General features: G+C 35.2%; 1 protein-coding gene across 1 annotated transcript; it reads right to left on the bottom strand.

Annotated features, from left to right (window-relative positions):
* Nucleotides 1-25,476: 25,476 nt before the first annotated feature.
* LOC149540950 (phospholipid:diacylglycerol acyltransferase 1-like) lies at nt 25,477-60,312 on the bottom strand. The gene is made up of 6 exons (XM_089802021.1): nt 59,237-60,312; nt 55,362-55,584; nt 54,566-54,849; nt 53,903-54,248; nt 26,371-26,636; nt 25,477-26,069 (listed from the first exon to the last, which is right to left on the bottom strand). Exons 1-6 carry the CDS (start codon nt 59,875-59,877, stop codon nt 25,589-25,591), a joined length of 2,241 nt encoding a protein of 746 aa, XP_089658147.1. The 5' UTR covers nt 59,878-60,312; the 3' UTR covers nt 25,477-25,588.
* Between the last annotated feature and the right edge of the window lie 11,777 nt (nt 60,313-72,089).

Genomic DNA, 72,089 nt, shown 5'->3' with positions numbered 1-72,089 from the left:
TAAAATAACAGAGTTAAAATATAAAACATATCTTAAGGACTTTAATTTTAAAGGATTTTAATTTATCTTTCATTATATTATTTTAATAAATATTTATAAACATACATTTAAATATAAAATTATTTAGCACCATTATAATTTAATAATCAATTAAGTGATGTTTATAAGTGCATATAAGATTTTAATAGTATTTTAATTATAATAACTTTAGAATTATTATAATTTTTGAATTACAATTTTTTAACTTATTCCTTTTCAATTTAATATTCTTTTCTCTTAAATGATAACACTTGGCATAGCAAATCAATTTAATATTTGGCAATTTGAATTGTATAATCGTTCAACTTTTCCAATCTTTTAATTATTTTCCTTCTTTTTATAATTTGATTTGATTGGTATTTGGATGGTTTTCTTGTAACTGTTGGGTAGCCGTATAGTCGGCTCAACATTATTATATGCAAACCTTGTCATATCTCAGCAATTCACCTTTTGCTTACGGCTTTCTTCTTACATTCTAGTTAGAAAAATAACCCCCAAGCTCAAAATCCTTTTCGAACCATGTGTTGAATCGGCAAAACTCAGTTATGAATTCTTCTTCTTGACAATTCAAGCCTAAACGATTTACCTAGGTTCTCAAATGTGGAAAATAGAGCAAGGAAGACATTTTCCCCCCAAGTATCGGCCCATCTCAGATTGCATTAAGTCATGTAAGGATTTTGAATGCAATGCTTTTCTTCCTGAACTTTAACATTATGTTGAGTCGATCATAGGTTTAAACCTATGCAAATTTGACATACGTTTTTCATTGTTATTGAAAGTATGAAGCCATACATTTTTCTATTCAGCCCTTTTAATTTATTTGTAATGGATATATATATAAAGCTGATTGCAGTCATTCCAAATTTATATATATAATCAAGTTTAAATCGACTGCCATAGCATTGATCCAGTTATGGGATTGTTTCGTTTACCATAATTTTTGAATATGTATTATTCTATAGATTTTTTTGAATGACTTTCTTTTTTGATAAAAGATAATATACAGTATCGAATATTGTTTAAATCTGAATTGAATATCAAAAATAGAGTACCAAGGAAATTCACTAGGCTAAGAGCCAGAATAAATAAGGTACAAGACATAACAGTAAAGGTTAACTATTCAGGCACCAAGGAGTCAATGGCCTGATGCCCTGATTATGGTAAGGAGGTGTAGATGAACTTGTTAAAGAGATAATACAAGAATGTTGTCATTATGAGATCTCTCAAAAACATAATCCTAGAATATGAAATGATAGTTGTAAGTAACCTTCTTAAATAAAATGAAAGAGTCGTTTGCTCTGAGAATCCTGAATACCTGGGACTCACCTAGCTATGAAGCCAAGAAGATGGGTGATGAGGTGTAAGAAAGGAATCATCAATATTATGAACCAGTATTAGTTATGAAATTTCAATATTTAAAATTTAATATGAATTAATTAATAGCCCATGCTCAATCCTGCAATTTTGATCACCTGTTGCCAAGTCGCATGGTGAGTTAACTACCAATAAGCCCAGTGGATGGTAAGATAACCCCTGTCAATTCTAGGTAGGGAGGGCCTTTCTCGATAGAGATCGTGTGGGGATATGATGTGGTCCAAGGTTGGGTGGTAAAGCCCCTGACAATGTTTCATCTCTCTTGAGAAGTCAGACATTCATCAGACAAAGATAAGCTATGCATTCAATTGTTTATCGAAAAATAAGTATTATCACTTTTAGTTATGAGCGAGTAAGATTTTTAATTGAATTATTTCGTTGCTACCATTATTTTACACCTAGATGTAAGGGATAGATTCATAAATTACTTCTCATTTATAAGATTATTGAATATAAGTATAACTCTAATATTGAGTTACTATCACAGATAAGTAGCCGAAAGGAAAAGAAATCTAAAGCCCTAATTGATTGTGTGATAGCTAGAACCTTAAATGATATAGTGATATTGGAAACCCTAATTGAATCCGTGGTATCAAAATTCCTAGTTGAATCTATGGTCGTGGAAGCCCTAAATTGAATCCATCATCGCGAAAGCCCTAAATTGAATCTGTGGTCACAGAAGTCCTAAAATGAATCTGTGCTAGTAGAAGCCCTAAGTAATAAAGTGGTATCAAAAGCCCTAAATGAACCAATAGTAAATGATACCCTAATTATTAATTTAGTGGTAGTAAATTGTAATTAACATTTCATTTTGTGATAACGTTTTATAGATGATAATCATCATGTGATATTGTTAAATTGGTATTGTGGACTAACTTGGGTGACTGCAGAAGCATCCCTAGTTTTGATTTAGAACTCAGTTTTTGAGGTATGTGATTTTTTATTTCTATAGTAATTTAATTTGATGGTACTTCAAGTATTTAGTTAAGAAATTTTGTTTAACAATTTTTAACGGTAAATCTTATTCACATGAACATGAATGATATAATTGTCTTCTTATGAAATGAAGTAATAACTGTATTCTTGAGTATGTTAATTTAGACCCTGGAAAATTAGATGTTACATATGGTATCAGAGCGCTAGGTTCAACACTGAAACCTTGGGTCCAACACTATTTCTAAGAAACTGAAAATATAAATGTTGAAAAAGATTTATTTTTGCATATCCGGATATTGCAATCAAAACTGGAAAAACACAATGGAAAACAATTCAGAATAGCTAGGAAGGCTGAAATGATATGAAATGGAAAAATCTATAAACTATGATATCATAGAGTCAAAACCTAATTAAAAAGATAAAAGGATTGACAAGCTGAGTGGTGGAGATCGGGCTTGACAACCCAAATTTTTGAAATCCTTAGCTAGGGTGGATAGTCTAGACGCTTCAATTATTTTCTCAAATAACTGTCGGGACTTTAATTAGGCAGATTTTCCAGAACAATTGATCTTGTTGATTGTCTAGGCACGTTAGTTATTTTGTCGAATAATTGTTAGGACTTCAACCCACTTGATTACTCAGATGGCAGGACCAAAATGTTACATATGCCTTATCCCTGGTGGGAGGGCCATTCTTTGTCGAGAATGAGAAGATTAAAAAGGGTCTCAATGCCAAGACTTGCGCAATCAAAATACAATTTATAATCTTGATAAAATGCTATCTAAATCCATCATGAGCGGGTTTGTCTATCCAAATCAATGACATAAATAAATTGTTACCTATTTGAACTTGAATTGAATGAAAATAAAAATATGAACCATGATCCTTTCTGATGTTAGTTAAACAACAAGATCATTATGTGCTCCAGTAAGGAGTAAATACACTTGCATAATTGGAACTATCAATGTTTGTTTACAGATGTAAACTTTTGATGAAATGGGCATGGAAGCTTGAATCACAAAAATGGCAAAGATGAATTTCCAAGTATTTACAAATGAATGATGAGAATCTTATTAATCATTTCAGATGCCTATGATCTTGATTAGATTTATGATGATCTTGCATAGTATATAATGTTTTTACCCTTTGACACATTGTTATACGTGTATAATACACATGCGATGTTGACTTTACATATTGAGTTGTTTTGGAGATATCCTATCATGAAATGATTATTCTAATGAAATATAAGGTTTGAAGGCCAAGGTTACAATGGAAAAACATGGATTCACTAACCTATTACAGGTAATTTGTAAGTTTGGAAAGATGATTTATCCATTAATGAGGGCCATATGCCAGATGGTATGTATGAGTGATTTAAATTATGATCAAGTTATGATTTAGAACTTGTTGGTTGAAGAATTTCAATTTTGAACACTCATCTTACTTTCAGTCATTAAATCTTGAAAATCCTCTTAAATGAAGATAACAATATAAAATTGAACTAATGATATGGTAAGTGTCTACATGAGTATGAAAAAAATACGAAATAGAATCAACTCAAATGATGCTAAGAAAACCACAAATATGGTAAAGAGAACTCAATTGAGTACGTGTTTAACTTTATGTTACCATGCAAGTATCTTTTTAGAAACTTTAAAGTAAAATGGATCATAAATTTTTATTATAATTTTCATTCTGACCCAATTGAGAAAAGAAATGATATCACAATATTTATATATATATGTATGTATGTATTTATGTATGTATGTATACATATATATACATACATATATATGTAGATATGTATGTGTATATATGTAGACATACATATATATGTAGACATACATATATATATATATATATATATATACATATACACATATACATATCTACATACATATGTATATATATATACATATAATATATATATATATATATATATATATATATATATATATATATATATATATATATATATATATATATATATATATATATACATGTGTGTGTGTGTGTGTGTGTCTACATATATGTGTATGTAGATATGTGTATATATATGTATATATATATACACATATCTATATACATATATATATATACATATCTACATATGTATGTAGATATGTATGTACATATATATATATATGTGTGTGTGTGTGTGTGTGTGTGTGTGTGTGTGTGTGTGTACATATACATATACATATATCTTGTATGTGGAATATTATTTTAGTGTCTAAACTGCAGAGGTCATCGAGAACAATGAATCACAAGGGGAATGGTATGTTACATTCTAATTTTAAAATACTCCTTTATAATGTTCGTTGCAATTTTCAGTTCATCGAGGATGATGAACTACAAGAGGAATGGTATGTTACATTCTAATTTTTGACCTACCTTGAAATATAGACGTTGAGGTTCACATGAAATCAATTGGCAGTTTAATTTGATATAATATAGCGAAATGGTAAGATAGTTAGTCGTTATGAAGATGACATGTTAGTTGATTGTTAATCGTGAATTCGTGGAATTAAAATTAAAGGTTAACTGATATGATTATTTATAATTTATAATTTAATTATAGAGAAATTCCTTGCAAGGAGCTTGTCGAAGGGGTGGAAGCATTGTCAAAAAAGAATTAGGTAGGGCATCACCATATCTAGCTAATAGGTAGATGACCTAGCGATTTGAAACAGGGTACATATGTAGAATTGCATGAGTTATTTAAGTAAATAATTTAAATAAAATAATTGAGTTAAAATAGAAAATGTATCTTAAGGACTTTAATTTTAAAGGATTTTAATTTATCTTTCATTATATTGTTTTTAATAAATATTTATAAACGTACATTTAAATATAAAATCATTTAGCACCATTATAATTTAATAATCAATTAAGTGATGTTTATAAGTGCATATAAGATTTTAATAGTATTCAAATTATAATAACTTTAGAATTATTATAATTTTTGAATTACAACTTTCCAACTTATTCATTTTCAATTTAATATTCTTTGCTCTTAAATGATAACACTTGGCATAGCAAATCAATTTAATATTTGGCGATTTGGATTGTATAATCGTTCAACTTTTCCAATCTTTTAATTATTTTCCTTCTTTTTATAATTTGATTTGATTGGTATTCGGATGGTTTTCTTGTAACTGTTGGGTAGCCATATAGTTGGCTCAACATTATTATATGCAAACCTTGTTGTATCTTAGCAATTCACCTTTTTCTTACGGCTTTCTTCTTATGTTCTGGTCAGACTAATAACCCCCAAGCTCAAAATCCTTTTTGAACCGTGTGTTGAATCGACAGAACTCGGTTCTAAATTCTTCTTGTTGACAGTTCAAGCCTAAACCATTTACCTAGGTTCTCAGACATGGAAAACATAGCAAGGAAGAGGTTTTCACCCCAAGTATCGGCCCATCTCAGATTGCATTAAGTCACGTAAGGATTTTGAATGCAATGCTTTTCTTCTTGAACTTTAACATGATGTTGAGTCGGTCATAAGTTTAAACCTATGCAAGTTTGACATATGTTTTTCATTGTTATTGAAAGTATGAAGCCATACGTTTTTTTATTCATCCCTTTTAATTTATTTGTAATGGATATATATACATAAAGCTAACTGCAATCATTCCAAATTTATATATATAATCAAGTTTAAATCGACTACCATAGCATTGATCCAATTATGGGATTGTTTATTTTACCATAATTTTTGAATATGTATTATTCTATAGATTTTTTTTTAATGACTTTCTTGTTTGATAAAAGATAATATAAAGTATGGAATATTGTTTAAATCTAAATTGAATATCAAAAACAAAATACCAAGGAAATTCACCAGGCTAAGAGCTAGAATAAGGTGAATAAGGTACAAGACATAGCAGTAAAGGTTAATTGTTCAAGCACCAAGGAGTCATCGGCCTAATGGCCTGATTATGGTGAGGAGGTGTAGATGAACCTGTTAAAGAGATAATTAGCTGATAGGCTATTATAGGTGGGCATTTCGTCCAAACCTATCCGTTTAAATAAACCAGATACCATTTATGGTTTTCTCTATTAAAAATTGTTGGATCAATGGATATCTTGTTTCAATCATGATTGCTTGCCATATTTATTAGCTGATAGGCTTTCTCATTGGAGTTCACTCCAATCGGATTTTGTCTCATGTCGGTTGGATTTGGTCTCACGTCGTTCGGATGTGGTCTCACGCTAGTCAGAATTTGCTAGATTTTGAAAGGCCAGAGAAAATCTTTGACAAATCTTATCTGCGGATATGGAGTATGATATGATGGTGACCATTGACAACCTGTCCAACACACCATTTACCTCAGCTCATGCATTATATCTTTCCCTGATTTAGTCATCAACAACCAATTTAAATCAATCGAGTGGACGAGTGCAGGTTGAGTGGAGAAAGTGTGTTCTCACACCGTTGGGAGAAACATTTGCAGGCGAGAGGCTGCAAGACAAAAACTTGCTTCTGCATGTGACGCTATGGTGGACACTGTGCCAAGATTTGTTTCTCGCTAGTGACAACTCAATCACACGGCCACTTGACATTGAGATTCGACAAATCCTCAAGGTTGAGCCTCAGATCACATGGAAAGGTTGCCTTCCACCCCAAGATGTGCCTGAGATAAAACTTATCAAGAAAAAGTGTTGTCAGGGATGCAGCTGTGGAGACGTTGGATGCCACCAGTGCTGCTCTGATTGAGAAATCAATGGATACCATCTGATTTCTGGCCATTGATGCAATTGAAAAGGCCAATTTGGGGCACCCTAGAATGCCCACGGGATGTGCCCCCTTGGGTTATATTTTGTATGACGAGGTCATGAAGTATAATCCTAAGAATCCTTATTTTTTCAATAGAGATCGATTTGTGTTGTCTATTGGGCATGGGTGCATGTTGTAGTACGCTTTGTTGCATCTCATTGGATTTGACAGTGTTAAAGTTAGTGTTTGATTCGTCTCTACAAATAAATCTTTGAAATGCTGAAATTTTAGTTTATTTGGAAATTTATTAGTTTAAACGTAAGTATATTAGTTAGGTGTACAATGATCTGCATATATTGTGGCTAGTCCGTTGGATGGCGATGTTTTGTTGAATTTGGTAAACTTGGAAATTCCATAACCAAGAGAGTTCCAATTGCCTATAATAATTCCAAATTAGTACTTACAAACTTAATCGATCATGAACAAAACCACTACTTAAAAGGCACCTAAATATCAAGTGCTTATTGTAAGTGAAATAAGTAGCATTTCGTTACATTTTTTTCCCCTTTTTCATTTTCTCTCCAAAGCAACGACCAACACTGGTTTACAATTTTCATCTAATCGTAAACCCCACCATTATATTTTGCTCCTCTTTTTTTTAGCCATGTGTATGTTTCAATGAAATTATTATTATACAATTTAAAGAAATAAATAGAAGAACATAATTTTTTTTAGAGCCATGTATAATTTTGTACTATTTTTTCTCCATTTCTAATAATCATTTTTTTGCAACTTATTTATCCATAATTGACTAATGAAATATCTTTTAAGAAAATACATGAGAGTATGGGGTAACAAATTTGTAATTGAATATTGAAGGACGATAGGTAAGTAATGTGTACTGATTTTTTTAATTTTTATTTAATTTTTTAAAGTAATGTAGAGTTTTTAATGGACAATTTTTGGATAGAAATTTATATTTAATATATTTAGAAAAGAATTTTAAATTTTAATTAGGAATTGTAGAATTTTAAGTGTTTGGTGGTCATATTTATGATGTGAGGTATTGGCCTTTTGGGAAGCTGGTTCTTTGGTGGTTGTTGGTTTGTTGGCTTTGGGTAGGCTCTAGGTTGTTGTTTGTCTTTTTTGACTGATTAAAAATTTCCCAATATCTTGTCAAATTTCCATCAATAGTTCTAAATGAAATGCAATGCAACCCCAAATAACTATACAACTACTTGTTACCCATTGCCTAAAACAAAATTTACATCAAACTATAATGCATTTAAAAAGTAATCAAGCAATTTTACATATCAAGATCTTATTATAGATCTTCAAAGCAATATTGACATCAAGTTGATCCTTTTATGAGGAATTCAAATGATTTTCATTAATCTTAAAAATTGCATAATCAGAACACTAATCAACAAAAAAAGTTACTCAAATCTGAGTTGGAGCAAGGTCTACAACTCAAACAACTTACTATACCTCAAGAAAAACCACTACATCATCCCAAATTATGGATTGAAAATTTGAGTCATCCAATGTTAGATCTCATTATTTGAGATGAAAATAACCAAATTACAAGCCATTGATACAAAGATTAACCGAAGGCAGCTACTACTCCTATAGCTACCTCAATAAAAATCACAATATTCTAATCAGTTAATCACAATTACAGCAAATAACTTCATAACTATTTCATGAAAGCCCATGAGAGAAGTCAAGGACTACTCTCAACTATTACAGCCATCAACCGTGTTACTCCTCTTTCCACATGTTAACCTATCAATTAAAAGAACATATTAACCTATCAATCAAAAGAACATAACTCGAACTCTTACATTCTTATATATACATGTAATTAGATCATAAATAAATAAATATCATAATAGAAATATGTAAAAATTTCAACTATTTAATACTTTTAGTTTACAATCAAATCTTAGTATATAATGTTTAAATTGTCCATCTTAAGCCAGAAATTATACTTCCAAAATATTTACTCCATGGCAAGGACAATAAATGAAAAAAGCAAAATCTGTCCAAAAAAAAACATCATAGTACACATATGCAGAATTTAGAGCAAATGGGTGTGATAAGTAGAGCAATCATAAGCCAGTTTAAATCTTTATCAATCTCACTATAATCAATAAAACTAGCCAGCCATAAAGTAGATAGAATTTTTTCATAAGATTTAATTCATGGGCAAGAGAATAAAGGAAAAAAAATTAGCCAATATGCAATAGAAAGGCATGGGAGGTGGTGAGGGAACTAATTAGAGATGAATATGACTCAATCTCTTGAAATGAATTTCCCCATCACCACCTTGCCTTTTTATGGTCGACTAAAATAAGCTTTGCCAATATCATCCCTCTATACAATGATCTAGTGAGCAACTTCTATATATATAGAAAGGAAGAAGGATGAGTCTGTTGAATATTTACCACAGAAGAAGGAAAAAAAAATAGACAGTTTTTATAGGTCCATCTCCACCCCATGGAAAATCATGTTACCAATCACAATTATTGCAGTTACATTCTACTATTCATTGTTCATTCCAACCATCCAATTACAAACTCTTTCTGATCCTTGCGAGTTATGCATACCAAATTTCCAAATGATTAATATGTATGTGTTGTAACCCAAGCATTTGCTGGGCACATTGGCAACTTCAAACTCACTATAGTTACCATCAATGATGCAATTATTGGAGGCCTTGCAATGGGAATCATCGTAAAGTTTTCATTAACTGGGTCAATAATCAAGTTGAAAAAATGTTGAAGCCAATATTTTTGATTTGGGTAGCCGTTGCTGAAGTTGTTGCATCTATTGTTTCTTATGTGTTTTCCTTTCCCCTTGTAGATGGGTATGAATAGTGCATTGGAGACATTTTGTGGGCAGGCTTCTGGAATAGGGGATATTCATATGTTGAGTGTGCATATGCAAAGATCTTGGATTATTTTCATATCCACAACAATTGCACTTTGTCTTCTTTACATATTTGTTGGGCCAATACTCAAGCCATATGGAAAATCATGTTACCAATCGCAATTATTGCAGTTACATTCTACTATTCATTGTTCATTCCAACCATCCAATTACAAACTCTTTCTTGTCCTTGCGAGTTCTACATCCCAGATTTCCAAATTATTAATATGTATGTGTTGTAACCAAGGCATTTTCTGGGCACATTGGCAACTTCGAACTCGCTACAGTTACCATTAATGATGCAATTATTGGAGGCATTGCAATGGGAATCATCGTAAAGTTTTCATTAGCTGGGTCAATAATCAAGTTGAAAAAAATTGAAGCCAATATTTCTAATTTGGACAGCCATTTTTGAAGTTGTTGCATCTATTGTTTCTTATGTGTTTTCCTTTCCCCTTGTAGATGGGTATGAGCAATGCATTGGAGACATTTTGTGGGCAGGCTTCTGGAACAGGGGATATTCATATGTTGATTGTGTATATGCAAAGATCTTGGATTATTTTCATATCCACAACAATTGCACTTTGTCCTCTTTACATATTTGTTGGGCCAATACTCAAGCCATTTGGAGAATCTAAAGAGATTTCTCAAGTTACCCAAAAAAATTGCATTTGGATGCTTCCCCAACTCCTTGCATTTGTAATTTATTTCCCAATCTAGAAGTTTCTTCAGGTCCAAAGAAAAGTGATGAACATGGCATGGATCTTTCTAATTGGCTTGATCCTTCACATTTTTCTCTATTGGAGATGCATAGTAAAATTGGGATGGGGATTAGCAGGAGCAACAATGGGGCTAAACATATCATGGTGGATAATAACATTGGAGTAGTTGATATATGTAGCATGTAGCCCATGCTCACATTCTTAGAGACGATTGTCCATTTTAGCTTTTAGAGATTTGAGGGCTTCTGTTAAACTTTCCACAGCTTCTACGCTCATGCTATGGTATACAATAGATAGAATGTAGAAAGTTTAAAAATATATTGTGAGATCAAAGTCTCATCTTTCATACATAGTCTACTATCAATAAGGTTAGAAATACACCAAAACTTTTGAGTGGCTTTTCTCCACCATTGAAGAAAACCCTTTTTCATACAGAATAAACTTGTGGTTGTAGAGAAAAATATCGTAAGAAAGATAAAATATTATGATATCGTAGTGTACTTACACATAGATGACTTACTAAATAGTACACAAGTCTTTTCAACCATACTAAACTCATGCTTCTCCTTCCCACTCCTTGCATTTCTAGTGGTTCTAGCTTCCATGATTAAATAATAAAAAGTTAGAAATAAAAAAGCTAAAATCATTGATTGAATGTAATTTCATGACTACAATCATAATCACTAGGAGGTAATACTTTCATTATTGCAATAAAGTAGTATTGTCATTAATTTTTAAAATGATAAGGAAAATATATGATATAGCTTGGGTGAGGAGATTTCTCCATGATGTGGCAAAGAACCTCAATGAAATGCCCTTCTACAATATTGAAATAAAATTGGAAACAAGTGTCACAGAATGACTTACTACTTCCCTTGAAGAATTTAAATATAATTTTAATTTAAAAATATATATACATTATTTAACTTCAATAACTTATATCGAATTGTTGATAAAATAACATATAATTCTATAATATTGTGTGAAAATGATAATATTTATCAATGCATAACCAATATATAATATAAATAAAATAAAATATATAATATCATATTATATATTTATAATTTTATTTATTTATATTATAATATTCTTTTAAATATATATTACAAATGAAAATGAGTTCGTGTATTACTTTTTAAAATATAATTAATATAAAAATTAAAAATCTTAATCAGACATAAGGTTATAATCATTGAATTGTGACTCCTATGTATAGATTAGCTTTTAACTTCAATATTTATCAGTTCTTTTCTTCTTTCTGATCAATTATAATTTAAACATTTATCGATTCTTTATTTACTTTATAACGCAAATATTTATCGATTCTTTATTTATCTTTATTGTGCTTTCCTGTTTCCATGTTCTGTAACAAAATTATAATTGGAATAATAATCACATGTACAAATCAGTTTACAATTACTTTATTTCTCTTTTGACAGTAATCGTATGTACATATTTGTTTTCAATAATGAATTCTGTTTTAACTTTGTTTTGCTCTCCTGTTTGGAATTTTGTAACTAATTAATAAGTCAAACGGTAAAAATTTTAGCTTCAGTATTTAGATCTGTTATCAGATGTTCTGTTACTAAACTATAATTAAGATATAATCATATGTAGAAATTAAATTTTAACTTCATTCTTTATTACTTTCTTAATAAGATTAAGATTTGAATTAATAATCAAATGTACAAATCATTTTTAACTTCAATACTCATGGATTCTCCCTGTTTCTTGTTTCTGTGATCTGTTTGGAAATTATAATTCAGATGAGAATCATCAATTTTATGACAAATTAAAAGCAAAATTAAAGCCGAAATCTATTGGGTTTCTTTATTTGCCCGCCTTTTCAAATGGGCTTAACAGGGTTTGAACTCTATTCTACTCTGGACTGCGAATGAAGGTGTTTATTGCACCTTTACTTAAATCATCGAAATTTCAAGAATATTGGACCTTAATGAAAACTTCTTTTTTTGTCATTATAAACATGAGGCTTTGGTCTTTTATGACTAATGGAGTGAAAAAGATGGATGAAAGTTAAATAATAATTATAAGTACTAAAGACTGAAAGGCGCTAGTTCGTTTGGTTGAGAGCGGAGCCTTGAAGCGGTGGGTTACCCCCATAGTCTCAAGTTCAAACCTCTCTCCATGATTAACCGTTGGGACAACCGTACAAGCCTGTGGCACCACCCGCAGAGGATTAGTCTCACCTTAGCTCGGTTGATGGGACAAGCCCATCGGAAGTTGAGACTTATCGACAATGTTCCAATTACACATATGATCAGAAGCCCACTTTGTCAAACAATCAACAACACTATTCCATTCCCTAGGAATATGAGTAAAAGTAACAGACTCCAAATAAGTAGACAAATTATGAATCTGGTCTGCAATCAAAGCTAACCTCCAACTAACAACTTTAGAATGTTGTTGATTCAATAGACATATCACCACTTGTGAGTCAAATTCATAGATAAGCCTTCTCCAACAAAGGCCACAAGCATTCTTCATAGCATACAAAATAACTATGGCCTCCATTAGGTTGTTAGTGTGATGACGTTTATAAATAGAAAACACAAACTGAACATCCCCCTTACTATCTCTACCAACACCACTAATGCCAGCAAGGCCTGGATTTCCCTTGGAAGACCCATCCGTGTTGATTTTAAGAATACCTTGCGGAGGGGCACTCCACTTCCCCACCCCATTTATCTTTCGCAAGGGATGTCTACACATCTTTATTAGCAATTTTCCATGTGATGGGAGAATATTTAGATGATTATTGAAAATATCCTCCCTTGGCGCCATGGCCTCAGAAGTGTCACATTTTGCAAAAACAATTTCCTCCAAAGAATGGAGAATTTCTCACCATAAGTGAGGAACCTCTAAAAAATCATCCTTAAAGATACAATGGTTCCTTTCCAACTAGATATGCCAAATGATAAAGGAGGGTCCAAGAGTCTGGGCAACTTGAAGAAATGAAGTCTTGATAGGAGACTTACCCCAGTGAACAAAGAATTATGCCTGTGACAAAACATGCCAACAAGATTGTTTCCACACATTCCACCAACAGTGCCAAATATGTCTAGTGAAAGAGCACTGGAAAAAGAGATGAGAGATATTTTCTTCACTATTTCGGCATAGAACACACATTAAGGGTCCTTGGAAGCCACACTTGCATAAATTATCCCATGTAAGACATCAACTATGGACCACCACCCACATTAAAAATTTACATTTGGGCCAACAAAACTTGCTTCCACCAAGGCATTTGAATGTCCCCCAACGTCTGTCGAAGAAGCTCAACATATCTTGCAAACACTGAAAATTTCCTAGACAAATCTTTATTGTCCCAAGCAAGAACATTATTACCAACCAAAGTAGTACACTCATGAGACTACAAAATCTAAAACAACTCCTTCCTATCCTCCTCAGAACCTCTTGGAGGCCATTTAGAGGCCATGAATTGTGTCCCAAATAGTAGCACTAAATGAATTTTATGTAGCATTTTTCTACAGTTTTCTTCCATACATATTTCATAACATTTGCATGTGGATTACTAATCCTAAAATTTATGGACAGATTTTCTTAAGGATGTACTCAAGTCCATGTGTTTTCTCAAAAGATTTGCTTAAAACCACTCAACTCTAAAAATTTCAATAGGTTTCTTAAGGATATGCCCAAACCCTTTTGGGAAACATTACTTTCATGCTATCTCCTTCTGCGTCTCATAATTCTATTTTTTTCGTAAGCTTCGTTGTCGATTTGTGATGGAGAATCTTTCTCGAGAATGTTTCTATGTTTCTATAAATATTTGCATTAGGGCTTCTGAATCTTAGAAGAAAGATATTAAATGATTGTTTGAGGAGGCATGTTCCAATTCCTTGTTGAAAATGTTTCTTTCTTAAATTTCATACTTACATTTGTTTAAGGGCTCTCAAGCCTTTAAAGGATTACATAATTTTTTTGGAGTACATGCTTCTAATCTTCTAGAGTGCATTAAATGCTTATGTTAAGGATTTGTCTAAGGATTGTTGCTTTTTGAAGTCCACAAAACCTTGCTAGCTCTGGTGTGATGATATCATTAGTTATTAAAATGACTAAAAAATATAGTTTGTGATTTGATCTTATATCATTGTCAGATCTTTAGATTTGTTGTTCTTTCCCAAATTTAGGGAAATTGCTTTTGCTTCATAAATATATTTATTGTCTAATGTCAGATCTGTAAGGTGCAAGTGTATATAATATGGTTGTTCACATATATTATTTTATTAGACATTTAATCTAAATATATGAAAGGAAACTTAAGAGACACAGAAAAAAATTAAACATTGTTAACTTGAAATAGTTAAATTTAATTATTCTTAAATTAATATACATTTATTATAGAATGAAAAGAAATTTAGAAGAGGCTTGGGAAATAATGGAGTTTAAGCCATTGTTAAGATATTGAGGAGATGTTGCATATTATGTCATGAAGTGTATAGAGTATATATTTACTATTGATTGTATAAAGTGTCTTACTTTTGAATGTTGATTAGAAATATTCACACGACCTATGTGTATCTTAAGTAAACTTAAGTAAGTTTTGTGATTAGGATATAATGATAGACATGTTAGGTAAAATAGCATTTTGATGCCAACAATATATAAGAAAATAATCAAGTGTTGCTTCATTGTATCTCTTTCAGACTAATGATATCATGAATTATTAACCCAAAAAATAATGATTACTTTAAAGGAATGAAAGTAACAATAAAACCAATTAAGTGCTTAATTTCTCAAGATATGTAAACATAATTTTCCAAGTAAATCTAAATCAAGAGTTGTTTTGAAAGAAGTGTGATTTAATGAAACACCTCAAAAAACTATTGTGAAACTATATACAACTAATCTCATTACTAAAAGATAATTTAGTATGTTATATGCCAAGGAATAAGATGATGGAAAGTAATATTAGATTTGAGGGAGATCATTTGGGATATTGTAGATACCATATGATTTCAATAATGAGCAACACTAGAAGCCAGTTTCTATTGATTAAATAATAAAAGAAAAGCAAATCAACCATAAATAATAGAAATCTTCACAACAATAAATGCAAAGAAATATAGAAAGAATGAGGGATTGCTAAAAGTCACCCACCATAAAGCAAAGCTATTATGATACACATTAAGAGAGGATGTATCAAATACAGTTATAAATCTCTGAAATTGAAAGAACTTCAAAGCCATGAGTATGTTCCATTGCTCTTATCGATTCTTAAACCTGAAAATGTTTCAAAGACTCATTTCTTTGCATCAGTTTTTTGATGTCTTTTGTGTTTGATCTTTTGAGGGTTGAATGCCTTTAACTCCATCTCAAAGCATCTTTTTCTAGAAATTGTATCATATTGGTATATTTCTATGGCATTCATAATTTCACTCCCTTACACCTTGCTCTATAGATGTGACATTTAAGCTTTTTCTCCTCTCATGTTATATGGAAATTGTGAACATCCTTCCTTTGAGTACCCAAATCTTTGTGTTGCCACCGATCATATGCTCCAAGAATGGTTTTTCTTATGTGCTCTGAGATGTGGACGATTGGCAATAGTATTGTGAGATGGGTGAAGAATGAGTTACAACTTTGCTGCAAATATTGGATGATCCGCTTCTCCCCACTTTGTATTTCCATTGCAAAAGAGTGGGGAAATCTTATTTTGTATTGAAGTGTTGTCGGGATGGAGATGTAGATTCACTTAGCTTGAAATAGAAAGTAGGTTTCTTCTCCGAAGAAATTGCCAAGTATTTTATGAGATTGCATAGATTCATATTATTATAAAACATGAATTGAGAATTGAATGTAGGATAATGTATAGAATATAGTTGTAATTCTACATTAATTTTAGATATTATTATTATTATTATTATTATATATTGGCTATGTCAATTTAACAATGTTTAATTTATTTTTCTTTGTTTATATACCTTTCATATCATATTAAATATTTGATAAAAATATATCTAGAGGCTATCGGCATACCCCTTGCTCCTTCAAGTGCAAGTGCTAGTACAAGAATGTTATCATTATGAGATCTCTCAATAACATAATCCTAGAATATAAAATGATAGTTGTAAGTAACCTTCTTGAATAGATGAAAGAGTCGTCTACTCTAAGAATCCTGAATACCTGGGACTTACCCAGCTGTGAAGCCAAGAAGATGGATGATGAGGTGTAAGAAAGGAATCATCAATATTATGAACCAGTATCAATTATGACATTTCAATATTTATCATTTAATATGAATTAATTAATAGCCCATGCTCAATCCTGCAATTGTGATCACCTGTTGCCAAGTCGTATGGTGAGTTAACTACCAGTAAGCCCAGTAGATGGTAAGATGACCCCAATTCTAGGTAGGGAGGGCCTTTCTTGATAGAGATCGTGTGGGGATATGATGTGGTCCGAGGTTGGGTGGTAAAGCCCCTGACAATGTTTCATTTCTCTCGAGAAGTCAAACATGCATCAGACAGAGATAAGCTATGCATTCAATTGTTTATCAAAAAACAAGTATTATCACTTTTAGTTATGAGGAGGTAAGATTTTAAATTGAGTTATTTCATTGCTACCATTATTTTACACCTAGATGTAAGGATAGATTCATAAATTACTTCTCATTTATAAGATTATCAAATATAAGTATAATTCTAATCTTGAGTTACTATCACAGATAAGCAATTGGAAGGAAAAGAAATATGAAGCCCTAATTGATTGTGTGACAATTGGAACCTTAAATGATACAGTAGTATTGGAAGCCAGAATTGAATCCGTGGTGTCAAAAGTCCTAGTTGAATCAGTGGTCACAGAAGCCCTAAAATTGAATACGTCGTCGTGCAAACCCTAAATTGAATATGTTGTCGCAGAAGTCCTAAAATGAATCCATGGTAGCAGAAGCCCTAAGTAATAAAGTAGTATCAGAAGCCATAAATGAACCAATGGTAAATGATGCTTTAATTGATACAGTGCTATGTGATGCCCTAATTTTAAATTTAGTGGTATTAAATTGTAATTAACATTTGATTTTGTGATAATGGTTTATAGATGATAATCATCATGTGATATTGTTAAATTGGTATTGTGGACTAACCTGGGTGACTGCAAAAGCATCCCTAGTTTTGATTTTGAACTCAATTTCTGAGGTATGTGATTTTTAATTTTTGTAATGATTTAATTTGATGGTAGTTCAAGTATTTAGTTAAGAAATTTTGTTTAACTGTTTTTAACGGTAAATCTTACTCACATGAACATGAATGATATAACTGTCTTCCTATAAAACAAAGTAATAAATGTATTCTTGAGTATGTTAGATGTTAATTTAGACCCTAGAAAACCAAATGTTACATATGGTATCAGAGCGCTGGGTTCACCGCTAAAACCTTAGGTCCACCACTGTTTCTAAGAAACTGAAAATATAAATGTTGAAAAAGATTTATTTTTGCATATTTGGATATTGCAATCAAAACTAGAAAAACACAATAGAAAATCATTCAGAATAACCAGGAAGGCTGAAATGATATGAAATGGACAAATGTATAAACTATGATATCATATAGTCTAAACCTAATTAAAAAGATAAAAGGATTGGCAAGTTGAGTGGTGGAGATCTGATTTGATGACCCAAATTTTTGACATCCTTGGCCAAGGTGGATTGTCCAAATGCTTCAGTTATTTTGTCGAATAACTGTTGGGACTTTAATTAGGTAGATTTGCCAAAACAATTGATCTTGTTGATTGTCTAGACGCTTCAGATATTTTGTCGAATAACTATTGGGACTTCAACCCACCTGATTACTCAGATGGCAGGACCAAAATGTTACATATGCTTTATCCCTAGGGGGAGGGCCATTCTTTGTCGATAATGAGAAGATTAAAAAGGGTCTCGATGACGAGACTTGCGCAATCCAAATAAAATTTATAATCTTGATAAAATGTTATCTAAATCCATCGGGTTTGTCGACCCAAATTAACGATAGAAATAAATTCTTAACTATTTGAACCTGAACTAGATGAAAACAAAACTGTGAACCATGATCCTTTCTGATGTTGGTTAAACAACAAGATCATTATGTGCTCCAGTAAGGAGTAAACACACTTGCATAATTGGAACTATCAGTGTCTGTTTACAGATGTAAGCTTTTTATGAAATGGGCATGGAAGCCTAAATCACAGAAATGGGAAAGATGAATTTCCAAGTATTTACAAATGAATGATAAGAATCTTATGAATTGTTTTAAATGTGTATGATCTTGATTATATTTATGATGATCTTCCATAGTATATCATGTTTGTACCCTTTGACACATTGTTATACATGTATAATACACATGCGATGTTGACTTTACATATTGAGTTGTTTTGGAGATATCCTATCATGAAATGATTATTCTAATGAAATATTGGGCTTGAAGGCCAAGGTTACAATGGAAAAACATGGATTCACAAACCTATTACAAGTAATCTGTAAGTTTGGAAAGATGATTTATCCATTAATGACGGCCATATGCCAAATGGTACGTATGAGTGATTTATATTATGATCAAGTTATGATCGAGAACTTGTTGGTTGAAGAATTTCAATTTTGAACACTCATCTTACTTTCAGTCATTAAATCTTGAAAGTCCTCTTAAATGAAGATAACAATATAGAATTGAACTAATGATATGGTAAGTGTCTACATGAGTATGACAGGAATACAGAATAGAATCAACTCAAATGATGCTAAGAAAACCACAAATACGGTAAAGAGAACTCAAGTGAGTACATGTTTAACTTTATGTCACCATGCAAGTATCTTTTTAGAAACTTTAAAGTAAAATGGATCTTGAGTTTTGATTAAGATTTTCATTCTGACCCAATTGAGAAAAGAAATGATATATATATATATATATATATATATATATATATATATATTCTTTTAGTGTCTAAACTCCAGAGGTCATCAAGGACGATGAATCACAAGGGGAATGGTATGTTACATTCCAGTTTTAAAATACTCCTTTATAATGTTCATTGCAATTTCCAGTTCATTGAGGACGATGAACCACAAGGGGAATGGTATGTTACATCCCAATTTTTGACCAGCTTGAAATATAGATGTTGAGGTTCACATGAAGTCGGTCGGTAGTTTAATTTGATATAATTTGGTGAAATGGTTAGATAGTTAGTCGCTATGATTTCAAGTGAAGATGACATGTTAGTTTGTCGTTAGTCGTGAATTCATGGAATTAAGATGAAAGGTTAACTGATATGATTATTTATAGTTTATAATTTATAATTTAATTATAGATAAATTCTTTGCAGGGAGCTTGTCTAAGGGGTGGAAGCATTGTCAGAAAAGAATTAGGCAGGGCATCACCATCACTAGCAGACGGGTAAAGGACCTAGTGATTTGAGATAGGATACATTTGTGGAATTGCATGAGTTATTTAAGAAAATAATTTAAATAAAATAATTGAGTTAAAATATAAAACATATCTTAAGGACTTTAATTTTAAAGGATTTTAATTTATCTTTCTTTATATTGTTTTTAATAAATATTTATAAACGTACATTTAAATATAAAATTATTTAGCACCATTATAATTTAATAATCAATTAAGTGATGTTTATAAATGCATATAAGATTTTAATAGTATTCAAATTATAATAACTTTGGAATTATTATAATTTTCAAATTACAACTTTCCAACGTATTCCTTTTCAATTTAATATTCTTTGCTCTTAAATGATAACACTTGGCATAGCAAATGAATTTATTATTTGGCGATTTGGATTGTATAATTGTTCAACTTTTCCAATCTTTTAATTATTTTCCTTCTTTTTATAATTTGATTTTATTGGTATTTGGATGGTTTTCTTGTAACTGCTGGGTAGCCATATAGTCGACTCAACATTATTATATGCAAAGCTTGTCATATCTCAGCAATTCACCTTTTGCTTACGGCTTAGACTGTTGACCCCAAGCTCGAAATCCTTTTTGAACCGTGTGTTGAATCAGCAAAACTTGGTTATGAATCCTTCATGTTGACAGTTCAAGCCTAAACCATTTACCTAGGTTCTTAGATGTGGAAAATAGAGCAAGGAAGACATTTTCACCCCAAGTATCGGCCCATCTTAGATTGCATTAAGTCATGTAAGCATTTTGAATACAATGCTTTTCTTCCTGAACTTTAACATGATGTTGAGTCGGTCATAGGTTTAAACCTATGCAAGTTTGACATACGTTTTTCATTGTTATTGAAAATATGAAGCCATATGTTTTTCTATTCAGCCCTTTTAATTTATTTGTAATGGATATATATATATATATATAAAGCTTACTGCAGTCATTCCACATTTATATATATAATCGAGTTTAAATTGACTACCATAGCATTGATCCAGTTATGGGATTGTTTCTTTTTTCATAATTTTCGAATATGTATTATTCTGTAGATTTTTTTTGAATGACTTTTTTTTTAATAAAAGATAATATACAATATGGAATATTGTTTAAATTTGAATTGAATATCAAAAACAGAGTACCAAGGAAATTCATCAAGCTAAGAGCCAGAATAAGATGAATAAGGTACAAGACATAACAGTAAAGGTTAATTGTTCAGGCACCAACGAGTCATCGGCCTAATGGCATGATTATGGTGAGGAGGTGTAGATGAACCTGTTAAGGAGATAATACAAGAATGTTGTCATTATGAGATCTCTCAATAACATAATCCTAGAATATGAAATGATAGTTGTAAGCAACCTTCTTGAATAAATGAAAGAGTCGTCTGCTCTAAGAATCCTAAATACATGGGACTCACCCAACTGTGAAGCCAAGAAGATTGGTGATGAGGTGTAAGAAAGGAATCATCAATATTATGAACCAGTATCAGTTATGACATTTCAATATTTATCATTTAATATGAATTAATTAATAGCCCATGCTCAATCCTACAACTGTGATCACCTGTTGCCAAGTGGTATGGTGAGTTAACTACCAGTAAGCCCAATGGATGGTAAGATAACCCCTGTCAATTCATGGTAGGGAGGGTTTTTCTTGATAGAGATCGTGTGGGGATATGATGTGGTCCAAGGTTGGGTGGTAAAGTCTCTAACAATGTTTCAGCTCTCTCAAGAAGTTGGACATGCGTCAGACATAGATAAGCTATGCATTCAATTGTTTATTGAAAAATAGGTATTATCACTTTTAGTTATGAGGAGGTAAGATTTTAAATTGAGTTATTTCATTGCTACCGTTATTTACACCTAGATGTAAGGGATAGATTCATAAATTATTTCTCATTTATAAGATTATCGAATATAAGTATAATTATAATCTTGAGTGACTGTCACAAATAAGCAATTGGAAGGAAAAGAAATCTGAAGCCCTAATTGATTGTGTGACAACTAGAACCTTAAATGATACAGTGGTATTGGAAGCGCAAATTGAATCCATGATATCGAAAGTCCTAGTTGAATCCGTGGTAGCGGAAGCCCTAAATTGAATTCGTTGTCGCAGAAACCCTAAATTAAATCTGTGGTTGCAGAAGTCCTAAAATGAATCCATGGTAGCGGAAACCCTAAGTAATAAAGCGGTATCAGAAGCCCTAAATGAACCAATGGTAAACGATGCCCTAATTAATACAGTGGTATGTGATGCCCTAATTTTAAATTTAGCGGTATTAAATTGTAATTAACATTTGATTTCGTGATAACGATTTATAGATGATAATCATCATGTGATATTGTTAAATTGGTATTGTGGACTAACCTGGGTGACTATAGAAGCATCCCTAGTTTTGATTTCGAACCTAGTTTCCGAGGTATGTGATTTTTAATTTCTGTAATAATTTAATTTGATGGTAGTTCAAATATTTAGTTAAGAAATTTTGTTTAACTGTTTTTAATGGTAAATTTTATTCACATGAACATGAATGATATAATTGTCTTCCTATGAAAGGAAGTAATAACTGTATTCTTAAGTATGTTAGATGTTAATTTAGACCCTGAAAAATCGAATGTTAAATTGATTATGAAGGTATTCCCTTCAGATGTAAGAAATGTCATAATATTGGCCATCTCGCTACTGGATGCTCCTTTGATAAGGTTAGATCAAAGAAATCACCTTCTTGGTGGTTGGGGGTTTCAAATGATCACTATACGGTTCAGAAAGTTGCTTCGGTTGTGGATGGGTTGGATAGCTCTTCTCATACTGATCTCACTTTAGATGAGGATTCTGTTGATGCCTCTGATGTTGCGCCTACAACGGTTTTGACTCAGTGTTGTTGATGATCTGTCTCTTGCAATTCCAGACCCTCTGGCAGCTTTGAGTCAGAATTTTGTTGATGTCCCTTCTGTTGCTGACTCTTTCTAGAACATTTTTGTTGGCTCTTTTGTTACAGGGGTTTTGGGGGTTAGTGGGGATTGGCAGAAGGCTGCAAGGAAGGTGGAGGATGGTTGGACTTCAGTTAAAAGAAAAAAAAAAAAAAATTCTCCAAAACTTCATTTGATATGGCTTTACGTTCTTAAAAGAATGGACCAAAATGTAAATATTGATAGTCTGTGTTTTATAGAGTTGTTTGCCCTCGTGTTGGGAACATTATTGTGTCCCACTAGTGTAGCGGGCGGTTCTCCACAATTGTTTTAAGATTCTCATTGTTATATCTTTCTTGTCCCTTTGTACAAGGTTTCGGGTCCTTTCAAAACCTGTTTTTACTTTATCAAAACATATATATAGTATTTATAATAATAGTAATCAATAAATAGAAGATCAGTTTTGATTTAAAAAAGGTAGAAATAACTAGATTTATTGTATGATAAAAAGGAAAAGGGTTAGAAATAACTAGATATATTGTGTGATAAAAAGGTTTGAGTATCATCTTGGTTGCATATATGTGATAAAAGTAAAGTTTAGGGATCGTATAACTTAAAATGTATATGGTATTTATAATAATAATAAGAATATATATTGTTGTAATAACATACAGTTGTTTTTGTTCAATTACTATCAAACCATAATATCAAATATTATTATAACATGATGTGGTAATTTGCATAATGAGTCACACTTCCAAGCATTAGTTATAAAAGGATAAGTCGCCACTTACTATGAGGTAAATTACATCAATCAGGAGCTTAAGTCATGAGCTGAGTTTTGCTTCTTCGTCCATTTGATGGAACTGGTTGATCCATGAAAATAACAATCCTCTAGCTACTTTCAGTTGCCTCAAGGGTAGACATCTTTTCAAAAATGGTATTCGTGTCTTTAGAGACTTATGGGACCCACTGAAGTTTGATTGTAAATCATGGAACCAAATAAAAGGGCAATTATGACTCTGGTTTACAAGAGCTCAGCCCAATGGATTCAACAGCTTGTTAAACCTGAGTTGTTGTGTCTATTATCCACAACATGTCATGATAACTTCCTCGAGGATTGGAAATGGTCAAGCAATCGAAGTTTCCAAAGCTTTCCCCTCAGATATGTATACAAACAACTCCTCCATTCAATGCCCTTAACCAACCGCCTAAATCAAAAGTGGCATTACAAGCGTAGCAGAACAAAATGGAACAAGTTAAGCTCACTCATTTGGAAGTCTAACGCTGATGCTCAAGCCTAATTGGTAGCATGGAAAATTCTCCATGTAGAATTACCTATTGGTGACGGGCTTTCAAATATCACTCCCACTCCATCATGCCCCTTCTACTCTAAAAAGGAGAGTATCAAGCATGCTTTCTGGTTTTGTTCCCATGTTCAGCATCTTTGGAAGTGGTTTTTCTCTACTTTCCCTGCTTTATTTCACTGGGCTTGGTCTTGGAAAAACGCCTTACTTGGCCACTCTTTAGCACACAATATCATTACACAATCTTTTAGACACATAATCCTAAAGCAAATTTGGAAATTCGGATGGATCGCTGCCTTTTCACGCACATTCACCCCCCTTAAGGTTGAATCATTGATCATCTGTGCATATTTATGCCCTCGTATCCTTATTCTTTGGAAGGTGTTCTGCAGGCTGATGCTGAGCTTAGAAAGATTCTTGGATATCTACAGCTTCAACTCAATACTTTTGAGGAAAACCATAAAGCACCAGTTACACTCTTGCAGCAAGAACTTTCGACAAAGTACTCTTTTCCAAGCATTACACCAACCTTCAGCTGTATATACAAGCTAAATCGAGATATGGAGCAGCCATCAAATAGTATGTTGTTCGAAATCAAGTTTGTGATGCTTACTCTAAAAGCTGTTCAGAACTTTTCCTCCAGCAGTGATTGTTATGTTTGTAGGTGGTGTTCGAATAGTCATGTTGTCTTCTTTATGTTACTGATCGTGTATAAGAGGTGCTTAATTATCAGATTTTGTTCAGCATATCTGAAGAATTTAAAACATATGGCAAAAGGCAAATGAATTGTAGAGCACTGTATTATTTTTTATTTTAGTAATATAATTTCCTTCAATATAATATAATAAAATAAAAATTCACATTCCCCCCAACTTTAATTTTTTCTCATTTTTATCTCAGATAAAAAAATTAATAGGACTACATAAGATCGCTCACTGACATGTGATTCAGATGTATACACTTCGGTGGGAACTTTGAATCTATATGCTACCTGATGTATATTCAAAGCAGACTAAAGTAGTTTATTGTGACATGGTACACTATTAACCTTTTCTTGGCCCCTATATTTATCTTTTTAATGCTTTATTGAGATTTTGACTAAGTTGGCTTCATAGCAATGCATATCACTAGAATTACGAATGCTTCAAGCTTCAGATTCCATCCTTTAACCAAGACATCAGAACAAATCCATGAGAGGATTAACTAAACATTGTATTTCATTAAAGCTTAAGATTTATCTGCTCAGACCATTTCAGAATATCAGAGTACACTTTATTAGTGCCTATCTCTTTGCTTGTTTCACCTGCTGCTACCCTCATGATATCCTCAATTAAGGCAAAGTTCCCCAAAATGTCAAGATGTGTAGCACTTTGTGTGTTCCGCCCTTCCAATAAATTTGTACGAGGGACATGCAGATATTCTCTTATATAGGTTGCCATCCCTGAAGGGTTAAACCTTGTTTTCCCTTTCCAACCTTTGGCACACATGAATCCAGCACTCAAGGCTGGCACACTTTCATCCCCATCAACCAAGTATACACCTCTTTTCAGGCAGCTATTTGAGTCTCCATCAGCTGATCCATCAATTTGGAAAGGTATGTAACACGTTTCAGAAGAAGATAATCTGTAAATATAAGATCTTTCAGTAGGAAGACCCACTCCGTACAAAGAAAAGATTTCCATTTCAGGAGCATCTGGTAGCCTGCACACAAATGAGAAAATAAAATGAGTTAACTCAATCTCAATGCTTCAGTGTCAAAAGCATAATGCATTAGCAAAACTGCCCCAAACAGAGTATAAAGGCTGGCACAAACTTTTCCATTACAGCTTTTCTGTAAGCAAAAAGACACTACCATGGATCAGTGATCCAGCTATCATAGTAAAATTGACAACTCGTAATCTTCAAGAAACTTATTGCATATGTGTGTGTGTGTGTGTGTGTGTGTGACCAAGTAAATGATTCTACAAGCCATCCTAGGTCCATATGAAAAGACTCCACTTACTTCGTTTCAAGGGGATTAGACCAGTATCTGTAGTGGTTATATTTTGGGTCATCCAAATTGTCAGCAATTCCATGAGAAAAGTGGGCATCTGCTCGCTGCATCAACCTTGGTGCAACAAACCGAAGCAGATCAAGAATAGATGCTGCTGTGTATACTCTATTGGCAGCAACTGCTTGGAAATTCTTACAGCTCATTTCATGATATTCAGTCCAAACATCCCCACAAGATACATTATGCTGGGCAGAGTTGTTGCATTTTGTTCCTGCCTGAACATTTTTTATAGTTAATACTTACTTTCCATGGTGTCATGCAAGAACTAACGATAAGTAAAGAGGAACTAGCTGAAGATTCCAACAAAAATTTAAACTGATAGGTGTGATACATGAAACACGCTATATTCATATCACCACAAGAACATCCCATATTCATTTCCAAGGGAGAATAAAAAGACAAACCCACAAGTTTCCTTTACTAGAAACAAAATATAAACTGAACAATCCATTAGATGAGTTAATAACTATAGACATAATACAATCTTTAATGATGCACCATTTTTCCAGCTCATATGCTGTTTGTGTACCAAATATTGTAAACTGCATTGAAATATAGATTTTGTTGACTAGTTTTATTATCAACCTTTAATATTTGTATTTCATGCTCTAAAGAATCTTTCAGGCCCTACCAAGCTTTGAAATTGCCTTATCAAAATTAATTGTACAAGCCATTAGCAACATCTTTCAAAATAACTTGAAGCTTATGCAAGTTCTTCTATTCAATTAGCTGTATCCTGTGCCAATGTTCATACATATTGCAGGGACTCCATAAGAATTGATATGGTTGTAGTTCTACCTAAACGTTCAAAGCTTCTCAGTGAGGTGCATTTTTTTCCTTTTCTAAATTGATTTTGTTTTTCATTTTTCCACTTATTGCCATTTTTAGATGTTTCCTGCAATGCATCTGTTTTGGCCTTTCCAGAAGACTTCATTTTATGGATCAGAAAATTGGGTGTATTTTGGATTTGCAAAGGCCGATTTAGGTGCAAATCAGCTTTTTTGATGCAGGCACAATTACCCTTTGTCTGACTAGTTTCTAGAGAGAGGTTCTCTTTTCAGAATGATGATGTTAATAAAGAATCAAATTCTAGGGCTCGCCTTGCATCTCCAGAGTTGAAATAAAAGATCCACCCCTTAGATGTTGATCAATGATTGCAACATATTTCCATAGAGGAGTTGCGATCATATTTAAGTTTTTGTTTTGTTTCAATACCCACTAAACTTGAACTAGTGGTCATTCAAAATAGATTGAGAAATTATAATTTTAATAAATTAAAATTTCAAAACAAACACCAAAAACATTTCACTCAAAACAGATTGAGAAATTATAAAATAAATAAATTAAAAGTTCAAAACAAACACCTAAAACATTATAAACATGTTTCTTTTTTCCATGTCCTTTTTTTCCAAAACCAAATTAAAAAACAATAACTAGAAAACAATCATCAAAGACTTGGAAAAGAATCAATTAAAATGTTTACCTTACTATAATATCCCTGTCATTAAATAAAATAAAATTGTAACTTTATTTGGAGTCCCGATTGATTTTTGTATATCTTGGGTCCATCTTTAATATTTCATAGGTGTGGGTCTTTGTTGTGTCATGTGTCGGCACGTTGTTTCTCCCTTGGGAGTTTTCCTCCGATCGAGCATATATGTCTGATGGAATAGTTGTTGTAGGGATGTGTGATTTTGGATTATTTCATTGTACTGTGAATTCATGTTGGAGTTCAGTATTGTTTGCCATTTCAGAAATGGAAGATCTTCCCTTCTTAGCTATTACGGTTTCAATGACCCTTGGGAGTTTTCCTCCGATCGAGTATATATGTCTGATGGAATAGTTGTTGTAGGGATGTGTGATTTTGGATTATTTCATTGTACTGTGAATTCATGCTGGAGTTCAGTATTGTTTGCCATTTCAGAAATGGAAGATCTTCCCTTCTTAGCTATTACGGTTTCAATGAAATTCAACCCTCACCCTATTCCATCTCAGCATTACTTTGCTTTGGATCTGGCACATCTGGAGCGCAATTATTGTAATTGAAATTTGTAACTGACGATAGTTTGCAAATATTTATCTGTGTGCATCAATTATTTATTGGTCGCGGTATATTTGGCATTCATTGATGTTCCTACAATTATTGATCTCTGCTACACGTGCATGTCACTTGTAGGTTCCATACCTAGCATACACCAAAGTGACAACCATACCCTCCAACTCCCACCATTGCTCTCACCGTATGCTGCGATCAAAAGAACAATCTGCTAGAGGCCATATGGCCTACAAACAGTACAGCATATACCAAATAGAGGTTGCCACCATTCCAATATCCAGCATACGCCATAGTCACCAATCCACGTTCGCTAGTCATCCCACATCGTACGCCTATTTCCCAACATTGATTGCTCACCTCTCCTCTTGTTCGTACACCCCACACATTGTATGCTCACGACTCCTCTTGTCCGTACGCCCACCCCTCGTCTTGTTTGTATGCCCAAGACATCGTGCGGCTCCTTGCTTCGGCCTCTCTAACCCATTCATTACAATCTCACTGTGACGACCATACAGATCACCCTATCTTCACCATACGGCATGCAAATTTGAAACTTTCCTATAGGTTAGTGAGGTAAGTGACGACCAGATGGCAACAAAACATTACAGTGCTATCATAGCCAATGATTCTACCAGCCTGTGGAAGTGAATGCAAGTTTATACCTGAAGGAGAAGGTGGGATCACCTTGCCGGTAGAATGGTAGATCCATGGTCCTTAGAGAGAACTCATGAATCTTTTAAGACAACTCAACAGAAACCAAATGCAAATCAATGAAACCCAAAGGCTTTTACAAGAAAAATTAGAAAAATTGGCCGAGGGGAAGGCAATGGGAGAAGAAAATGGGCATAGCGATGACTCTGTTACAAGAAGGACAAACCCTTTCGCTCTCATTCTTTGATACTAATCTTCCTTCCAAGGACGGAAGCACCACACAAAGAAAGAGAGCCCAATTTTCAGAAAATGCAAGAACAACTTCGAGAAGATTGGAAGAACATGATATGGAAGGTGATATATCCTACAAAGACTATGTTGATATAAGAATGAGATATTCAAACGGGTGAAATTGTGGTTATTTTAAGGATCTTAGGAGAAAGATCTGAAAGGTAAACTTATCACCATTTGATGAAGAAGGTGTGTGACATGATCGCATCTTCCTCCAAAACCCACATAGCTACTCCAATATCTCCCCCACAGGAAGACAAAGACAAGGAGCCAATTCAAAAAAAGCCTCTGTTGGATGAAGACTCTCAACAAGAGCTCCAGAGGAGAAGGCTTTGTTTCACTTGCAAGGAGTCGTAGGGACTAGGTCACCGCTGTCTTGGGAAGGGAAAGGTTCATTGCATTGAGGTGTTTTCGGATGATGAGGAAGGACAAGTATCTAGAATAATTGGCAAAGAAACTATCCAGGCAGAGGGAATAAATGCACTCATACAAAAAGGGGGTTTCATTACTACCCTCACTACAACGGTTGGAAGTAGTATCTTCAGGGTTTGTGGCGCGATTTACAAAAAATGAGTCACAATCATGATTGATAGTGGCACAACACCCTGTTGGTTCCCAAAACCACAAATTGAAAATCCAAGAGCCTGCCACTTCTTTGATAGGACTTCTCAATCAATTCTGGCCAATGAACAAGAATCACCTTGATTCCCCTGCACTTCAAGCTCCGCTACACCTAGGCAGGTAGACCTCCCCAAACCTGATTACTTGGTTTAGAGTTTTTCTAAAGCGAATTTAAGCTTTGGAGTTCTTCGGTTGGCAAGGTCCTCGAACTCAATTAAAATGAAAATTGGATGCTGAGTGCTTGAAATAATTGAATGTTTTATATAATATTTGTAAATAATGGATTTGATGCTTGTAGAAGGAATATATAGATTTTTTTGACTTCAATAATTAAAAAACCAATGCCTATGCTCATCTGGGCAATAGAGAACTTCAGTGAATTTTCACGTACAACTTCATAAAGTTCTTATGCACTTATACTGCCACCAATTAAATAATCAAGATGTGAAAAATCAAATATTTATGCATTTTTAAATTAGTCCAGATTGAATTTTAACTCCTCTAGTAGGGAGACAAACTAGACACAGTTACGGAAACAATTTGATACTTCACAATATCTATGATGATCAAATTTAAAATGCTAAATGCCCATGTCCACTTATCCGACATTTAAATTGTATACAAAATTCCAAATAATAATTACAAAGGACGATTCATCTACAGTTTAAATCTCCACACCTTAAATAATAAACAAAGAACATTTTATTTTATTATAGAAATAAAATAATAGAATTTATATTACAGAGCCATAATGTTGCTCTTTCTCCCTCCATACAATAATAAATATGAAATATGGATGTAATTGTTCGAATATGTCTTGTTATTATCTTTGCAAATGACATATGTTTTCTCTGTTTATATCAAACAAATGGAAAGGATGCAACTCTTCAATTATGAATGGATGTGCCTTCCATTTTAAAATAATATTTGATCTTTAGTTAATCGCACCTCTAATTATAATCGCATCTTATTCATAATTTTCAGTTGAACTTCCAAATGTTGCGAATACTTCCAATTCTGACCCGGATTGCCAAAATTGTATATCTACTGCACTCTTGGCCATATGTCGCGATGTGTGAATGTGTTAATGCCGCATCTTTCAAATATATTCCTCCTTCCTTTGAAGTTTGCTTAAATAATCGCACTCAAACATTTTCTAAAGGTTCATTATTATTATTTCATTTGATTGTCACGTTTCCTTAATCGTCGATGTCATACAAGACAAGATAATTTTGTTTTGTCTCTGCATTCCATTGATGTAAGTGGCTTGTCTATGGTTTTTGCAACTTCATTCAGATCGGGATTCTTATAGTTTCCATTTATTATTGATTTTGATTATGGCCATTCTTCAAGCTTCTACAGTGGACAATTGTTCGGGGCTTTTTCATGATCACCTTCTCGAAACAATTCAAAAGAAGCACCTACATCCTCCTTTGTTGTCATTTTGTGATTTATCCGCAACTTCGAACATCATTTGGTTCGATTTTGATTTTGATGGCTCTTCATACCATAGCATCTTCTTTTTCAATGGGCTTTGTCTTCCAGGAAGACATGGACCAAACTTCTATCAATATGGACCATCGTTTTTCATATGCGTATATCTTCATACAATATCTACAGCGGTGCAAAGGATACAATATCTTCATGGAGAAGTTTCTTTTGTACAACACAGATGATGATTCATAAATATTCAACTCTCATATTCACTCAATGGTCCACTATGCATTGTTCAGCTAAAGCATCCCATTGTAAAGCATCGTTTCTCAATATGCCTCTAACCAACAACCTATACCAATGTAATTGGAATGTTCGGCTCACAAAAATGCTTTAAACGAAAAACACATAGCCATAAATACAGAAGAATCTCCAGTTATGAAACAGGTTGTACATCCAACACAATGAGTATAAGATGGTACAACTCCTAGGCAATCCACCTAAACAATCCAATAAATAGATGAAAAGTCCAAGCTTTTTGAAACAATATCAGTTGCAGAAAGAATAGAATGTTGTTCCTTTATATACTTGTAGAGTACCAATAATATTTGAGTTTGTTTCATGCGCCCATGAAGGCATCTTATTTGAACACCACAATGTAACTTCTTAAAAGCTTCCTGAACAAACTTCACCTGCTTGCAACTAAATGGAATGTCAATATCTTTGAATTTGAGATGGCTCTTAATGAAACTCCACAACATAGCAAGTTTTTGTAGGGGAGGAACAATTATTGGAGTTTGTTGTAGGTGTGTTGGAGTAGCCACTATAGACTCGGCATGGACAGCTATATGCTCTAGACCTTTTAACTTGCACTGATTGTGTCTGTTTACTCTTATAGAAAAGAAGTTGCATTTATTATTGGTTTTTCTTATACTCTCAACATGAATGACAATGTTTTATGAAAACTTCCAACATTAAATCTCAAATGGAGGCTCAATATTTTGCAAAAAATTAGAGCTCCATCACACCCAATTTCATCAATTCATCATTGGTCGCTAGTAAGGCCCTTAGAGGCAGTAGAGCCTAGCGGATTTGAGGTTTAAGGTTGTCGTAGGGACCTGATTACCCTGCACTCACGTGATTCCATGGCTCAACATTTCCATGGGAAACTATGCTTTGACAAATGATTTCGTCATAGGTTGACACCAATATCATATTGGACATCCAATGGATGGAGACCCTTGATTGGTATACCCAAAGGTTCGAGATGATGGACTTTTCATTGGAAACTAATGATGCTGCGGTGGCAAGTAAAACATGGCAGTCAACACTTTACCCTATTCCTTGGATGATTGGCTAGCCCATTTGTTGGTTGAGTACTCCAAGAACACTTTTGCATGTTAGTTGATGGATGGCTATATACATGATGAAAGATACAAAGTGATTGATGATATCATTTACTACTGCAATAAGCTCTATTTGGTGCCCAACTCCAAATTGAAGAAGCTGATTATAGAAGGTTTCACAGACTCTGATTTACAATTGCTTGAGGGCAAGCAATTTTTGGGATAGAACTGTAACATCCCTATCACTAAATAAAATATAATAATAACTTTATTTGGGGTGCCAATTGATTTTTGTATATATTGGGCCCATCTTTAATATTTCATAGGCATTAGTGTTTGTCATGTCATGTGTCGGCATGTTTTCCCCTCGAGAGATTTCATCCGATGAGGTATATATGTTCGTCAACCTAGTTGTCATGTGTGATTTTGGATTATTTCATTCTACACCAAATTCAAGTTGGAGTTTAGTATTGTTCGCCATTTCAGAAGTGGAAGATCTTCCCTACTTGGCTATTATGGTTTCTATGGGATTTAACCATCACCCTATCCTGTCTCTGCATTACTTTGCTTCTGATCTAGCACTTTTGAAGCGTCATTATTGTAATTGAAATCTGTAACTGGCGCTAATTTGCAAATCTTTATCCATGTGTATCTATTATTTATTGGTCGTGCTATATTTGGCATTCATTGGTGTTCCTACAATTATTGATCTCATCTACATGCACATGTGACTTCTAGGTTCCATACCCAGCATACACTAACATGACTTCCATACCCTCCAACTCCCACCATTCCTCTCACCATATGTTGTAGTCAGAAGAACAATCCACTAGAGGTTGTGCGGCATACAAACAGTACGACATATACCAAATAGGTGTCGCCGCCATCCCAATATCCACCATATGCTACAATTACCAATCCATGTACGCCACAGTCATCCCACACCATACACCTATTTCCCAACACTGTATGCTCACCCCTCCTCCTATCTGTATGCCCAAGACACTATACAACTTCTTACCCAAACCGTACGGCTCCCAAAACTTTCCTGCAGGTTAGTGTGGTAAGTGATGACCAAATGGCAACAGAACAGTACATCTCCTGCCATAGACTTTCAAATCGAACCCAATAATTAATTATCCCAGCGCAAAAGATGCAAATAAACACTTATCATGGCTAATGATGGCCCAATAAGGATGCATATTTTCCTAAACACTATTTAGAAGGTAGTAGTTGGTAAACGGTGTAGGAGCACCTAGGTTTGTGAAAGCTAAACCCACAAATTTTGGTTTGAAAGCCTTTAAAAGGGTTTATAGATGTAATAAGGGCAAGTGTGAAGCCCAATAGGTTGTTTGAGTCTAGTTTGATGTCCTTTGATTCTAGTTTGGTCAATATTGACTAAATGTTGTCGAGTTGTCAATATTGTCAAAGTTGCAATTAGAGTGTCAATTGTGCAAATTGGTGTAACAAGGGTTGTGGAGTCAAAGTTTGAGTTTGGGAATGTCTAAAAAGGCATAATACTCCATTTTGCACCGAAAGGAGGTGAAAGTGGGTAGTTTGTCAAAAAGTTGCATGCAATGTGCACAAGTTGCAATGCAACATTGCAAATGTTGCTCATGCAACTTTTTATATCTTGATGCAAAATCAGTTTTAGGGAGCTCCTTTTAGTTGGAAGGCAATTGGGAAACCTATAAGGCTTGTAGATTGATTGTTTAAGGGTTCAAAGTCATTTTTCACCAGTTGCAACAATGAACAAAGTGACTGTTCAAGCAAATTATTGCAACATGAGCAACTATTGTTTTCTTTTATTAGATGGAGTTTTTTTTCAATGTAAATAGTTAGAATTTAATTAATCCTCCATTTCTGTACAGTTGCTTTCAATTTTTTAGTGGTTCGGTGTATCAATCAAAATTCAAATTGTAATCTGCCCTTCTCTGGCAAACTTAAGGTTTGAAGACTAAATAGCCTCTATCTTCAATTCCACCATGGAGAATTAACAACTCTTGGAGGAATGTTAGCTTAGGAAGTGTACTCTGTGTTCCAATTTGAAGTTTGCCAAAAAGTCTTGTTTGTGGATTTTGCACTCAAGCTCTAGGTAAGCAGACAGCATGCCTGGCTAGGTTCTTAGAATAGTAGAAAGTTAATGTGCAGGAGTGGATTGGCCTGCACGAGGTGATGACGAAGAAGTGTTGAATGAAGATAGTGGAAGCTCTGTGACTAGGTAAAATAATCTCTTAAATCCATTTTGCCACCTATTTACAAGTAACCTCAAAGCTTTGTCTTGTATAAGCCAAAATAGGCCTGATTTAGGCTAGGGCAATGTACCGAGGGCATGACCCTGAAACCTAATAAATCTTGCAGGGCATCCAAAAGGGTATTCGAGATGGTGGTTAGTTGGGAGGTCTTTTGGAAAATTTGTGAGAAATACCTCAAAAACTGAAAATAGGCGTCTAATTGAGGCTCAGTCCTACTAGGCCTGTTTTGCCTATTTTTGCATTCAGTGAGGAGTTCAAGAAACTTTCAACTTGTGTTGAATTAAGTGAGATATGAGTTGTTTTGAATCAATCCACTCCTAGATGAGATATGGTAACCTTGGAGCAAGTCTTGGACATGTCGAAGAACGGAAGCTTGGAGAAGAAAGTAGTCTTATCCTAATTCATTGGGTCACTCTAGGAGGAAACTTGTAGGTGATCAAATCCATTCTATATATGAAGTTTCATGCCCTTAGCATTATGGTTCAACCCTAGATAGTTGTGGACTTGCAGAAAGAGTTCAAGAAATCTTGAGTTCCTAGAGTCTCCCTATCAATAAAGGTACTGATTGGCATTGAGAAAGGGACACTACTCTTAGAAGAGATGTTTCCTCTGTGGTGAATGGCTAAAAATTAAGACTCTTCATCCCTTCTTGAGATTATAATAAGTGGGGGTTGATTCGTGGAAAAGGACATCAATCAATAAAGAATTAGGATCGGAACTGAATAAGAGCAAATAATAAATATACTAAAGCAGAAATTAGATCACAGATAAATCTATGAATATAATAGAATTATAGGCATAGTTTAATGTCCGTGCTATAATAATAATGGCAGCAATTAATGTTAAATTAGATCAGATTATGAATAGAGGAATTTTTAAATTTTATTGCTTGTTTCCTTGATGTATATGATAGATAAGAATTGTATTCTAACTCTTCTTTCAAATCTTAATGGTATTATCTATGTGATGTTGCAAATCTGTATTAGAGAACAATGATTACTAAGAGTAAGGATGATATACTTATTTTCACTTGAGAAGGCTTGATTTATATCTCTTCTGCATCTTGTTATAACACTACTAGATTTCTGTGTGTTCCAAGTTGCATTTCCAATCACTATATATATATATATACCATGAGGTCTCTACATGAACAAGATTCATGTAGGGAGATGCCTCACATAGAGACATGTCCCACTAACAGCTTTGTTATTGGCTTTATCCTTGCATTGATCCCTGCATAATATACAACCACAGATTACTAGTAAAGCACAGATTGTAATATCAACTTTCGATGATATCTTTCACTTGATTCATTTTATCGACATCATAGTCCACACATAAAAATTGTATTTGGTCAATGCTTATCAACATATATTATTATCATTATAATATGTGATAAATATTTATTATGTGTGTGTGTGTGTGTGTGTGTGTTCTCCTGGGATGTGTCCCCAGCCAAAATTCCCTTGTTATTGAGACGGAGACGGAGGGGCAAGTAGGGGACGTCCCCCAGCCGTCCCCAAAAATTGCAAATTACCAACGGACATCTCCGAAACTCGGGGACGCCTAGGAAAAAAAGGGGGACGGCTTGCTGTCCCTGGTACGGAAAGGGGACACCTAGACGTCCCCTGACCATACCAAGTATGGCCGGCCGTCCCCAATTGTTTGTATGCAAAAACATTAAAAAGTGAACAATAAAAAATAATTTTAAGGCTCCCAACAGTCTACAGAATAGGAACAGTAGAGTAGGATATTATTTCCTAGAAGGCATTCAAATGTTGTATGTTATGCATTTAAAATCTAATTTACATGCCATGGCGGTAGAAGCAAAATAGGAGCAGCAGTCTGCTTCATTTCTCTATGTCTTTTATGTAACACGTGAACATGATTATGATACATTGATACTTATTACTTTATGGCAGCCCTCTAGCCTCTGGGCCTATAGCTTTGGGCATATTTTGATTTTGATTTTCAAATTTATCATGTTTATCATTATGACATTAAGATATTGTTCACTGATATTGATATGCATTTTGACAATTGAGTACTAAAATTGGATATTATTTCCTAGATGGCATTCAAATGTTGTATGTTATGGTTCTATAATGTTTAAATGACATGCATCGTGCTAAGTTTCATATGAATGACATGTATATTTGCAAATTTCAATGTATATTTTAAAATTTCCATATATATATATATATATAGCCGTCCCCATTTGCCGTCACCCTATCCCCAAAATCGCCAAAAAGATTTGCCGTCCCGGAAACCCCTCCTGCCGTCCCCGTACCGAAAACTCAAGTGGAACATAGATATATATAATACTTCATAACAATAATATATAGAGAAGGATAGATATTAAATGTTTAAAGCCGATAGGCCACTTAAACATTTGATTTCATCCACTAGAATCATCTGACCGAAGTTACAATCATTAACAATTAATGATCTTTCTGTGCAATCCAAATGTTTCTATTTATTATATGTAATAAAGGATTCGTTTGATAATCTATTTGGAATTTAGAGAAGTGGATTTCAAATAGGAAGGACGGTCAGCCTTCCCAATTCACAAGACCCAAGTACGCCACACCAAGTGAATGTTGTACTTGTAGGCCAAGGGGCTTAGTGCGCCCTTACCTTACGCCTGAGACTGTATCAAGTATGCCACCCCAAGGTAAATGCCATGCCTGAGATCATATCACTTAAGATCCTACCAAGTACACCACCCTGAGATAATGGACACCCAGCGTTCCATGCCCATGGGTCAAGAGGTGGAATGGAAGACCACCCTTCCATGCTCTTGGGCTTGAACAAGGAGAATGACCACCTTACAAGGTGAACTAAGGGATGGATGTAATGCAGAAGCATCCTAGGTTGCCTTGCTATCCTGCTCAGTAGACTTGTGCTCAGTTATCTTTGAGTTATTTGGTGACTTCATTGTTGACTGGCTCAGGCAAGGTGTTTTTGTTTTCATTCACCAAGTGGCTTGGGTTCTTCTTTCACCAAGTGTTTTTATCCTGTGTTCACCAAGTGCCTTAGTGACCCTTTATTGTTGTTGTTCGTGATCTCTTGTTCTTCTTTCATCGATTTCTCTGTTTGGTTCTCATTTGTGAGCTGACTTGTGTATTTAATTCGAGGACATAATTTAATGTATTGGATCGATCATTGGGATGTGTGTAGACCATTATGTGGTTGGCCTTCTCCTATGATGATCTAGAATCTTCTGTACATCACTTTGACAAGTATAAATATAGGATCTTGGTCTAGGTTTTGGGGAGTTCAATAGTGAGTGGAGTAGGAACAAGAGTTGGGAGTCAGAATCCGGAAAAGAGATCATAGATCTCACGTGCTATAGAACATTTGATGTGTATTTGATTCTTTGTATTGGTGGTAACCCAGAAGGCCTCACAGTCGAGAATGTATGATGAAAATTTGATGAATCAATGAAAGATTGTTGATTCTTTCTCCTTTCTGGCATTGTCTCTTCATGATTGCTTCCATTGTGTTAACTCTACAAGGTTGGTTGATCGCTAGGCGTTCCTTTGGCCTTAGTTATCATCCCTCCTTGCATCAAGCGGTATCAGAGCGAAGGTTTCATCCTTATGGAAATTGGATCATGTAGAACCCTATGTGGATTTGGTTATAGGGTGGCAGATCTGAGATTTGACCTAAAACTTGCAAAGGGTTATGATATTGTAGGAACCTGTCGTCAAAATGGTTCGTGGAAGAGGAAATGATGATAATACGATTATAGATATATTGAGACAAAATACAACTAAATTAAATGCTATGCAGACAGCTCAAAGGAGAGTAGTACATCTTGATGATGTTAGTGGTGATGAAGGAGCACCTGGAGCACCAAACCCTAACACTGAACCTAAGGTGGAAGCTAATGAGGAAAGATTGTTAAGAGTTTTGTCTCAAGCACATTGTAAGCCAGTTGTTGAAGTTACTAGCTATGATCACTCTATTGGATTGGATCTTTGAGATGGCGAAATTCTTTGAATTCGAAAGCACCGCTGATAATAAGAAGGTGAAGCTAGCAGTTACTAAGTTGAAGGGTCATGCTCACTTTGGTGGGAGCATTTGCAAATTGATAAACAAAGGAAAGGAAAAAAGAAGATCAAGATATGGCTGAAGATGGTGAATAAATTGAAGAAGTTCCTCCTTGTTGATTATCAAGTCAATTTGTTGAGGAAGATGCAAAATTTGAGGTAAAAAGATATGAGTATGAAAGAGTATACTGAGGAGTTCTATAGATAAGACATTAGCTCTGGACATGTTGATGATGACATAGAGCAAGTGGCTAGGTATTTGAATGGTTTGAGAACTGCAATCCAAGATGAGATCATTTTTGTGAAACTAGATAGTGTGGAAGAAGCATATCAATATGCCTTGAAAGTCGAAAGTTGAGCATATCAATAGTTAAGCGCGCTCGAGCATGGATGACCTCCCGAGAAGTCTCGGTGCTTCACCTCTGTGAGCATCACCTAGATCCAATGAGTGCTAAGTGTTCCATTTATTCTCATGAGAGATGGATTAATGTGTGAATCACTACTCATGAAATATGGGTTAATGAGTTTGACTCAAAAGCTACACAGTTAAATCCTGATAGCAATATCACAATTTGACTTGTGGAAATATCTCCTACTTATCAGTTGAGGAGATCTTGACAAAGAAGCATGAACAAAGACAAAGAGATAGATGAGAAAGATCTCAGAGAGGCAGAGGTAGATTTTATGGAGAAAATACCAGATTTGACAATACTGTGCAAGATAAGGGCAAAATTGAGTGGAAAAATGATGAGAAGGGTAAGACCGAGTGGAAAGGTAGTAGCTCTTACCAAGGAATAGGTAGGTCTTACCAAGGTGGTTATGGAAGAGGAGGATTTCATGGAACCTATTTCAAATGTGGACATAGAGCCTTTGATTGTAAGAAAACTGAAGGTAGTAGCAGAAATGTTGTATTCCAAGGAGAATCTATGAGTGCACCGAATGGACCTAAAAAAGGTCAAAACTTGATGGTAAGGAGAACTTTATGTAATCAGAGAACTAATAAAGAATCCCTCTTGAGGAGAAGTCTTTTCAAGACCAGATGCAAAATTGCAAGAAAATGTTATAAGGCAATCATGACAGTGGTAGTTTAGAAAATAATTATCAAAGGAGTTGGTTAATAAGTTATAATTGCAGATGATGAGACTATAACATCCACTTTTCTCGGGTCTTAACTAACATCATATCTTATCAAGGAAATATAGTTAATACTTCATATTCATAGGAAGATAGTTATAACAGATATGTTCATCTGAATGAGATTAATGGTTACAATCAATTAAAGGGGAATTTCATAAGCAACAATTGAAGACACTGTCAATGAATTTAACAAGGAATTTAAAATCTACATAACGTAGAATTCAAAACCAAAATCCATCTAGGGATGCTTCTGTAAAACTCAAATTCGTCCATAAATACCACTTACCACTTTATCGAAATGACAAATACCATCAAATACCACTATATCACTTAGGACATCAAATACCATTGTATCATTTAGGGCATCAAATACCATTGTATCATCTCTTCTCCTTCCATTGCTAACTATGGCAATAACATTCAATTAGAAAATACGCTCATATTCATTATTCACATAAATGAAAGACTGAATTAACAATCCATCAGATAAAGAATTAACAATCCATCAGATAAACCTATCTCTTGCATATAGATATATTCCATGTTTAGTTGGAAGATCAGCCGATCTAACTGGTTACCATTTACATTGACGAGAAAAGTTGCTTTCATTAAAGGAAAAATTGAATCAATGATATAAATCAATCCATCATATCTTCTACTTGTATAAACATCATAAAAGTAAAAATACCTGTTACCAATAAATGTTTGAATGCATAACTTATCTTTGTCTAATGCATATCTTAACATCTTGTGGAGAGAGAAACATTGTCAGGGGCTTAGCCACCCCACGGACCTTACTTATCCCCACGCAATCTCTAGTGAGAAAGGCCCTCCCTACCCAAAAATAGACATGGAATACCCTGTCCATCCACTGAGCATCCTGGTACTAGAGTATCAATCCCACCACTCAACTAGGAACCAAGATCTAAACTTTGGTCTACCATGAGCTGACTCGGTATATACATTTTTACCATTTTATTACTTTCATATATTTACATCTATTTGTTCTTACAGGGTTTTCTTCTCCTCCCCGCCCATCAATGCTTGACCCTTCCGGCCTTGGGTGTATCCTAGGAGATTTTGAGCCATGTATAATGCAAGTATCATTTTAGTAATTCAGATTTTTTTCCATTTGAACTGATCTTGTCTTAGAGGTATATGGTCAACACCACTATGGTCAATACCTTTATACAAATCAGATCGATGCCTTATGTAAAGTAATATACATTGATGCTTGCTCCAATTAATCATGCACAAAATATGCCACTAGCAATGTGATCGCTTATCATTCAAAGTGATGACAATTTATAGTTGTGGGTCTATATTATCAATAACACCCGATATGCAGGGTAAACAAAGATATTCAGAAATTTCTATTAATTCCTTTAACTACATTATGTGGCTTATTTATGACATTGTTGCTTCATTCATGATCAAGGATGGATAATGCAACAACTAATTTACATCATTGATTCTTCAACACTTGAGAACACAGAATATATGGCAATATATCATAAGTAAAACTTGCATGACTTGTAACTGTATTAGTGCTCTATCTAGCACAGCTCGTGAATAATGGGTTGCAACGTGATGATTGTTATTTGGGCCTACTGGCAACGTTGTTGATATGATTCTATGCCTTTGATATCCATTATAGTATGCAGGAATTCACGATAATCTATTCTAAGAAAGATTGCATTCGGCTTGAGGTCGTGAGAAACAGCGTTTGCAAGAAAATATGAGGTTGGAACCACTGCAAGAAGAGAAAGGTCGCCTCCTAGGCAGAAAGGGAGTAATAAATAAATCACTCACAACTTATCTACGTTACAAGAAGAGGGTGGTGGTGGAGGAGTTACACAAGAAGTCATCAGCACAAATATTAAAATGGCCATCTCAAACTATACGGTCTGATAGAAAAAATATAGAAAAATGAAAGGTGGCCACACATGAGATAATATTAAACCAATAGCCAAGGTGAAAGAAATAATGATATTGTCTTAGTATATAACATCATGGAATCTACTACAGATACCTATATATGTATGTGTGCATATACGTGTACATGTGTAAACCTCAACCATATATTTCCTACGTATACGCCAAATATCAAGTATGCATATACATCTTTATATATATATATATATATATATATATATATATATATATAATTGGTTTATGTATGTACACATATACATGTATGTACACGTATAGCTTTGTAGGTATCATGATGTTGATATGATAAGACATGCTTATACATCAAGAGGCTCCAACCAACAACACAATTACAAAAGTACAAACTTGCTCAAATTCCAATTCATGCTTAGTAATCTCTTTTACTATTAAATGATATGTAATTTAACAAGTTAGCTCAAGGTCGTCCAATGTACACTCTTGCTTGCCTAGTTGTTTACCCTTAGCCATGGTGGTTTAGGGCTCGTATCTATTTGCCCAGTGTTGGTGGTGCCCCCCATGCCCAATTCCTTTTTGGCAATGCTTCCCCCTTCGACGTGCTCCTACAAGGGAATTCTCCACGATTATATTATATTTACCATAACAAGTTATTATTTATAAACCATCATAAAGGCTAACCACCATTCTACTTCCCATGATGAATAACCAACTTTCTAAACTTTCAAGATAACAATATAATAGCATCATAATGATTAACTATCATGCCAACTTCATATGAAATTATAACGATTAACCATCTTACCTTTCACATGATCGTAACTAATTTTACCTATCAACTGACTTCACATGATACCTCAGCAGTTATATGAACATTTCAAATGGAGCCAAAATTTGAGATGTAAAAGAGACACCCTAAACCCTATCAAGTTGCTTGGATTAACGATAAGCATAAGTTACTAGTAAGTGAAAAATGCCTTGTGTAATTCAAGATTGGGAATTACTATGATGAAGTTTTGTGTGATATTATGCCTATGGATTGTTGCCGCATACTCTTGGGTAGAACTTGGCAATATGATACACAAGTATTGTATGATGGAAGATTGAATCAATATACTATTTGGGCAAATGGAAAAAGAAAGTCTTGTTACCTTTGATAGAGGCACCTGATGAAACTCGTCGTACAATAAATACGGGTTTGCATGATTAAAGGAAATCAATTTGTGAAAGATATGAGGAAAGAAAAGGATTGTTTTGTTGTGATTCCTTGTGCACCAAGTAATGCTAGTGTTGACTGAGTTCCAGCAAAAATTGAAAAGTTGCTCATTGAGTATCAGGAGATTTTTTTAGAGAATGTACCTGATGGTTTACCACCAATAAGAAGTATAAGTCATTGTATGGACCTGATTCCTGGAGCTTGTTTGCCAAATAAAGCACCCTATAGATTGACACCTACCAAGAATAACAAACTTAATAAGCAAGTGCAAGAGTTGTTGCAGAAAGGTTTGATCGAAGAAAGTTTTGAGTCTATGTGTTGCACCTAAGAAGAATGGTGAGTGGAGAATGTCTACTAATTCCAAAGCTATTAACAAGATAAGAGCGAAATATAGGTCTCCTATGTTGAGGATGGATGATATATTGGATTATTTGAGTGGAGCAAGATAATTTACAAATATTGATTTGAAGAGTGGGTATTGTCAGATCAGAATCAAAGAAGGTGATGAATGAAATACTGCTTTCAAGACAAAGGGAGTTTTGTATGAATGGTTGGTTATGCCTTTTGCTTTAACTAATATGTTGAGTACTTTCATGAGGTTGATGAATGAAGCCTTGAAGAAATTATTGGGTAAGTTTGTGATTATTTATTTGGAGGATATTTGATATTCAATAGGACTAAGGAAGAGTATGTTGAGCATAGGCAAGTACAGAGACTGAAAGAAGAGAATTTGTTGATTGCTTTGAAAAAGCATTCACTCATGAAGGAGGAGATTGTGTATTTGGGATATCAATTGATGGTTTGAAGAAGGATCTTGAGAAGGTTAAATTGATTCTTGAGTGACCTAGACCTGAAAATGTGAGTGAGTTGAGATTGTTTCATGTGTTAGCAAGTTTCTACAAAAAGTTCATTGAGAATCTCAGTTCGATTTGTAATGCTATGGCTGAGAGAATGAGAGAAGATAAAAAGGATCTCAACTGGACACATGGAGCTGGTAAAAGTTTTTAGACTTTGAAACAAAGGATTGTTGAATTACCTGTGTTGGCTTTACCCGATTTCAATAAAGTATTCCAAGTAGAATGTGATGCAAGTGGTAGTGCAATTGGAGTTGTGTTGAGTCAAGATGATAAACCTAACGTTTTCTTTAGTGAGAAGTTGAATAATGCTAAAAGGAAGTATTCTATGTATGATCAAGAGTTCTATGCTAATGTTCAAGCTTTGAAGAAATGGAGATATTATTTGATTCCTAAGGAGCTTGTGTTGTATACTGATCATAAGGCTTTACAGTATTTGGGAAGTCAACATAAGTTGAATTAGTATTTGTGATCAAACATAAGAGTGGAGTATCTAACCTAGTTGAAGATGTATTGAGCAGAAGTAGATCTTTGTTAATTGAAATGAAGATTGAAGCTCTTGGATTTGATGAGATGAAAGATTTGTATAAGACTGGCCTGATTTTTCTGAGGCATGGAGAGAGTGCAAAGCACCAGTACTAGATCAACCGAGTAAGTATGAAGAGTATTTCATTCAGGAAGGAATGTTGTTCAAAGGAGTTCAATTGTGCATACCGAGAGGATCTATGAGAGTTAATTCGATTAAGGAGAAGCATAGTGGTGGATTGGTTGGACATTTTGGTATTGAGAAGATATTGAGTTTTCTTAAGGAGAAGTATTATTGGCCGCAGTTGTATAAGGATGTTCAGAAGTTTGTAAAGAGATGTGGAGTTTATCAAGAAAAGAGTGAGTCAAAATACTAAATTGTATACACCTATTTCAATATCTAAGAAACCTTGGAGTGATATCAATATAGATTTTGTTCTTGGCTTACCGAAGACTACAAGAGGACATGATTTTGTATTTGTTGTTGTTGATAGATTTTCTAAGATGGCACATTTCATACCATGTAGGAAGACATTTGATGCAGTGCACATTGCTGATTTTTTCTTCAAAGAGGTTGTTAGATTGCATGGATTACCGAGGAGTATTGTATCTAACAGAGATAGTAAGTTTGTTGGTTATTTCTGCAAGACTTTGTGGAAAAGATTGGATACCGAGTTGAAGTTCAATTCTACATTTCATCCATAGATTGATGGACAAATAGAGAAAAGCTTACATAATTTTTTGAAATGCTTTGTTGAAGATAAACCAAGTAACTAGGATTTAGCGTTGGAACAAGCAGAATCCGCATATAATAATTATGTGAACAGGAGTACTAGAAGGTAACCTTTTGAGATTGTTATGGGAATCCAACCAAAAGGTATATCAGATTTGAGGGATATTGTTGGAGAGCAGAAGAGAAGTGCTGAAGGTGATGAATTTGCTAAATTCATGAAATCTTTGCATGAGGAAGTGAAACATAAGCTGGAACAATGTAATCAAAAACACAAGGAGAGTGTAGATAAGTCTAGAAGACATGATTTTTGAAGTTGGTGGTGAGATGATGGTTCATTTCAAAAAGGGTAGATTTCATGTTGGCACACATAGTAAGTTGAATATGAAGAAGTTTGGTCCTTACAAAATTTTAAGTTTGACAGCGGTAATGCTTATGAACTTGAGTTACTTGATGACATGGATATATCTCCTATTCAATGTTGTTGATTTGTATAAGTATCATGAACTTGATAATGAATTGACAATGCTGAGTGACTATCCTAAGAAGCAGGTTGAAGAGATAGAGCACATTTTGGATCAGCGGGTTGGTAAGGGTACAAGAGGAAAGGATTACTTTCAGTATTTGGTAAAGTGGAAGAATAGATCAATTGAAAATGTTGCGTGGATTTCTCAATCAGAGTTGGATTCAACTTAGGTTGTGACACCCTCACGATTCAGGAGAATCATTTCTTTCAACCTTGGTTCTCTGATGCAAGAGCATCCCGGGTTGCCTTGCTACCCTGCTCGGTAAACTTGTGCTCGGTTATCTCTATGAGTTGTTCGGTGACTTCGTTGCTGACAGGTGAAGGTGTTGCGATCTTCATTCGCCAAGTGACTTAGGTTCTTCTTTCAACGAGTTTTTCTATCCTATGTTCACCGAGTGCCTCAGCAACCCTTTGTTGTTGTTGTTCGGTGATGTTTTGTTCTTCTTTCATCAAGTTGTTTGTTGTCTGTTTAGTTCTCATTTGTGAGCCAACTTGTGTATTTAATTCCAGGACAAAATTTAATGTATTGGATCAATCATTGGGATGCGTTTAGACCATTATGTGGTTGGCCTTCTATGATGATCTAGAATCTTCTCATAGGATTTATCCAACAAACACTGCAAAACATCAACACTCCCTCTTAGATAGGAAGGATAAACACAAGATATGATATTACCTCAACGTAATATCAAGAATGGCATATTTAAGAATATCTTTGATCAAAAGATATTCACCATTAGATATCATTCTCATGATATGAAGAGTAATGGCCTCCTAAATGTCATGTCACATGACACTCACCAAGTACTCTGAGTAATGGTATCCTGAATATCAAGTCATATGATATTCAGAAAGTACTCCAATGGTTATAATGTAATGGCCTCCTGAATATCATGTCACATGATATTCATCAAGTACTTATGACATATCTATGCAAACAACTCATAGACTATCAATGTAATGACATCTATCACCTAGTTGTTGATTTACAAGATATAATCTATCATGATCTGCTAAGACGTTACAAAATGTCTATCACAGTAAAAAAATTGAAGTTATGGTAAGATCGTCACCTTTCAATAACTTTTGCAAATACAAGTGATGATCATTTGAAAGTTGTCACTACCTCATGATGTACATAGGGGGCAAGTCCATTAAAATCATGCAGTCACACACATGACATCAAAAGTTTAGATGAAGTCAAACTCCCTCTGAATTTTATATCAACTTTTTTGAACTCTTAATACAAGGTTGTCTCTGATGAAGTGTCAAACTCCCTCTAAATCTGCTATCATCGTTCTAACCTCCTCACAACAAGTCGTGTCATGCTCCTTGGTTTAACAAGTATCCATCTATCTAGGAATGTTATAGTCTAGACATCCGCATAAGGTCTTCCAACCTCATACATGGAACTTCATCCCAAGAATCATAGTCCTTTAACTACTATAGTTTTTTTACCACTAGAGAAACCGTCTCGACATAGTCTATCCTAAACCAATATGACCAAGATTCTCCAAAGTCAACTTAAAACATATCCTCTATCTGCTCCCTCTATTAAGAAAGCACACCTCTGACAGATGTGTAAGACTCCCTCTTGTTATAGAAGGGTACTCATTCGGTAGCACGCCTAACGTACCATTCTTCTTTTCCTGCAAGAACATCCTCAAAGACAAGGGAAAAGATCAAGGCAAATAACTCTTATAGTGCGTATAGAAATACAATTAAGAGAGAGAATACAATGAGTAGATAATGTAATGCTCATGATGAAAAAGGGTTAAGTTCATGGTAGGACTGTCTTATCTGCAATCAGATTGTAAAGGTATTGTCTAACTTTTTCAATTCATAAAACACTCTTAGCAACTGTGTGCATAAAAGATTATCTTCATCTAGACAATGTGATTTCTTGGTACCAACTCTTGTGACTTGAGATGAGTATGAAGCTCAAATGTTTAATAGAATGTTGTTTTCCAAGGTGAAATGGTGGCTAAGCGTGGATGCAAGATTAGAATGGAGCTAGCAAGTACCTAAGTAGATCAAGTGTGAGCATAATCTGAACAGCAAGACTTCAAGCACCATCAAGTTGTAGGTTGTTCATCAAGTGGACAAGTGAGATGGTGTTCGAGATCAAGGTCAAGGCATCAAAAGGGACACCAAGATTTCATGTACAAGCAAGTTCAAGGTCATGCCAATGAGAAGATCTCCAGATTTTAAAGATGGAGAAGGGGAATTAAAACAAAGACTGCAAGACAAGAAAGCTGATGTGGCACCTATCCATTTCCAACAAATCAAGAAAATTCAAGTTTGCACATGCCAAAGATCAGCCAATCAAATTATGTCAAGTGTGAAGGCATCTAGTGCCTCTACCTAACCTCTTTTCCGATTGGTCAATAAAAGCAATGTAATTTTCTTATTGGCCCCTAAGAGGCTGTCTTTCTTGTAATTAGCCAGCATTAAATGTTTGTAGTTGGAAAACCTTATTAGGGTCATGTAAATTGATCTTGGCCCTTGATCTTGAGTTGATCTTGGCCCTTTATTGTAATTGAGAAACTATATAAGGCCAAGGCCTTCTCATTTGTAACGGATTAGAGAAGTATAGACTAGGGGTAGAATGGAGTAGGAGAGACTTGGAGAAATTGTTGACATAATACTACCAAAATTATTCCTTCTTTCATAGGTGGTTTTTTTTCATGGTGAATGTTTGTGAAGTTTGGAGTATTGCATGGTTTCTACATTTTCTCACTTAGATTAAATTTCAGTCATGTTAAGTAGAAGTAGATGAATAGAAGATTTTGTTGAGTGATGATTAATGGTGGAGCTAATGTTTGTACCTTTTGGTACTTGCTCATTGCAAGTAATAGTGCAAGGTTAGTCTAGGCCTAAATTGAAAGTCTTCAACTTCTATTAGACATGTTCATTTACGATATTTGAATGAGAAGTGACAATGGGAAAACCAATCATGCATGTTACATCCCAAATTTTTGCCCTAAATTTTTATTTTGATCATAGCTGTTGGTTTAATAAATTATTATCATGTGAAGTGAGTTAGTTAATTATAGACGTTCATCAATTTATTTCTTCCTAATCATGTGAAGTGAGTTAGCTAATTATAGTCGTTGTATCAATTTATTTCTTCCTAATCATGTTAAGTGAATTAGTTAATTATAGCTGTTGTACCAATTTATTTCTTCCTAATCATGTGAAATGAGTTAGTTATTTAGACGTTGATGAAATCTCTAACAGTCACTAGATGCTTGACAATGGTTTTGAATTAACAATTAAATATATCTTGAATTAATGTCTTGGCGAGAATGTTTGTTTGAATGATTGTAGGAAGAAGACTAAAGCGAGGGGAAGCATTGCTAAACGGGATCATCGGAAGGGGATAGTTGAATAGTCCAGTCATCTGAATCGACAGGTATGACCTAAGACTACCCTGGCAAGGATACTAGGATTTGACAACATGTTGCATTATGGAACTGCATGAGCTATTAAAGGAACAATATAATAATCAATAAAAATTAAAACTATAATTCATAGCTTTGAAGAAATTATTAATGAATTCATTATTTAATCATTATTATTCACACTCAAATACGAACATATGTATATAAAAATAAGGTGACACCAATAAATTATAAGTTATAATCTAATGATGCCACTTTATCAATACTTACACATGAACGTATATAAGAATGAACGATAATAATAAAATAATAAAATCAACTTTTCAACTTCTTAATCTTTCCCTCTATTATCTTTCTTTTTAAAAATTCGATTGATTTGCATTCGAAAAGTCTCTTTGTAACCGATGGTAGCCGAAGAGCCAAACAAATTTTTTTTATAGTCTCATGATTGTGTCTCAACACATCTTTTATTTTTTCTTCCTTCTATGCTATCGGGCTCTCTGTTCTCTATGTTACGTGGAGTAAAACCAGACTGAAAACATTGTATTTCCGTATTACCTTCACCTTCCGTATACGTGGAATACCGAGCAAGGAGCGGAGTCCATTCTCCCAACCACAGTGAATCTGAAACAAAACAAAGGTGTCACGTAAGATGCTGCCAATCTATGTTCCTTTATTTTCTTTATATTCTTTCTTAGTTCTAAGTCTGTTATGATTCAAGTAAAGACCAAGTTTAGATGCTATCAACCTTGATTGTATATCTTTCATGATGTTGCACCAGTCATGTAATCCTTTGTGCATAGAATTCAAAAATACTAATGTCTATTACAGACCGATCCAAGGGAATATTAAATAGAATTTAGAACATGGAATCTGTCAAGTATTCCATTGAAGTTATATAATCATGATAGTGTACTATTCATGCATGAACAATTATCTCATCCCAATAACTATTACAATCTTTTATATCACACAGAGATGAAATATCATCATGGAATCCAACACCAAGGAATCCATCGGCAATATTGCCATTTTAGGTGAAGAGGTGTAAAGCAAATATAGTGGATACAACTCAAGAGCACCAAGGAATCACTGGCATGGTAGCCTGAGAAGGTGAGGAGGTGTAGAGAGTCTGCACAAACAAAAATGGAATCAAAACAAATGAATAATAATAAACAAAACTACAATAGCTCATGCATGTTCCAATTATGAAATGTGTTGTCAAGTCAAATGGTGGAGATCGGGTTTGCAGACCCAACTTGAAATCCTTGGCCAAGGTAGAAATTAGGCAGATGTGTCGAACATGTGATCTTTGTTGTTTGTCCAGATGCTTTAGTTATTTTGGAGAATAACTATTGGGACACTCAACCCACCTGATTACTCACATGGTTGAGCTTATGAACATCCCAAGCCCGATCCCGAGGTAGGGAGGGTCGTCCTATTAATTTAGGATGAGTGGGGATAAGTAATAATCCACAGTTAGGAGGTAAAGCCTATGTCAATGCTTCTCCTCTCACCAATGCCAAGGCTTGGACAATGAATAAAAGGATTCTATGTTAATACTGTATGTTTTTTTACTTTTAACCCTTAGAAGAATAGATAAATATTTTTTAAACATTTACTTTTATGTTGAATAAGCATTTCAAATGATATAATTAGATGTTACTAATTTCCAGTTGAATATGTTAGAAGTAGTTAAATTGTTAGCAATGCATATATATATTTCCTTTTTATTTTTGTGAACTCGGCTGAATATGAAAGACAGTTAGATTGAAAAGTTTATTCTTTCAGTTATAATCAATTGGTAGAAATCATTGTCATGTGAAATGGAATCAGTCACTTATTAAATTAGATTAATATGAGATTAAAATTGGTTATGAAAAATTTATATGTTACAAGGCATCCGTAGAAGATAGCACCCTCCTATGCCTAGTTGACACAACAAAGCAAGGAATGGTCATAAGTTCACCCTATCATCAACATTCTGTTAAATTCTTAAAGTTGGATAGAATTTCTAAAGCCTTTCCCTTTATAGTTTGTTTTATTGGAAGTGATTGATGTTGTTGTAGTTGCTATCCATTGAATGAACAACATAAGTCCCTTTGTGATAACCAACAGATCACATCATTATAACTGAGTGAAAGTCCACAATAAGAAGGAACCTTGAGGTTGTTTCATTTGATCACGTAGTTTGTATAAATTGTTTAGCATATGAGGATCCTTAATCAAGAGAGAGTTGACAATTTGGTGTTTCATCTTGGAGAACTAAGTATTCAGTTTTTTATGTTGTGGTGGAATAAAACTCACATCAATAGGTCTGTCCTTGCCTATCCTCCTCTTTGTCAATTCATTGACAAAATATGGGTCTGTCAATTGCCACCATTCTTCGGCCATTCACATCAATAGGTATGTCCTTGCCTATCGTTCTTCTCTTTGTCAATTCATTGACAAAATATGGGTTTGTCAATTGTCACCATTCTGCGGCTGTTCTCTTCTAACTGGTTGCTTCCTCAAGGAAAGAAGACGGTAAAAGAACAAGAAGGAAATGAGAAATTGTTGCATGGTGAGGAGCCTTCCTGCTCCATTTGCCTAAGTGATTATAATGAGCAGGTTCAACAAATATTGCCCAAATGCCTTCACTTCATCTATTTTCACATCCATGTAGAGTGAACAAAGGCAAAATCTATTCACATTTCCAACAAAGTTGCCCCATACTTGAGAAATCCTCACCAGCACTTCACCGTACAAACTATAATTTCGGCAGCCACCTTTATTATACAAGTGTGCATGTATGGACGTTTCTGGTTGAAAGGACCTGCAAAGGCTGAACTAATCAATCACAAGCCAATAAAATTTAGGTTTAGGTGCTCAATGAAGAGACAGTGAAGGAGATATCACATGAGGATATATTCCTCTAGTGTCTACCTAAGATCAAATTTGGTAAAGGATTAGGATATGGAGGAGGACACCAGGTGGAACTAGCAACTGATAGATCTGTATTTAAATGGGAAGGAAACAAATGCACAAACCTTTACCATGACCAATAAGAGGCAGCATGACATTTACAACAACTCTACTAACGAGTTTGATAAACTGCCTACCAACAGAATGATGCAAGTGTGGCAAAAATATTAGGCAAAATAGCTTTCTAAAAATTTTGATATGCCTGACAAAAGTAAGGAGAAATCAGACTGCATATCTGCATATAGTGCAGAATCTGTTATGATCTCGTGACAGAAAATAAACATGTAAGTGTTCCCAATTCCAATGAGAAAATATCAAATTGTATTGATTTGCAAAGGGTGCATTACATATGTGTATATAATATATATTGATCATGAGGCTGATTGAAAGTCTAGATCCATTAATTGCCCATGCTTCTGCCTGGAAACCCTCCAGAAAGAAACTCATTTCTATGAACTTCAGCATATCATGGTGTCATGCAGTTGTATCAGTGACATATGGGCAGGCCTTGGGAGAAAAGTCTAACATATAAGCATATATTTAAGTGTGCGTGCTAGAGGAAAGAATGAATATAATGCTCTCCTATTCATGTTTCCTCTGCATAATGGCTTGTTATAAATAGTCAATTTATTTGTTATATAGGTATCAGTGCTTTCAAAACCTGTCCTTCATAATGATATTAACTCACTCCTTTATTTGAAACTAGGTTAAGGTGGTCATCTTGATAGACCATATATGGCCTTAGAAGACTTCTTGTGTATTGCCATATCCCACAACATCTTACTGAAACATTACATTATTTTCCTAACTCCCTAGAAGAAAACCATTACACAGCTCAGTAATATATCAAGAAAATGAAGACCTCTTTTCACAAATGGACAGGATTAATACGCATATATTGTCTAAACTTCTGTAGTCAATTGTGGCATTTGCAGTGTCAACATAAAATAGCTCCCTCCTAAAAAAGATAAGAGAAAGGGTAAAACAAGGTTTTCATCCAAAGAGAGTAAAGGCCTTGCTACAGGGGTTGGTAACTTTTAATATATAGATAGCATATGTGAACTATATGCAAGACTTTCCCTATAAAGATTGCTAGATAGTAACTTCATTTGTGTTTCTAATAGTATTGCTAGTATATGAAAAGAAATTAATATTAGATCTGCAAATAACCAGAAGTAGTCACTTTGAATAAAGCAATAATCAAACTAATGAAGGTCAAAGTGCATCTCTAGTATATAAGGAACTAAGACGTAAAAAGTGAAAGCAGAAAAAGAGAGGATCAGAAAGTGTGGCAAGAACCAACAGAAATGGAAGTTAAAGAATGCCTTTACTTAGAAAGGAAGAAAAAAAGAGAACTTCTACTATACGATCCTGCTTACAAGTCCAGACTCTTAACATTTGCCATAGATTAAAAAAAATGCAAAATCTACAGACTACAAATAATATTTTGTGACAATCACAACAAACTAAACCAAGTTCAACTAAAATCATAAGTTGGTTTGCATTACCTTGTAGTCAGCCATTGTTAGTTGTGATGATGACTGTTCTGATGCCTCCTTACCAAATGAAAGGATCCGTCCATAGTGGACCCGACGTTTTTCTCTAGAACCCACCTCTTTTGCAAATGATTTGTTTGAGCTATGTTCTTTGCATATGTGTGCTGCACTGAATTTACTTTCCTTTGGAAAGCTATCACATCTTTCTTCAGGTGACCAATCAAAACTCCCCCAAATTGTTTCTCCTCCCTTAGGTAACATTGACATTGGTGAATCCCAAGTGCGAATCATTCGCAGCACATGCTGCAGGGTCTGCAGTCCAAAAATCTCTGAATCTAAAACACCAGGTGCAATAGCTCTGTTCAAAACACTCATGGAGATGAAGGCACGGATTAATATGATAATACAACCATCAAAGTATTAGGGTACATGGGTTCAACATCCTATTATATTGAACTTTTATTGTGAGGAACACCGTATCTCTTCAGACATTTTGCTATTGAACAGCAATAAAGAAACTGCTTGCAAGATATGAAACAACAAAACAAGCACACACTTTAAATCCTAAAATATTTATAAGCCCTCTACAGCCACTTATATAATGAGAAAAAATTGCCTTAACCAATAAGTCTCTACTGAATATTATCCATTAATCTTGGCATCCTAGAAGATTACCTGGCAACAGCAATATCCTTGGCTTCAGCTGAGAAAAGTCCCGTAAAAGCCTTTGGAACGCCAAGAAAGGGTGGTGCAATATTCATCACAGCTCTGATATGTTTCGCACACCAATCTGGGCCACCTCCCCCACCCATAGGAGAGGGGGCTTCAACCCATTTCATGAAATGTAGAAAGTAAAGGGCTCCCATGGAATGTGGTATAGCAACAACTTTTCTACCATTGTTGGTTTTCACCATAAGCTCTATGGTACTCTTCAGCCTGCTCAGTGTTTGGTCTCGCACCTGTTACAGTTGGATTTTCAAAGAAAAACATAGGTGATGGAATACAGATATTTTCATAATTATTTAGCATCATATCTGAAATTGATATTTCTTAGCACTAGAGAAAACTGATAATATGCATAGGTACTAAATAATCAAAATAGTTTGACTTCTCTAAGGGGGGCAGAGACTGGAGAGGAAAAAACAGAAAAGCTAGAATGAATATAATAATGATGAAATCAAAACTAAACATATGAGATGAAAACCAGAATTTAAAAATTGCGTAAAATATCAAGCTTTAATTAGCATTGAATAAATTGTATTAGTATAATGTTCTGACTAGAATAAATGTACATCGTTAAGTCTCGTTGAGAAACCTTTTAAGTTTCTTTTCAAAAAGAGATGTAATTGCTCCACCGTTTTTTACTTAATACTAATCTAGATGGACATGTTTTACACAAAAGAAAAGATCGAATTATATTATGCAAACACCTAGTTTAAGACTAAGAGGACACCGGGGGCAAGGAGAATACCTCTGTATGTTGGAAAGAGAGTCTCCAATCATAGGCAGCCATATGCATGTTTTTACCCTCATATCCAATATGTGCCAGGTTTTCAATAAGCACTGCCCAAACAAAGTACCCCAACGCAAAGTAATCTGCTGCAACCAGCTCCGAAACTGGCCTTACTCTGATCCCAGAGGGATCCAATCCTGTTTGATTGTCCAAAGACATGTGTTCCACCCAGCAGAGTGGCCTACTCAAATAAATAACAGTAATAAGAAACCATAAATATACACAATTATAGATTGACTGAAATCAAGATTACATCACATCTAGATGCTGCAGGCATGCTTCCCTCCAGTTTTTGCTAAACCCTGCCTACTAAATTCCAATATGGATAAGGAAATAAACAACTGCAAGGATTATCTACATATAAAAGTCAAAACCTATCAGTAAGATAAGTATCCACTGGTGTATAGATTACATGTACACAAGACTCAAGAAAATATAGCCTAGATATTCCTGCATAACGACGTCACAGCATCATTCTGTCAGAACAGATGAACTTAATTCTTTATGCACAGTTTTTTTTTATATCACTCTGCTCAATCTTTATTGTCTTGAATGGATGGAAGGCGTATCATTTTTCAATATCAGCTCCAATGTCTTCCTCAATCCCAGGTTTTGCAGAAAAAATTTGTGAGCTCAAAATATTCTTTTATAATCGACGACAAGAATGATGAGTAACAGTCAATTATTTTAATAAATCAATCTTATTAAAGAAATCCTTCTAGGGGTCACAGGGTTGTCTTAAAAATATTTTTTGCTAACATGGCATGCTCAGCAGTTCAAAGGCTGTTGGGAGCATAAAGGTAAGCAGAATAAATCACCAAAGAAAAATAGCATAAACTCCTATGTCACGCAACAATAAATGGGTAATAAATGCACAACAGAAGTTATATCTTGTAATGATGAGAGTAATGTTCAAAATGTAGATGCTAACAATAAATATTGATTGCCCACTAGCACACTCATAAGTTTGTAACAGTTTGGAGTGTAAATAAATGACCACAGTTTATGCAACCAAAAAGCTCCATATAATAATAATATTCCAAGTGAGTGCTTCTGAAAAAAAATTAACGTTGGCTTTTAATCCCATTCCATATACAGAAACCCAATGAAAACTAGATCAAGCATAAATGAATTGCCTATTGGTTAAAATACTCTCTTGAATGGAAAAGTACTGTGGCATGCTGACCAAGCTGATCCAATGGGTATATTTCAAAAAAGAAGTTGCAGTATACTTTGGGTAGACAATTACAGCAACTCATGTCTTTTACACATTGCTACTGATATAAAATTTACTATACAAAATGTATCATTTACAGAACAAAATCTCCATCTACAACAATAATAATTGTTTTGCACTCGAACCCAACCAGCACCAAATCTTCTAGAATCCTAGTTCAAGGCTCGGAATTATAAAAACAAGGGAACAAGCAAGCTAAAAGCCTTCTACAGATGTCACATTTTCATTTGAACAGCAATATAACAAAAATATGCCATAAGGGAATAACTACTGGAAATATCTGCAGTTCCCTTATTGAAGACATGCCACACCCAACTGATTCTGCACTGTATCCCAAAATTGTTGAAGGAGATATCTAGCACAACCATAACTCCTTTGATGGATGAGTTAGCATTTCATACCAGGTGACCTGATCTATTGAAATGCAAATCAAAATTTTGCTCATTTCATTTCATCATTTTCATTGCACAATGAGTTGTTACCTGCGTGGGAGAAATTGATTTACTCTTGCCATGTGATCAACATAATCATCTCCTATTGATTTCACCACTATATTACAAAAACTGACTGTCCCATAACCACCTTCGAAATCTTGTCCAAGCTAGAGTTCTAACATATCCATGTTTAATATACCTTCATCATTGAATGCTCTAAAAAAAAGATGCGGATGAAATCAATCCTCCAAGCTGCACATTCCTTCAACTCTCCCTCTCCTGTCCAAATGAGAGGCATATGCAATACTACCAACCCTTCAGAAGGACTTGGCTCCTAACTCATCAACTCTCAATATTTCTTGTGATGCATGAGTGAGTATATTTTCCAATAAATCAAATTTGGAAGTAATGCCTGAAATGCAATTTAGACTACCCACATTGAAAATGACAATGATATAGCTCAAGTTTTAGAAATTCAATTACAAGAGACCATTCGAATTGGGAAAATTTCAACCAGCTCCTTGTCCTGGTGTGATAAGTGAATGTATATTTCAAAATCTTATGCTCTCCCATGCCTTGTCAACAAGGAAAAAGATGCAAGATAACCTGTGGCCTAAAATATAAATAATCAAATCATTGGCCATTTTATCTCCATCACTTTTTGTCCATTTCTCAGCCTCCCTGCTCTTTGTAAGGCCCACTTTTTTTAAGTTCTTCACCTTAGATTTCAGCAATTCTACTTCCTAGGATTGAGAACTATCTTTAGTCGTTTGTGGAGGTGCCAGCAGTCCTGTGACCAAATTGCAGTGATCTCTAAGCATCGAATTGCAATGGTCTATCGACATCAAATTCTCTTCATTTAATCTTGTGATGTATACTCTATTTTCCTAACAGCTGCCTCAAATGAACATGGCAATGTTAACTGCCAATGATGCTGCCGAGAGGCTCTTGTGTCACTTAAATTCTGACAATAGATTGCCAGTGAACTCAATTTCATCCTTGGTTACCTATGGTTTATTGGTTTCAGGGCAACTAAACCATATTGCTAGGGTCTCATGCCTATGAGTATATCCTGAACCAAAATACAACTCATGGGCTTGTTCATCGGATGCCAAAAATGGATCATCGCACCCATAAAGTGAGTAAATCTCTAGAGAAAAAAATGGTGTACTTTGTCAATGTTGCAGACTTTCTCCAAACATACGGACATGGATTAGCATTGTACATATGATGTCGTTTTCTCCCAAGATACTTTCCACTAGTACACCCGATCGACAGGAAGCTCTTCTTGGAGACAAAAAACTTCGGAAATCGGATATCATTGATGTCGTCGTAATTACATATCATTCTGTCGTCAGAATGAATAATTCGTACTAATATAAAAAAGGTAAACAACAGAAGCTCTTCCCAATTATGTTGCGCCGAGAATAGTGAACATGAAATTTTGGAAGCAAAAACATTGGCAACCAGGACAAATACACGATGAAACTTGAGGAATGGAGTTTCAGCAAGAACCGGCATCAAAAATTATCGAAGCATCTATAGAAATTTTTGGAACTGATATAAAACAGCTTCAAAAGTCTGCTGAAAACAGAACTAAGAACTTAAGGAATATTTTGGAGAGACGAATTCCAAAGAAACTTCCCGAAACCCATAGAAAACAGCAGAAAATTGCAGAAAATGCTTTAATATTTGTCAGAATAAAACTTCTCACCCCTCAAGAGGAATTTCTTGAAATTTCCAGAATAGAGAAATGGTTCAGAACCTTGGAAACAGGTTTCTAATCCACCAAAAATTGCTGTCAGGATTCAAAGCTTTCTAACAAGCATACATTTTCTACATGTATTATGAGGTGACCATTATCTACAAATTTCTCCGATATAAAAATTGGTTTGCATTGACTAGAGCTTCTTTCTACCCATGCCTGCATTTTCTAAACACATTACAAGGCGACTACAATATACTACCTTGCCATTTAACAAACCTCGAACTCAACCACTAAACGTTCTTTCTACCAATGACTGCATTTTCTTCACCTTTCAGAGTAACTACAGTGTACTAACTACAGATGTCCACCAATATCTGAATTACCAAACAATACTTGCAACATGCGAAATAATAACAAACAAAGGAAAATCTAAGTTGGGGAAAATGCTTCATACCTCTTATAAATTTCGCCAAAACTGCCACCCCATAGCCTCTTTCTAAAAAGCCCATCCGCACAAGGCCTTCCCTCCCAGAGTTCAAGCCCACCTGTAACAATCCCAGGTACAAAAACGACAGGATGGTGTGCCATCAAGCCTTCCTTCTTCAATCTAACTCCAGGAGGATCAACGTAAGCTCCAGTTATATACCGGGGAAATGATGAAGGCAATGCATTGTAGAGCACAAGTAGGAGCCACCATGTTGTGCAAATGTATCCAACAGTCCAGCAGCATGAATCTATGCATCCCCATTTCTTAATTTCTTTGCTGGGCTTAAATTTAGACCCCGAGACCTCGCTATTCCACTTCTCTGTGCCCTTTTGCTTATTTGTACTGTCGAATTTTGGAGGAGTAGAGTTTAAAACCTCATCAGACCGCTTTCCAGTGCCATTTTGCATATCGGTGTCATCAAAATTTTGAAAATTAAATTTCAAGACCTCCTCGGGCCTTTTTTCTGTGGCATTTTGCCTCTGCGTGCTTTCAAAATTGGTTCTCGATTCCTTGCCAGATCCCTTTTCCTTATCATTTTCCTTACGGGTATTCTCCACAATTTGAGGGAAAAGTAACTCGGCTAGTCTCCTGCGCCGAAATATCGTCATCACTAAGCTTAACTGAGATTTCTAATGAACGGAAACATCAAAATTGTCTTAAAAACACACTCAACTAATCAGCTCTAGGGTTTCCATTGAGCTATGCCACGACATTTGCAGGCACAGAGGGATGCCAATTGGAATGGTACTGGGTTTTGATAGTTCCGAGGCCTCTGTATGTCTGAATTTGAGTTTGCTACACGTCTTCTTTCTTTTCATGCTGGTTGAGATTGTTGTAGAATTTCCGAATCAGGACAGAGGACTCGACGAGTACTTTCTGGACAAAGGAAAATAATTTTTCCTCGCTTTTCAGGAGTTCCAGGCCAACGTATTTGAATGTTGTGTCAATCGAGGGAAACATGTTGACGAAATATAGGGTCGTCTGCCTCTATTTAGAAATGGGTTTAATCCGGGGTAAAACCTACCGAAGACCAGCCCTTCGAACCAAAAGGTACAGTGTGTCGAAATGTCTATATTTAGGTAAGATCAATGGCGTGTATTTCTGGTTGCCCCTAAAGATAAAAGATGGGATTTATGAGTTTTTCCAATTGCAAAGAAAATTTATAGGGCTAATTAGTCGTCTGATTTCTGTACAGGTGGAGCAGATCTTTATTTTGTTGGCTAATTATTGGGCAGTTTTGGACGCGCAATTATTCAGACAAAATTAAAAAAAGCAATCTGTATAAGAGGGGCTTTTAAAAAGGCTCGTCTCCCTTTCGTAATTTACTTTTTAGTTCGTTGTATAGATTCGAAAAAAAATTATACAAGGTGCAACGGGTATGCAAATAGGTATTTTTCTAAAATCAAAATAAGAGAAATGTAAAATTACAAAATGGATTTGAAATTGGTAGTATACAATTTAGTTGTTGTATAGAATTGAGTCATCTACACAAGTCTAACATATTTAGATATTTAAAAATTATACAACTTCAATATTTTACTTAATGTACCACATGACAATTCAAGAGTTGGTTTGAATTGACACTCAAACATTGCAAAGAAAACAAGTGTAAATGTAATTGTTTGCTTTCATTCGAAAATTTGAGTATTACTGAAACTCAAATTGATTCTCAAAAAACTTCATGTGAAAACTATTAGTTTATAAATAAAACTATTTTTATATATTTTTATTTTAACTTTCCAAATAACCAGCTAAAAAAATCATTTCATGAAACATTAAATAAACTTTCTACCTAAAAATCAACACCTTGTCATAAAAATTGTATTCATCATACTTCTAATGTTGATCACTACTATAATGTTTCTTATATCTATAGTTGAATGCACTTACATGTTCAATCATATGTGAATACTATACTAACAAATAAATAAGCTATAAAAAATAAGACAAAAATACCAGTGGTATAGATGATGTAATATCCATCATTATTAGCAAACTAAAGCAAAATAATTGGAAATTGTTTTATACTAGTAAATAGTTCATATTTAAATAAGTTCATTCGTACCTCTAAAGTGATCATAAGTAAAAGGTAGAACAGTCTCATACCTCTAATATTGATCACTATAACTATAATGCTCATTATAGTTGCAGCTAAATGCACTTAGAGACAATTATAAATATATAGTGGCTGTTGGAGTAGCCATATCATTTAATACAGGCCAGTAATTTGATTATAGTATAGTTATAAATATATATTGGTTGGAGCAACTATATCGTTTAATACAAAGCAGTAATTTGATTATAGTATGGTCGCTAAAAGATTTTAAATGAGTAATTAGTTCCCGCCATGGAAGAGAACTAATGCCAAGGCTAGGACATAAATTATTACTAACCCTTGCTCGCACAACCAATAATATTTTTTCATTTTGTTGATGTTATGTTTTTATTCAATCTATCTTATGAAGAGATGCTACATTTATTTTGGTTATCCTAAACACTTGCATAGGTTCCTATGCACAAAAAAGCGTGAATATCAAGTTGATGATGGTATTGGGGGTAGCAATTTTGCAGATGACCACAATAGCTGATGTGATGGCAAGAGGCCAACAAATATAGAAGCATTGGTTTAGCAATCTTTTAGGTTTTTTTAAGTCATACTTAATGTATATAGCGTTAACATTTGGTTTGTTTGTTTGGTTTATCCTACCATTCCCTTTGTAGTACTATTTTTTTTTAAATATAATTGGTAATCCAAACATACATGTTGTTTATCCAGTAACAAACAAATATTGTGCAAATATAAAGTGTACAAAGCCATAAAGCATGCCTTCCAAACAACTTATTGTTGTTCTATGTCAACCATGATTTACATGGATAATTGTTTTGTGCTACTTTAATTCAGTATTGTTGCATTTGTGGAATAATTTAAAGATAAAATATTTATCGTCCATAATATTAAATTGTTTTATTTCATCTAGATACAAGTACTTGTCAACCAATAAGAAAACTCACTAAATTTGTATACAGATACCTATAAAGCAATAAGTAAATTCAGTAAATTTGTATAGCATTTCATTTAATATAAAGAGGGATAACATAAGAATCAAACCTTCCCGCGTTGGGCTAGTAAATGGTTTGTCTATGTTTTTGTAATACAATCCTTCAAAATTTAATAAAGATCAGTCCTGATTTAGGATTTCTAAATTTGACAATGTATGTAAATGTTGTCGCGATTTTGAAATAAGTGCAAATAGAGATTAGATAAAAGTGTATAAAAGTTGTTTAACAATTTCTCTATAAATCATTCATTCCATAACCATGACGGAATACTCATATTACTTATAAATATATAGTTCATTCAAGAGCTTGGATAGAGGTAAAATGTTATTCCTAAATAATTATTCATGTCCACATTTTGTGGCATGTCATTTTAAATAATGAAATATATTGGTGTTCTTCTTCACTAACTAAAAGAAAGGAAAATATTAATTTGACCTAAAAAAACACTTCAAAATTCAAACAATTAACATAGAAAGTGGCTTAGAGCAATTTCATTATTATGCTAGCACAAACTCTTGTTGACTTAAAAAAGTGACTTGTGCTAAGGATAGAAAAGTTTGTTTTTTTCAAATTAACTAATAATATTCAATATCAGAAACTGGCCAATAGAGGTTTTGGACAAATGCTTTTGTAATCTATCACATACCTAACATATTTGTAAGCGATGTGGTTAAAAGCTTCACAACATTATTTTTCCTACAATAGGAGCCTTACACGTCACAACATTCTTTTTCCTACGACTAGGAGCCTTACACATCTTTGTCACACCCAGAATTCCGCAGATTAAAAATTTTCCTTGCAAGATTTGTTAAATACATACATCTATTTCTCCTTCATCTATCATCAACACTATTATTCATATGAAAATATTATGGGGTTTTGTAGGTCCACATGAGCATGAAGAAGACAAAGGAACTCATAGTCTATCTCATAGTATTTGCAGATTTTTCAAGCTTATAGGTGGACAAAGCACTTGGAATTCTTCTTCCTCTTCTTGTCTATATTCTTCTTATTCCATCTACTTCTTCTTCTTCTTCTTGTGGGAGATCTTGGCCATTTTTTTTTTAAGGAAGCAAAATCATACACACTTCTTTTTAGTGCTTAAAATGAACCCCCAAATCATACTTAAATCCATTAAAAAATTAAAAATTTGCAAAAAAGAAAAAATCTTTTAACAAGTGAAACTAAACCAATCTAATCATTTGCATCCTTGCAACATCAAGGTTTTAGATGCATTCATGCAAAATTAGGAACACTTCATTTTTGGGAATTTAAAAAGAACTTCAAGTTTCCATTTCAAAAGGTTCAAAATCAACACTAAGTGCACACTAAAGTTCTTTTAAAAAATCTCATGAAAACTAAGAGTCCTAAATGGTTTCCAAAATTGTCCTAAAAAGCTTTGTTATTTGTTCCAAACAAATGTCTTGTTGCAAAATCTTGAATGTTTCTTAGGTTTTTCATGCATCAAAACAATCTAGGAATATCATTTTTGGGCTTAAAACATGCAAACTAGAACACAAAATCTTGAATGAAAAGCAAAGTCCAAAGAGTCATTTTCACTTTTGAGTCCAAAACAATCTTGAATGATCTAAGGTTAAAACAAAGCACTTCAAAGTTCTTAAAACAACACACAAAATCTCAATCTTGAATACTCAAAAGAAAACACTTGAATGTTTAACCACTTTTCTTTGAATGCATGTTGCTAAAATCACTCTTGAATGCCATGGATTAAAATCAAATTTTCCTTGAATGCATGGTTAAAACAAAAAATCCAATCTTGAATTCTAAAGATCAATTAACTATTGCAATATCAAACACTTCATTTGGAGCTTCTAAAAATTGAACAAAACAAATCTCTTTTCCACATGCAATCTAGGTAAAGTTTGATTTTTGGACATTTAAGAAACCTTGTTAAGTTAAAATACAAATTTGCAAAAATCAATTTGAGTAGTTCCTTGGACTCACCTCTTTTCTAATCACCCATCAAATATTAACCATTGGTTGCAATCTCAGCGCCATTTATGGGGATGGGTCTACTTGAAAAAGGTGTTAAATGTTCCACAATCTAACTCACTCACTTGGTCTTTGAATTTTTGCTTTAACTTTATCAAAATTCTTAAATGATCAAAACTCTAGATTAAATCGATCACACTTCAAGTTTGGGCACTAAAATTGAACAACAACTGACGTGGAGAGCTTCCGAGCGCGCGCTTGAAATCGAATCTCACACACTTTTGTTTTGGGCTTAAAACAAACTCACACTCAATCTTGAATGCCTTAAAGAAAATTAATCGATACTTGACGTGGAGGGCCTCTGGGCGCGAGTTTGCTTTTGTTGACCCTAACTCTTCTTATTGTTTTCATTCTTCGATCGATTTACTTTTGTTGGCGCTTCAAGTTGGAATAAACATTGTATCTTAAACATGAGTGCTTGCAAAGTCTAGATCAGAAAACTTAAGCGTCAGTTGGTAAAAGAACAAATGTGTTTTTTAGCCCAAGGTCATCCAAGTCTTCTCTCCCCTTGTCGTCTTTCGAGGCCATCTTGGGTGCATAAGATTAGGATCCAAAACCTTGTTTCTTTTTAGGAGGCCTGCTTGGGGATTTCATCACCCCTTGGACGACCTCAACTCCAGCGTTCTGGCGGAGTATAAGAATCGGAAGGTGAATCGAAAGACACCTCTCTTGGGATCAAGATTTTGTCACTCGGGCTAAGCCTCAAGGAACTTTATACCCTTGAGAAGTGAAAGAGGAGAAGTGGGTTACCGCTCCTCTCGGCTGTGTGACATCTTTTTGGTCTCATCTACGGATTTGGGCCTCACGTACCTTGGGTATATCGAGGACTCCTTAGCTAAACCAACTGTCAGCCTTGTAGACAACCATCTAGGATGTTAATGTGTTTGAGGTGACTGATCGAAACATTTGTAGAACATACACACTCCTTGGCGCAAGTATCACTTTCTGAGAATCAAAAACTTCTATCTGGTTGTTTCTATCTATTGCTTGATCTTTTATTTGTTGAATGAATGTTTGCCAAACTTGGTCAATCCTAGCTTAGGGCATACTTAGTGTAGTCACTGCCTATTCCAGAAGTTGAATGAGTTGAAGCAAAACAACCAAGATCTCTCAAAGCCAAGAAAATTCAGAAATTGATGTCAGAGCAACCCAAACCCAAACAGAAGTTCCACAAAGTTAAACTCAAACCATCTCTAGCATACCAAGAACTTTCAGCCAAGAGAAAAGAAATAACACCAAGCCCACGAATTGCCAAACTCCACAAAGTAGAGGCAAAAGCTACCGACGAAGCACTTCAAGAGGCCTGGTTAGAGCGCACCATCAAATTTAGCCAACATCCAGGAGTTAATCCTGCTTATGCCTTACCAACTAGGCATGATTTCTATGATTAGACACCCTTGTTTCTCCACATCTTCTTGGATAAGCTTCACTTTAGAGTCATTTTTGTAGAAAAGCCAGCCATCTTAGGTTATCCCCTTAAGCATTATTAGCTCATCCATCTCATTTAGAATCAAACCATCTAGCCAGCAACCAAAACCTCACATCCAAGCCTTCACAATTGTTGTAACTTTTGCCAAAAGTTTGCCACTCCTAAAATCTTCCAAATCCATCAATCTCACCAAGGTTATCCCTTTGACAGAGCTTTGTCTAGGGTGATCCAGCTTTGTCACTTGTTATCCCTCATCACCTTGAGCTAAAGGTTGGGATCCACAAGTGGTCAATATCGTGTTCTTCCTAAAGGATCATCAGTCTATCCTTAAGTTGACACAATCACCACCAAGCTTACACATAGGAAAGCAGACCTTTCGTGCTTTGGCAACATATCTTTGAAGTTAGAATCTCCAACCCAATCCTCCTTAGGTTTTGTCGTATAGCTTTGCCTTAACCTAGGAAATCATTTGCATAGAGAAGCCTTCCCCCTTTTGCATCCATCAGCATTATTGCATCTCATCCCTAAGAGCATTTTTCATGCCACCCGTCACTCGCTTAGCCAAGAAGAAAGAAACAATGGAGCCCTATCATTTGGATCGAACAGCCTCACCCCCCTTGAGCACTCAGCCATCCTTCAGCGCAGAGAAAGCTATGCCATCACGTACTGACATTGAAGCTTTCATGAACCAACCAGGAAATGCAGTATTGGTAAATGCCATTATAGACAAGAACAAAGAGACAATCATGGCTAATTTTCGAAGGGAAAATGTAGGAACCTTTGACTTTGGAAGACCCCCTCCATTATCAGATCCATCTCACCCATTGTTTGGGCAGCTACCACCACCCATAGGCTCTTATGATCCAAATTATCCTCAATATATGCCAAAAGAAGAGCCTCCAGCCAATCCATATGATCCAACAGACCCAAACATACCATCATCCACCCAAGTTGAAATCTCCATGCCGCAAGCCAACCCAGCCACCACCACTCCATCCTTGGTTCATACCTCTCCGCTCCAAACCCCCTTTACCCAAAACAGCTCACCGTTCACCCCCTTCACTATTGCTGCTGCTGCTCCCCAACCCAGCCTTCCAAATCCACCCATCTCCCAAATCAGTGCTAGCATCTTTGGCCAACCTCAGCAATATACAATAGGGATGCCACCCATGGGGCCAAGTAATCAACCTTTCATCACCCCCAGCTTGTTCACTGCAGCCCAACACACAATCCCATCATTTCCATTAGGTCTTGGGAGCTCAATACCATTAGCCACAAATCTACAAGCTACTACCCTCACTCCACAAAGCTATCAAATCCCACAAGCTACTACCAATTTTCTACCAAGTTCCCAAGTGACCCCAGCCCCTGCCACCACTCTACCAAGCTTCCAAATCCAACCACAAAGCTATCAAACCCCATCAGTTCTATTCCCAAGCTTTCAATTCCCACCACCTCCACCACAAACTAATCCATTACCTCCAATTACCAACTACTTTTCAATGCCACTTCTAGGAGGTAATCCACCACCCCAACCAACCACCAATTATTTGCAGATACCATCCCAAATGGGGGCACAACCCACATATATTGGTCAAACCCCACAAGCCCCCCGATCCTTTCCCCAAGCCTCTCAACCATCTTATACCTTACCTCCACAAAGCAATCCATTTATCCCACAGCCAGCTTATGTTCCTCAATCCCAACCTCAAATCCCATATCAACAGCAAGCCTCGCAGCACATGCAGCAATATGCGCCACCTCCCCCTCAGCAACCTATCATCCACCATGCAGCTGCCCAAACAATGTACAATCCCTATCAGCAAATCCCTCATAGCCATCCATATTCAGTGGCCCCATCCAGTACATACCTACCTCAAGGCACTCCTACATTGGGGGCACCCCAGCCATCACCTATCAATTCAGAATGGGAGCAAATGAAGATAGCTCTGAAAGCCATCCAAGAAGGGAATGATCCGAAGACATTCAGGTTTGAGAATGTGTGTCCTTACCCATTTGACAGAGCCATTACCATGACACCATTTCCCAAACACTTTGAGGTACCCAAATTTGACAAATTCAGAGGAAAAGGAGACCCTGTCACACATATCAAAGAATTTTACATGCACTGCCAGGATGTAGCATACAATGATGTCTTCCTCTTGCGCCTTTTTCCCAAAAGCTTAGCTGGACCAGCTCTTGAATGGTTTTATAGAATCCCCTATGGTACAATTAAAAACTTTGCTGAATTATCTGAGGCATTTGTAGCCCAATATGCCCATCTTGTTGAAACAGAGCTATCAATAGTTGATCTTGTCCACACCAAGCAAAAAGGTGGAGAAAGCCTTGCCGAATACCTGCAAAGATGGCAAACCCTTACCACCCGCATATCCTGCACCTTGCCAGAACGCCATGTTGTGAAAATGTTTATTGATAATGCCCATCCTAGCTTGGCTCACCACATGACCATGAACTGTTTGCAAACCTGCAAAGATATCAAAGAGAAAGGAATGATCCTTGAGCAAGGACTCATTAAAGATGGTGTGGTCAAGCTTTACAAGGAAGCCAACCAAAATCAATCACATTCCAATGACAAGTCTAGGTATTGGAACAAAAACAAGCACGTTGCAACAGATGGCGTCACTGACACCAGACATGTGAATATTGTTGGTCCTTCTCACAACCAGTCCAACCCACCATATCAACCAAAAAATCAACAAGCTATCAACTACCAACAACAGAATAACCAAAGCTATCAAAACCACACTCCAAGACCCAACTTTCAAGGGTCTAGCAATCAAGCTAATGCCATCAATGTAGCTGCAGGACAAAAGCCTAGATTCCAACCTACACCTAGAAACTATACACCCCTTGGTGAGCCATTGGATGTCATTTTTGAGAAATTAGTCAAAGAAAACCTCATCAAATTTCCTCCTACCCAGCAAATTGACCCAAGCCAATCCAAAGCTGCATGGTACAAAGATAATGAGTACTGCAAATTTCATAGGGTAAAAGGTCACACTACCCTCAGATGCATGAAACTGAAAGACTATGTGCAAGACCTCATTGATCGGAAGGAAATCACTGTTGGTGCCCAAACCTCTCCCAATGCAGGCTTACAGATCTATCAAAATGCTTTTCCTCCACACCACAACCAAAATCCTGGAAAAGCACCTATCCAAACCAACAACAACAACACCAACAACCGTCAGCCAAACCAACAGCATGGGAAGAACAATGACCACACTTCATCCTATATAGACTATGGTAGCCTTATAGGTTGTATATCCGAGAAAGAGCCTTCCGTCAATGTTATCAATATCCAAGGACCAAACAATGAGTGTGTAGTCACCACTCGAAGAGCGCGATTTAACATCGCAGGCCCACCTGTTACACCAACACCATCAGCTCCATCAAAAAGCCAGTACAATATCTTGGAACACCTTGGGAACATGCCAGCCCAAATCTCCATTTTAGACCTTCTTCGCACTAGTCCTGTGTACAAGAACATCCTTGACAGTGCTCTCATAGAATCTCGTGTCCCTTCTGATATCAATGCTACTGATTTTCGTAATCTTGTTGGACACCTCTCATCCTCATGTGCCCTATCGTTCAAATCCACCGACATACCCGTGGTCGACCCAGATCACACCCTTCCGCTTCGCATAGCCATCATGGTATCCAACTTTGTTGTAAAAAGAGTAATGATAGATAATGGATCAGCCTTGAATATTTGCACCCTAAAATTCATAAAACAAGCTGGGTATACTGAGGCAGATATCATCAGTGAGGTTATCACCATCAAAGCTTATGACAACTTGGAAAGAACCACAGAAGGAACTATTTTGCTGCCAATCAAGGTTGGGCCAGTCATCCAAGAGACAATCTGCCATGTTATTGATCTAAACCTACCATTTAACATCCTCCTCGGTCGCCCATGGATTCATGCCATGAAAGCCGTTCCATCCACTTACCATTAGTGCATCAAATTTTCGCATCAAGGCACTGAGGTAACCATCCATGCCGATCCAGAACCCTTTGCTTACTGCAATGCGGTTGAAGCTTCATATACAAACCATTGCCTTGGAATTAATATCGGCACATCCATCGCCAGCTCATCCCACACTTATAATGACCCAGAAACCATCCTTGCCTCTACCCTGTTTACCGTGAAGATCAATAACAAAGGTTGTGGAGAGTATAGTCTGTCAGATGCATTTGCTGTCGGGGCACTCCCACTTGATCCACATGCCCATGGACGACCGACATATCACAAAGCTAAGGAAATTCCACCTCCTCGATACAAACAGTTTGGCCCAACAACCTTTGTATCCTCGAAAATCCCTCTTCATGAGGAGCTCACTCCAGATATCAACAAATGGTTACATAAGGATGCACCTCAAAGAAATCAAGCACGCCTTGATCACTTCAGCCAAAAGTATCCCCAAGAACATAAGCTCATCACTGACAAATGGAACTATCAAGGTGGTAGTCTAGGACCAGAAGAAAGAGGCATGCAGTGCCCCATCGACGAACACAAGTGGGAATCAAAGTCAGGTCTTGGCTTTGGCATACCCACAACTGGGGGCACCAATGAGAACGGTCACACTTTTTCAAACATTCACCGTGACCTTGTTGAAATTGAAGACATTCCTGAGGAAGTTGAAAAGAGAGCCTACGACGATATCCTAGACCAAATCTCCCTCGGAGACTCTGTTCTCCAAGAACTATCCATCCACCTCATTGACCTACCACTCGCCCATCCACAACTCATAGATTGGGACCAACCAAGTGTCATACACATCGATGAGTTCACATCAGAGGAGGCACTTCTAAGATTCATGGGAGCTGAAACTCCTCACAAGAAAACAAAGCCAGATTCTGCCTATATCTACAAGCTAGATCCCAAGGGGTATTTTGGAGAAAATCCCCAACCTAGTTCCGATACACCCAAAACTGGAACTAAGGTGAATCTGAGACTAGCTAAGGCAACGAAGAGAACCCCTCAGCAAGAAAATCCAGAGCCACAAGAAGAACATGAGGATTTAGCATTGCCTCCTCAAGATAATCGACTAGAGGTGTCTTCTATTCTAATTGAGGATACTCGAGAAGTCAACATTGGTTCTTCAGAGATCCCCAGACTTGTTCACATTGCTGCATCCCTATCACAAGACCAAGCTGACCTCCTCTTTGAGGTCTTAAGAGAGAATATTGGCCGATTTGCATGGTCATATCAGGACATGCCAGGACTTGATCCAAAGCTTGTAGTTCATCATCTTGCAGTTGATCCAAAGATCAAGCCCGTCAGACAAAAGCTTAGAAAAATGCACCCCAAGGTGGCATTATTGGTCAAAGCTGAATTAGAAAGAATGTTAGCTGCTAAGGTTATCCGACCTATCGACTACTCAGAGTGGATCTCCAACATGGTCCCTGTCACTAAACCTTCTGGTGACATCAGAATCTGCACTGATTTTAGAGATCTTAACAAAGCTTGTCCAAAAGATGATTTTCCCTTGCCCAACATAGATATGATTGTAGATCTTACAGCTGGACATGAAATTTTGTCCCTCATGGATGGATTTTTTGGGTATAATCAAATCAAGATTGCAGAAGAGGATCAGCATAAGACAACATTCACTACCCCTTGGGGAACCTTTTGCTACAACATGATGCCTTTTGGCCTAAAGAATGCTGGGGCTACCTATCAAAGAGCTATGACAGCCATTTTTCATGATCTCATCCATAGCATTTTGGAGGATTATGTGGATGATATCTTGGTCAAGTCTCATACCTTCATGGATCATCTTGCTGACTTGGAGAAAGTCTTTGATAGGTTAGCCAAATATCATCTCATGCTGAATCCCAAGAAATGTGTCTTTGGGGTCACATCTGGCAAGCTTCTAGGCTTCATAGTTTCTAAACGAGGTATAGAGATCGACCCCAAGAAGGTCAAGGCTATCTTAGACATGCCTCCTCCCTAGACACTGCGACAACTTCGCTCTCTTCAAGGAAAGCTCCAATCTGTTCGGCGCTTCATCTCCCAGCTTGCAGATAAGTGTACACCATTTTCACATTTACTAAAGAAGGATGAGAACTTCAAGTGGGATCCTTTATGTCAGCGCAGCTTCGACCATCTCAAGCAGTATCTCATCAATCCCCCTATCTTGGTTCCACCAATTCCTGGTCGTCCCCTAATTTTGTACATATTAGCAACACCTACTGCTCTAGGGGCACTTCTAGCACAGCTTGATGACTACAAAAGAGAAAGAGCCATCTACTACATCAGTAGAACCCTAGTTGGTTATGAACTCAATTACA

The sequence above is a fragment of the Cupressus sempervirens genome, chromosome 9 (assembly GCF_028749045.1).
Source record: "Cupressus sempervirens isolate cs-2001-9-10 chromosome 9, ASM2874904v1, whole genome shotgun sequence".
Lineage (NCBI taxonomy): Eukaryota > Viridiplantae > Streptophyta > Pinopsida > Cupressales > Cupressaceae > Cupressus > Cupressus sempervirens.
The sequence above is the reverse complement of the archived record's forward strand: the minus strand, read 5'-3'. Positions and strand labels throughout refer to the sequence as shown.

Bases quoted from the DNA above. Each gene is read 5' to 3' on its own strand.
- LOC149540950 (XM_089802021.1), bottom strand. From the start codon at position 59,877: ATGACGATATTTCGGCGCAGGAGACTAGCCGAGTTACTTTTCCCTCAA. The intron at 55,585-59,236 runs GTATGAAGCATT...TTATTTGAGTAG, and splicing joins TTTGGCGAAATTTATAAGAG to GCCACTCTGCTGGGTGGAAC. The intron at 54,249-54,565 runs GTAATCTTCTAG...TGTTTTGAACAG, and splicing joins AAGGATATTGCTGTTGCCAG to AGCTATTGCACCTGGTGTTT.